At 41.6% G+C, this 72,089-nt stretch overlaps 1 protein-coding gene and 1 non-coding gene across 2 annotated transcripts; both read right to left on the reverse strand.

The window, feature by feature from the left end:
* Positions 1 to 12,432: 12,432 nt before the first annotated feature.
* Positions 12,433 to 53,775, reverse strand: PNPLA8 (patatin like phospholipase domain containing 8). The gene is made up of 10 exons (XM_049783188.1): positions 53,636 to 53,775; positions 44,350 to 45,491; positions 44,052 to 44,201; positions 30,570 to 30,721; positions 29,982 to 30,076; positions 27,581 to 27,752; positions 24,000 to 24,057; positions 20,571 to 20,765; positions 16,402 to 16,597; positions 12,433 to 14,004 (listed from the first exon to the last, which is right to left on the reverse strand). Exons 2-10 carry the CDS (start codon positions 45,400 to 45,402, stop codon positions 13,730 to 13,732), a joined length of 2,346 nt encoding a protein of 781 aa, XP_049639145.1. The 5' UTR covers positions 45,403 to 45,491; positions 53,636 to 53,775; the 3' UTR covers positions 12,433 to 13,729.
* LOC125997257 (U6 spliceosomal RNA) lies at positions 30,294 to 30,400 on the reverse strand. The gene has a single exon (XR_007491652.1). It is a non-coding gene; the product is annotated as a U6 spliceosomal RNA (small nuclear RNA).
* Positions 53,776 to 72,089: the final 18,314 nt, after the last annotated feature.

The raw sequence follows: 72,089 nt of genomic DNA on the forward strand, positions 1-72,089 counted from the left end.
ATATCAACATTATTCTATATTAAGAAAATTTTATTGTACTGATTATCTTCTTTTCTCTATCCCTTCCTTATAGAAATAAATTGGCCCACGTATTAAGTACAACTAAACCAAAACACAGTATAATCAAGAAGTAACTTTATGAACCAAACAATATTTTACATAGAAATATATATTACATTAAGAACTAGACTAATTTAGTTCTGCCACAAGAAGGGAAGAACATAATTGGGGCTCTATATTTCATATGTTTAAATATTTAAGAGTTGTATGATGTATTTTATCTTCCTTTCTGAAGAAGATAAAAAAAAAAGTCACCACAGGGATCTTGGTATTCACATTTGTGTTTAGGATTCTTAGAGTTTTGTTTCATACCATTAACATGGGGAAAAAGCCCCAGACCTCAGCTCAGGGCCCATCACTCATTTGATGCTTTTAAGAATCTCAAGTATGCTTAGGTAATACCTTGACGTGCCCCAATTCATGTGTCCCAGTTCTGTCCACACACCTACTTCAGCTTATCAGGCCTTTAACTCTGTATCCCAGAAGAACATTGTCAGCTGTGGGAAGAGGAGGCCTTTAAAAGTGTATATAGGTTTCAAGAATCTAAGTCCCCTGATATAGTTCAAAAAGGATGAGGGGCAACATAGCTTCTAACCAGAGTAGGGCCTTGGGATTGTGACATTAGACTTTATCAGTATGTTATGAAAACCTATCGTTTAAAAGCAACTAAAAGATTTTTCAAGTAAAATATAAAGAGATTTGAAAGAAAATACAAATGGAAGTATAATGTTAGTATCTATTAATCTAATATTCTTTTCTCCTTTTACTCAGAGGTTCTTTTGGTGATGGTCAGGGGACCAAGAATGAATGAAAGCAACTTCCTATGTGCTAAGCATGCACTCTACTCATTGTGCTCTCTCTCCAACTGCCTTTCTGTTCTTCAGATGCAAAGAAATGCCACTCAAAAAAGCCTTTGTGCCAGCCATTTATTAGATCCCAGAGTAATGTATATGTAAGCCATTTCCTTTCTTTCCTCCACAGTGAATTCCTTCTCATTGCACCTGTCATCCATAGGCTATTAAATAAAAAATGACTCTCACAATGAGAATATTTCTCAGCATCTGCTTTTTGGAAACTGTCCCAAATGCTCCCACCTGCAATGATGGCACACTGACATCAGCTAGCCTCAAATCTTTTCAAGAGAACCCTTATACATTCGTGTAGATAGAAACTATAGGAACAGATGGAGGAGTTGACTGAAAAGAACATGCTTATTATTTCTGAAAATCTTCCTTCTCTTTCCAACTTGGTCCCTCAAGTATGGGGGTGGGTTGTGACAAGCAGAAGATCCTCGTGACTCACAAGCTTCCAAGAAAAGAAATCCACATATGGTACCCACTAAGGTCACATTTTTCTCTACTTGCTTGACCATCTCATTATTTAGATAGATACAGGGATATTGTGTTGCTAAGCATTGGGCAATGAATGGATTACAAATTCTAATTTCTACCTGACATGTGTCCAAGTAACATCAAAAAGGGACATAGCATTCTTGTGGTTGTGTGGCAGATGGTGAGAAGAAGCATGGGAGAGATGAGTGTTTTTGTAACTATAAAAATTTTCTACTGCTCTCTCTGGTCAGGCAATGTCTGAAGCAGCTTATACTATTTTATCCTATATTATCTAGTCATCTAGAACAGCACACCCTATTATTATTCATAGTGGATAGTAATAATCCACTATAAAAGATCAATCCCAGGTTTGGCTGTAGGAGTTAAATGTGCATCTGGGATGCAGAACAAGAAGCTGCTAAGGTTAACCACGGACAATGTCCCAATTGCTTCTTTCCCAGCAGCATGTCTATCTCATTGAATAACTACCAGGTGACCCATTTGCTCTTTTCCTAAGAAATAGACATGATTTATGTTATTAGATGAAAATAAAGATTTGTTTTTTTGTTTTGTTTTTGGGGGGTGGTCACACCCAGCGGTGCTCAGGGGTTACCTCTGGCTCTGCACTCAGAAATTGCCCCTGGTAGGCTCAAGGGACTATATGGGATACCGGGAAAATAACCGGTGTTCAAACACTGTGCTATCTCTCTGGCCCTGAAAATAAAGATTTCTTAGCTGAATTTAAGCAAATTCAACATGATGAATTTAGCAGCTTATTATGAGAAACATTTGCTTTCTGCCAGTTTCTTTGGGCTGGGAAACAAGGCAAAAAATAAGCTGAGTTCCCTGTATAGGTTCTCACAAGAAAGCAATCATGGTTTCAGATTGAGTGAGAGTCATCTCAGAGGTCTTAGCAGAGGCAGTCTTCTATGGAGCTCACATAGATGGTTGAGAGGAATTTGATCAACAGGTGTAAGATGGTCTCAGTTCCTCACTGGCCTTTGGTCCAGATCTCCCTCAATTCCTTTGTCAAGTGGATTCCTGCAGAGGATAACATGGAAGCTTGTTTATTTTGGAGCAAGTGAAAAAAAAAGGCAAGACAGAACTGAGTATTTTTGTAACCTAGTATCATAAATGACACCCCATATTGGCCATATGATGTTCATTAGAGATGAACATAGGTCAGTAGGTCTACTGTACCTCAATTAAAGGGGATTATTACATAAGGGCATCATACAGATGATGGAAATAAGTCTCAGAAGCTGTCCACCACAGAACTATTCTTTTTGGTAAATTGGATTATAACAGACACTTTCAAATGGAAGGGCTTTCAAAGTTACTGAATCCACTACAAACCTGTCAATTTTAATACATGCAGTCAAGCTACAGAATATTATTTTAGAATGATAGCAAAAACCCTAGCTAGGGCCCAGGGCAGTAGTGCAAGTGGTAGGGCATTTGCCTTGGACACACTAACCTAGGACAGACTGCGGTTTGAGCCCCTAGCATCCCATATGGTCCCCCAAGCCAGGAGCGATTTCTGAGTGCATAGCCAGGAGTAACCCCTGAGCATCACCGAGTGTGACTCAAAAAACAAACAAACAAACAAACAAAAAACCCTCGTTAGACCACTATAGAATATACTTTTTAATGTTTCACTCTCTTACCTAAATATCTATAAACTTCATCCCAGTTTTACTAGAGGAGTCAAAGCAATGTTCTTGGTTACCAGAGGAACCATAAAATGACAAAGTTCAATAAGAATTTTCCTTCTTAGTTATTCCAGTTCTTTCATTTCACAGTGTGGAAACTGTGAGGAAATAATGTGCTCATGGAAATACAGCTTGGCACTAGCTAGGGGATTCTCACATAGGTTTTAGTGAAAATAATGGCTTTTAGGTTAGGGCCAATTGCCTTGGCTCCTCTGAGAGGCCTAAAATATGGTTAAGCATTAAGAAAAATAAGATGAAAAGTAAATGAGGAAATAAAAGTGTTAAGAGGAAATAGAGAGGCCGGGAAAGTGGTGCTAGAGGTAAGGTGTCTGCCTTGCAAGCGCTAGCGTAGGAAGGACCGAGGTTCTATCCCCCAGTGTCCCATATGGTCCCCGCAAGCCAGGGGTGATTTCTGAGTGTGTAGCCAGGAGTAACCCCTGAGCGTCAAACGGGTGTGGCCCAAAAATCAAAAAAAAAAAAAAAAAAAAAGGGGAAATAGAAAAGGAGGAATTGGAGTAAAAGAGAAAGAAGAGGCCCACGAGAGATAGCACAGCGGTGTTTGCCTTGCAAGCAGCCGATCCAGGACCAAAGGTGGTTGGTTCGAATCCCGGTGTCCCATATGGTCCCCCGTGCCTGCCAGGAGCTATTTCTGAGCAGATAGTCAGGAGTAACCCCTGAGCACTGCCGGATGTGGCCCAAAAACCAAAAAAAAAAAAAAAAAAAAAAAAAAAAAAGAGAGAAAGAATAGAAAGAATAAAGGAGAAAGGGCAAAAGAATATTTATTACAGGTTATTCTGTGGTGGTGCTTTGACTTTTCAACAAAGCTGTTTTATGGAATTTATGCTTTATGTCATTTTGGTGCATTCCTCCAAGAAGCAATAAACTTTATTTTTTTTAATATCTTTATTTGAGCACCATGGTTACATACTTTGTCATTTTTTTGTTGTTGTTTGTTTTTTGGCTTTTGGGCCACACCCGTTTGATGCTCAGGGGTTACTCCTGGCTATGCACTCAGAAATTGCCCCTGGCTTGGGGGGACCATATGGGACACCGGGGGATCGAACTGCGGTCCGTCCTACGCTAGCGCTTGCAAGGCAGACACCTTACCTCTAGCGCCACCTTCCCGGCCCATACTTTGTCATTCTTGAAAGGCAACAGTATATGCAGTGTTTAGGATTGTTGACTTTGTAATCTGAATGCCCAGGTTTGAATCCCAGTTCTACCACCAGCAGTATGACCTCTGTAAGATACTCACCTTCTTACTCCCCTTTCTATAATGGGGTTTATACTTCAGTAGTTCATGTTGCATAGGGTTAGGTGGTTTAATAAATGTGCCACACACACGGAAAACTCTATTATTACCAAGTGACAAGGACAAGAGACATGTTTTTCCCAGTCTCACCTAAGTTTGAGAAGGGATAAAAGGGGCTTAAAGGGTGAACCCGAGGAATGCAGGAGGGGGACCAGTTACTGGGTGAGGTGTGTTGTTGCATGCGTATCCCTAGCAATATGCAGCCAAGTCAGAAGGCCTCATGCCTCACCAAGCAAATCAAATAGATCATCCTCTTGCCCTCTCAGGCATCCTTTTAATCCTCTTTGAGATCATTCCTCTTTGCCACTCTTGCTCCCTTCATCTCAGCTCCTTCTGCAAGCAGCTGTTTGATTTTTCGTGTCACTCTCAGGAGGCTAATCCTCAGCAACAAAGTACTGTAATGCAGTTGAAGGAACAAGATTATAATTAAAACTATAAAAGTAATTTTATATCATCACAAGTATACATATGATCAAATTATTTAAAATTTCAAAGCTGTCACTGGCTTTACTTTTTCTCAGATCTTCTCCACTCTTAGTTCTTTTGATTCAAACATAGATTTATCCAACAAATACCAAACAATTTGAAACTAGAATTTGTGGAGTACCTATTTTGTCTTAGACAAATCAAAATGTTTAGTATTTTAAAATGTGTCCACAACTACCTTGTGTATGACCACAGTTATCCTACCTGTAGAGATGAAGAACTCTAGTGAGGCAAGGTCACCTGTATTCCTTCTTCAGCCCCAAGTACTTCTGCATTCTCAGAAGTTTCCTTGGCATCAGCACCCAGCCAGTTTCATTCACCAGCTCTGCCTAATGTTGGCCCCTCCTGCCTTCAAACACAAGGGATTGGCCTGCAGAGAGAGGCAATTCTGAGCTGAAGCTGGGATTGTTTAGGGAGAATCTTTATGAGGAACAAAGGTGGTCCTCCAACTTCCTCTTTCTTTTCACTACTACTTTGATATGCAAAAGTCCACCTGGATCTTTCTCCAGCTTCCCCTACCTGCTTGAATTTGTACATTAAGAATAAAGAGAGGTTTTGATTTTGGCTTGGGTGCAGAGTGAGACTACAAGATGAGAAGCAAACCGATTCCATGATTCTTTCTGACTGGCTTAGTTTATTAATTCTTCGTGGCTACCTGCTTCAGACCCATTCACCCAGGGTTGGAAATATGACATGGGGATTGATTTTCCAAGAGAGGTGAGGGGAATATTATCAAGGAGGGTGCCAGGAGATGTGGAGTTTACCACTATTTTCTTTCTTGGAGCTGAGGGGGTTGGTTTGCATATATGGTGTTTAGATCAAAACTAGGTCAGCTACATACTTACTCACATACATACTTAGCTCTTATTATCTCCATCTCCTTTTCATTCTTAGAAATTAACAATTAGAAAAATGCATATATTCATTGACATGAATGAAAATTAGTTGATTTAAGTATGCTCACCAGGGGCTGAGTGGTTACGCAGCAATAGAGCATTTGCCTTGCATGCAGCTGACCCAGGACGGACCTGGGTTCAATCCCCGGCATCCCATATGACCACCCAAGCCAGGAGCAATTTCTGAGCGCATAGCCAGGAGTAACTCTTGAGTGTCACTAGGTGTGGCCCAAAAACCAAAAAAAGAAAAAAAAAGCATGCTCACAAAACTCTGCTAAAGACATCAATTAAATCTTAAGAAATAATGATTCTGTTTTTGAAAATATTCTTTTGGTTTATCTAATAAATATTTATCTTACTTTAAAAAATAAATTATCACAGAATTGTAAGATGGGAAGGAACCTAAGTAGGTTGTTTATTTAATTTTTTCCTCATAAAGAATATACCACAGTTTATTAACAGTCCAAAGGAGAATCCATAGCTTATCTCATAACAAATTCATCCTTCTATCCTTCACAACAATTTTCTTGTTCTTTCCCCAAAAGAAAAGTCAACTTGCTTTTGAACAAAGCACTGACCTCGTTGTAAGCTAAAGGTTATCTCAGGTGAGTTCTTTTAGATAAACAGTTTCAGGTACAAATAAGGACAAGCACACCAACAACTATGTGTACCTTTTGTTGGAAGAAGGAAAAGCTGTAAAAACAGCTATTGGAAACAAAAAAGTTCTTTTTTATTTATTTATTTATTTTTTTTACAAAAAAGTTCTTATACGTTAGGTTTTGTAGTTTAAGAAAGAAATTATGGCCAAGGCTGGAGTAGGGCATTTTTATCCCCGGCATCCCATATCGTCCCCCAAGCCTGCCAGGAGTAAGCGCTAAGTGCCACTGGTTGTGGACCTGAAAATAAATGAAATTATGTCCATATTACACTTGTGTACTGTATTACTCAAGGGGGAAATAAACTTAGAGTAGAAATATGAGATAAAGAGTTGCCTTCAATGTAAATCAGATACATTGCATCTAATTAGAACAAGAATGGCCTGTATAGGTGAAAATATAACCTACATTAAATATTGATATATAAGATAGTATATATCTTATTATAATAAAGGTATAAGATTATTGTTACAAAGATTACCTATAAGTATTCTTTTTTTTTTTCTTTTTGGGGCCACACCCGGTAATGCTCAGGGGTTACTCCTGGCTATGTGCTCAGAAGTTGCTCCTGGCTTGGGGGACCATATGGGACACCGGGGGATCGAACCGCGGTCCGTCTAAGGCTAGCGCAGGCAAGGCAGGCACCTTACCTTTAGCGCCACCGCCTGGCCCCTATAAGTATTCTTATATTTAATTATTTGTATTTTTCTTGTTTATAAATTGGCCTAATTGCATTTGAGTATGCAGTATTTGTGGTCTGAGAGAACTATTTTACAGTGCATCTTGAGAAACCACTGATAACTTCATCTTTACTCAAAGCAGATACCTAAAAAACTAATTTGTATGTTATGAATCTGTTTTAGTCATATTACTAGTATTGATACTTGGACAATTTAAGAAACTGATGAAGGCTATTTTGAAAACTTAATTTTTAAGTAACATTTTGGGTTTTGATATTTGATAAGCAGATCTTTTTCTTTCAAGTCAAAAAAGTGAGGTGGTTGTCTGCAATTGCTAGGAGAGGAGAAATCTCAAAGGGGCCCCACTCAATCCTGTCACTGAAAAAGTTCAAAAAGTCTTCTGTACTTTCAGAAGGCATACTGACCTCTTGTGACTTGTTCCCTCTCAAGAGTTTCCTTTGACGTCTTTCACCTGGATAAAAAGGATGTGAGAAAGAAGAAGTAAGCAGTGTAATTATAAGCCAGGGTTATAAGATTCTCCATTCTGGAGAAAGGGGTGTGTAGATCTTATCCAGCCTATGTCTCTAGGACAACTCTGAAGTGCTTTTTATTTCTTTGGGTTTTCTTTTGGTGGTGGTGGTGGGGAGTACCCAAGGTCAGAAAGTGCAGTGGGCCACTCCCAGTGATATTCAACAATTCAGTGTTGGGCCCAGTGATGCAGAGCTGCTGAGTCCCAATAGTGAAAAGACTCAGGATTATACCTGATTTGTGCTCAGTGTTTCATGCATGCTGGCAATGTTCTCTAAGTCCCCCTATCCCCTGAGATGAACAGACTACAAAGGGCTAAGGCACTGCTCTGCATGCACCCAATCCTGGATCTATTCCCAGCAATGCATATGTTCCCTAAGCACTTCCAGGAGTAATTCCTGAGCCTCGTTAGAGGCAGTATAATCCTGAGCACTACATACGAGCCCCAAAACGAAACAAAAAGTTAATCTTCAACAATAGCACAACCAAATAATTTCCACTCCAGTATTTACTACAGAAATAAGAACTTCAAAATTCCCAATATAGTTACTACACACCACCACAACCAAACTACCCAAGAGATTATCACTGTCATATTACTTCTAGTACACCTTTCATTACCCATGTTCTCCCTGCACTGTGAGGTAATGTTTTAGAATCAAAGACCAAAGTTCTTTTTATTATCCAACACTGTCTATTTACTTAATTTTCCTATATCACTCATATTTGTCCTCCCTCAACTAAATGATGTTCTCCAGTTCCAACCAAGATACAGCAAAAGAAAACATTTCATCTTTCCTTCTAACTGTATAGTATTCGTTGTGTCTATATATCACAATTTATTTATCCTTTCGTATCTTTAGACATTTTGGTGGTTTCCATGTACTGGTTATTGTAATTAGGTGTTACTCCTAGCTCTACACTCAGAAATTGCTCCTGGCAGGCTCCATAAACCATATGAGATGCTGGGGATTGAACCCACACCTGTCCTGGGTAACCCACATGCAAGGCAAATGCCCTACTGCTCTGCTATCCTATCACAATGGACCCAGAGATGTTGTTGTTTTGTGAATAGATTTTACTAAGTGAATCATGAGTCAGATGGTAACTTTTTTTTTTTTTTTTTTTTTTTTTTTGGTTTTTGGGCCACACCCGGTGACGCTCAGGGGTTACTCCTGGCTATGCGCTCAGAAGTCGCTCCTGGCTTGGGGGACCATATGGGACGCCGGGGGATCGAACCGCGGTCCGTCTCCTAGGCTAGCGCAGGTAAGGCAGGCACCTTACCTCGAGCGCCACCGCCCGGCCCCGAGATGGTAACTTAATTTTTGGAAAAATCTTCATATTTTTCATAGATGTTTAAATAAACAGCATTCCCACCAATAGTGAATAGAAAATTCCTTTTGTACCACATCTCTGCCAAAAAGGATAGCTTCCAGTTCTTATGCACACCATTCTCATTGGTGTGAGATGTAATCTTATTCTGATTTTCATTTCCCTAATAAGTGACAATGAATACTCTCATATGCTTATTGGCCATTCACAAGTTCTTGAGGAAGAATTCCTTGTTTATATCCTCTCCTAAATTTTTAGGAGGTTATTGGGTTTTGTTACTGAGCACTGCAAGTGCTTTATATATTGGACATTAGACCTGTATCTGATGCACTGAGTTCAAATACTTTCTGCCATTCAGTAGTGTCTTCATTTTTAGCCCTTTTCTTTTGCCATGTGAAATTTCTTTAATGTGGTCCTATTTGTTTTATTAGTGGAGTCAAATCATTGCAAACACCTGAGATCTACATCCTAGAGAATTTTAAAGTATTCTCGTAGTTTTAGTCATAGGTTATAATAATAGTAATATGTTCTAGTAAGCTCAAGGTTGCTAAACCACATTAGCTTTTTGCATGGCATGATCCTTATGAATTCTTTTTTTTTCTCTTTTTTGATCCTTATGAATTCTTAATTTTGCATATCATTATTCAACTTTCCCAGCATCATTTGTTGAAAACTTTTGTTTCTTATTGTTGTATTACATATTTAAAGATGGAGCTGGATGGGGCTGGATGGTGATGGATGCCATTCCAGGCCACGTGGCTTCACAACCCCATTCAGCCGGTGAGTCCCAGGCCCAGGTGAAATCACTCACTCACACGCAGGCGTCAGGAAGCAACAACTTTATTCAGGCCCTATCCACCACATGTGTGTGGCCTACTCATAACCTTTCAAGCATTCAGCCATTCTAGGCTTGCCCTGCATCTTATCCTCTTTTCAGCCATCTTCCCTTTGGGCTCCATGCGGCCCAAAGAGCCAAAAGGCCAAGGTCCAAAAGCCAGGGAGCCCAGCCGGGCAAAGAGAGGAATGGCAAAAGGGCCGAATCCCCTGGCTCAGAGGTTTATCTATTCTTTCCAAGACCCCTCCCAGGAACCTCCCAGGAATGGGCCGGGTCTTGCAGGTAGGGTTACACCTACTATCCGGTTCCCAAGACCCCTCCCAGAAATGGGTGGGTCTTGGGTACACTACATCTTATCATAGTCAGAACCATTTTCTTTTTTTTTTTCTTCTTTTTTTTTGTTTTTTGTTTTTGGGCCACACCCGGTGATGCTCAGGGGTTACTCCTGGCTATGCGCTCAGAAGTCGCTCCTGGCTTGGGGGACCATATGGGACACCGGGGGATCGAACCGCGGTCCATCCAAGGCTAGCACAGGCAAGGCAGGCACCTTACCTCTAGCGCCACCGCCCGGCCCCGTCAGAACCATTTTCATAGATTAGTTGTCTTATAAATATGAAGCTTTGTTTCTGAACTCTTCTTTTGCATTGGTCTGAGAGCTTATCATAATTAAAGGACCAAAGTTTTAATTATTACTGATTTGAATTACAATTTAAAAAATCGGGAAATGTGATGACTCCATCTTCATTTTCTTGGAGTAGCTTGTTTATTAAAATTGTTTTATGATTCCATGTAAATTTTAGTTTAGGGTTGAAGTATTAGTACAGTGAATACGATGTGCTTGCCTTGCATGTTGCAGATCTAGGTTTGATTCCTAGTATCCAATACAGTCCTAAGTAGGGAATTAGAAGCCCCAAGCACTGCTGGATATGGCCCCCAAAACAAAAATTTTTAGTATTTATCTATAATATTTGAGTGGCATTGAAATTTTAATAGAATTTGCAGTATATAATCTATATACAGCTTCGGTCATTTTGTGTGTTAATTATTCCAATCCATTTGCATGGAATGATTTCCATTTCCTCAGATCCTCTTCTATTTCTTTCAATTGCAACTTCAGCATGGGGGCCGGTGAGGTGGTGCTAGAGGTAAGGTATCTGCCTTGCAAGCGCTAGCCAAGGAAGGACTGCAGTTTGATCCCCCGGTGTCCCATATGGTCCCCCCAAGCTAGGGGCAATTTCTGAGCACTTAGCCAGAAGTAACCCCTGAGCACCAAATGGGTGTGGCCCGAAAACACCAAAAAAAAATTTTTTTTCAGCATGTAAGTCTTTTATATCCTTTGCTGATTCCTAGGTATTTGATGTTTGTTTTGGCATTATGTGAAATGGGGTTATGTGTTTTTTAATTTTTATCTTTATTATTTGCCTACAGAAATGCAACAGATCTTAATTGTTGACTTTATAGCCTATTACTTTGATGTACTGGCATATGTTTCTAAGAAACTTTCAGTGCAGTGTTTAAAATCTTCTATGTATATAAATCATGTCATCTATAAATAGCAAGTTTATCATCTAATCTGGGACTCTTTCTTGTTTAATTGCTGTGATAAGGGTTTTCAACACTATACAGATTAGTGGGGAAAGTGAATATCTTTGCTTTGTGTCTGGTCTCAGAAAGAAGGCTATCTGTTTTTTGCTGACAGAGTATGATGTTGACTGTATGTTTGTTGTAAGTCTGGTCATTATGATCTTCAGATGCTTTTTTTCTATCCCTATTTTTTGAGGATCTTGTCAAACACTGCAATAAATAGGATATTACTTTTATCTTTCCTTTTTTTGATTGGTGTACGCTATCAGCTGATTTACATATATTGAATCATACTGATATACCTGAAATGAAATGCTATTAGCAAAAAGCATGTTTTTTTTGAGGGGGTGGGGCAGAAATAGGGCAGTTTTGGCCATACCAGCCTGTGTCCAGGGCTAACTTCCTTACTCTGTTCAGGGTCATCCCAGGCAGACCTTGGAGGACCATGTGGGGTGCTGAATATTAAATTAAGATCAGTATGTATAAGGGAGAAGTACTTTACCCACTTTACTACCTGGTTCCTATTTTTCTCCTTAGGAAAACAGATCATTTAACTTCTTTTTTTTTTTTTTTTTTGGTTTTTGGGCCACACCTGGTGGTGCTCAGGGGTTACTCCTAGCTGTCTGCTCAGAAATCGCTCCTGGCAGGCACAGGGGACCATATGGGACACTGGGATTCGAACCAACCACCTCTGGTCCTGGATTGGCTGCTTACAAGGCAAATGCCACTGTGCTATCTCTCCAGGCCCCATTTAACTTCTAAGACTGAAAATTCTCTTGTTATTTCTTTTGTTATATGCTTATTTTTGTTTCCACAGAAGAAGGGTAAAGGAAATTTAAGACTGGTCTTATTCATTTTCCAAATAAACTCTGTGAGATGCTCTGAAAGATGATCTATCCTCCTCTAGGTCATAAACAGAATGACTCTACAGCAAGGCCCATATTAGCATCTTTAACTCCTATAACCCTTAATACCTCAATGCCTTCCAAGAATCAATGTTGCAAAGAAGCAATAAGCTAATCCATGCAACAGGATCTGGCTTTATTATTTGCACAAAGTAATGGTTACTTCACCTCCACAACACACATAATTCTGATAAATCACAAGGATTTACATAGCAAACAGGTAACATAACAAAGATGAATCTGGTTGGCAGATAGCAGTGTTTCTCAGACTTTTCCAACTATGGGCCCCTGTGACCTTGTGTTGTTTCTGTGGGTCTGTCCTACAAGTTGGCATCATCATTCTCTAGCACATATATGGCAATTCCATATATGTGTTTTTTCACTTGTGGGCTTCCTTTGACTATCCTGGATATTCATATAGTCCCCAGCTGAGAAACACTGGCACAAAGACTGATTCATATTAGTTGTATATGTTACTAGATTCTGTGAAATTCAGAGAAGTTAAAGTAGTGTGGTTAAACAAGATATGTTTTTTCTCTCCCTTCACTTCCCTGCCCCATGCTGGGAATCAAATAAAGAAAGCATAAAAAAAAAAAAAAACATTCTACAAAGAAAACATTAGCTACATTGTGAACAATTTTAAACTCATTAGCTTTTAACAATAGATTTCAATATTTTATTTGTTAATGATAAGGATATTTTCTCAGTAAATTCAATTAATTTTACAACACAGAATTATATATGAGAGCATTAAAAAGTCAATTTACACTATTTTGAAATTCCAGGGGCAAATGAAGTTTGACAGTTACTTGTTTGAATAAACAATGTTACAATAAGAAGATTTTAATAGAAAAGTATAATTGGTTCATTCAGATTTCAAACGTGAAAGTTCATTGACAAAAAATTTCTATTTTTTCTATATGTTTGGATACAGAAGTTAAAAGGAACATTTAGATTTAAAAATGTGAAAAAAATTAAATGATTTACATGAAGAAGAAATTAACTTTTCCAATCATGGGTTTTCATAAGAAAACCAATGACAAAATATTTTCAACATGATGATGGTGGTGATTAAAGCAAAAATACAAAGTATGTGATATTCTCAGTTCTTATTTGGCACAAATATTAGTATATTTTCAAACATCAAACTATCAATATCTACTAAAACCAACTAATACAATGATGATTCCTGCAGTGTATTTATTAAACATCATAAAAATCTAATTCCAAAATGAATTCTATAATCCAACATTCCCTCTGTGATATGCAAGCTGAAACAAGTATTGCCTGTTTCAGGATTCCCCAGAATTCAAAAGCATTTCAAAGGAAATCATGCTGAACCATAAATCCTCACAGAATTTGGTGGACCTCCTGACCATGACCTCACTTATGATAATGTGTACACAAACTCATCACAATTTTGAAAAAAATGGCAGACCTTCATACATGTCAGCTTTGAGTTTTATCCAATCATTTATTTTCTGTAGAGTTGTTTTTTCTTGGCTTAATATTTTTGCAAGTTTTTTCATTTTTTCTTCGTTTCTTTCTATGTACTTTGACCCTTCCAATTGCAGCTGATCCAGTTTTTCATTTCGACTCTCATCTAGAGGTATATTTTCACACATTACAGGATTAAATCTAAAATAGGTATCAGGAGGTAACAGACCATCAAGCATTACGTGGACTTCTGTCAAAACAGAGAGAAGATTGGGTGAGAAAACTTTTGAGTTACTCTACATTTTTTTTTATTTAAAATTATTGTCTTTTAGGTCAAATGATAAAGCCTTTCTATTTCTTCACTACCACTATAATAGTAGGGGTAAGAAATGCATAGCAAGAAACAGAATTACAAAATAGAATACACCTCCCAAAGTAACCTGACAAGTTCTGAAAAAACACATTGTTTTGTTACTCCAAGTGTCATGGCATAGGATTTCCCATCACTCACAAAAGTTCCTTTACATATTCTAGGAAGACAACTCAAGTGGCAGAGCACATGCATGGCATGTGAAAAGCTCAAGTTTGACCTCCAAACTACATGGACCCTGGGCACCACCCAACTGCTAAACCAACTTCCCAGAATCACCAAACTTGAGCATAAACAGGATGATACCTCTATTAAGCATCATTGAAAGTAGCCCCTATATAAAAAGAAGTTCCTTCATGTGTCTTTTCTAGTCATTTTTTTCTAGGGTTCTATATAAGCAGAATCCTATATATACTAGTTTTCTTGTGTCTAACTTCCTTTACTTAGCAAAATGCTTTGAGATTCATGTTATAGCATTAAAATAGATGTTTCTAATTTGGGGCCAGAGAGATACTTGAATGGCTCAGTGCATTGAAAGGCCCAGGACTTACAAGCAGCATTGGTGGAGACCCCTGACCACTGCCATGTGTGTCTCCAAGACACCAAAACAAACAAGCTTCTTTTTCATTATGGAGTAATATTCATTTGTACAGATACACTACAATTTGTTTTCTCTTATTCTTGTTTTCTTCAGTTTTACCTATTTAGAATGTGATAATCATTGAAACTTTGGTGTGTATGTGGGGTGTCTCTGTGGAAAAAGTTGAAAGTTTTAAAATATGAATATCTAATGGCTGTCCCAGTAGCACTTGTTGAAAAAGTTTCTTTTTTATTTACTATTCTTGTGTTTTTTTGTTTGTTTGTTTATTTTTGGGCCACACCTGGTGACGTTCAGGGCTTACTCCTGGCTATGCACTTAGAAATCGCTCCTGGCTTAGGGGATCATATGGGATGCTGGGGATCAAATCCAGGTCCATCTTGGGTCAGCTGTGTGCAAGGCAAAGGCCCTATCACTATGCTATTGCTCTGTCCCCAGGTTGCTTCTTTCTTTTGCGAATTTTTTGCCAAAAATCTTTGAGACTTTTATGTATAGATCATTAACTATACTGACAATGTAGCACTGTTCTCTTATTATAATTAAGGTCTAATTTTGTTCTTTTCCTTTTTTTTTTAACTTATATTGATTGATTGATTGATTTGTGCCACACCCAGAAGTGGTCAGGGGCTACTCCTGGCTCTGTACTAAAAAACACTCCTGGCAGACTGGGGGAACATATGGCATGTCTGCAATCAAACCGGGTCGTTCCAGTTGGCTGCATGCGAGGCAAATGCCCTATAGCTTTGCTATCTCTCTAGACCTCCTTTATCCTTCCTAAACTCTGTTCCTGAACAGCAAAAAGACTGTCATGTGGGGGCTGGAACAATAATACAGTACACAGGGCATTTGCTTTGCATAAGGTCGACCTAGTTTTGATCCCTGGTATCCCATATGGTCGCCTGAACACTATCAGGAATGATCCCTGATCACAGAGCCAGGAGTAATCTCTGAGCACTGATGGTGTGGCCTCCAAACAAAACAAAGACAAAAACTGTAAGACTGTCATAAGTTTTGAGAGTTCCCAAAACTTCTTGTACTATAGCCCACGTTGGGCAATTATAGTGATTATTTTTCTCTGTCTTTTAATGTCTAAAACCATTCTTTTTTTGGTGACCGATTTCTAATGGCTCAGGTAGGGAGGAAATTTAAGAGTTTATCTCATGTGTTTTATCTGAGCCAACCTAACACCTCTTCTTTTCTGTTTCTTGAGTAACTCAGGAATCTCCAACCAAATCTGAGTCTGCTCCACATTAGGAATTTTTCCAACTAACCCCCAGATGGAAAACAACCTATTCTAGAGTAAAACTTGAAACTCTTTCCATTTATTGTACCCCCTTGCCAGAAAAATTTTCACACAATTCCACTTACACAAACACATAACATTTACTGATAAAAAACCATCACAAAATGTATCTAAAATACAAAACACTTGAAAGTTGCACAATCACATATGGGGCTGTGACCCAGCATTTCAAAGCCAATGTCTTGGGTTACTTGGAAGAATTAGTTGAGGACAAAAGAAAAACAATAAAATACTTGCTTCCAGGTGCTCAGCTTCCTAAGTCTGTAATGTGGGTCTCTGGCATCTCCCAGCATCTTTAACCAGCATTTCCACTTTGGAGCAAACAACAGAATTCTGGAAGTTAAAGTACCTTAAGGCAGCTAACAACCTGACTAACCTTCAGTATCTGTTGCACTGTTGATGACATTGGCCAGTTTGGTTTTCAGGCTTGTATGTGTCACATTGTTTCTCACATCGCTCTCATAGCGTCCAGTGCCCAGGGAGACTATGCACTCTAATGGCACATCAGGCCAGAGACATTTACATTCGTGCATTGCTAATGCTGAAGGGTTATTCAGAAGCAAACCTCCATCCTGTAAAATAGAAGTTAAAAAATAAGCACAAACTCTTAAAAGTGAAACTTTATTGTACAAATATAAACATACAATGTTTTTTAACTAGTCTGAAAACCAAGCCACTTAGTGAGTTGATCAAACTATTTTAAGAGATTCCTTTAAAGTGAGTTTATTTCATATCTTAGACTGCAACAATCATAAAAACTCACTGGCCTCATTAAATTTTTTCTTTTAGGCTTCCCTTTTTTGGGGTGAAGGGGTGTCACACCTGGCGATTCTCAGGAGTTACTCTTGTCTCTGCACTCAGGAATCACTCCTGGCAGACTCAGGGGACCATGTGGAATGCCAGGGATCAAATCTGAATTGGCTGCTCACAAGACAAGCACCTTACCCATTGTACTATCAATCCAGCCCTAGGCTTCCTTTCCTTTTATGAAAGTTCTCTGGCCATCTTGGATTGAGTTCCACATGTTGATCATACTATTGTAATGAATTCCCTTTAAAAATAGGTACACTTGGGGCCAGAGCGGTGGTGCTAGAGGTAAGGCATCTGCCTTGCAAGTGCTAGCCTAGGACGGATCGAGATTTGATCCTGGTGTCACATATGGTCCCCAAGCCAGGAGCAAATTCTTTTTTTTTTTCTTTTGGTTTTTGGATCACACCCAGCAGCGCTCAGGGGTTACTCCTGGCTCTACGCACAGAAATCACTCCTGGCACGCTGGGGGGGGGGGATGGGGGGGACCATATAGGATGCTGGGATTCGAACTACTGTCCTTCTGCATGCAAGGCAAATGCCTTACCTCCATACTGTCTCTCCTGCCCCATGATCTACATTCTTAATTTCATGCCCTTGCATATGTTTTCATCTCTCTCAAAATGCTCTTTCCCTAGATCCTTTCTTTACTTAACTAATTCCCACCATTGCTCCAGAAACAGTTCAAGATGCCAAGAGATAGCACAGCAAGTAAGGCATTTGCCTTGCACATGGCCAACCGGGGTTCAATTCCCGGCATATAGCCCCTGAGCCTGCCAGGAGTGCCCCCTAAGGTTTTTCTGGGTGTGGCCCAAAACCAAAAAATAAAAAGATTCAAGAGTAATTTTCTTTTCCAGAAAGTACCTAACTGAGATATTCCTAACATACAGTAGAAAACACATATCTCTGCTAGCAGTTAATATACTCCTCAATATCTTAAGTTTCCACATTTGTAATTCTCTCTCTCCCTCTCCCTCTGTATCTCTCTGTCTTCTCTGTCTGTCTCTCTCTCTCTCTCACACACACACATACACACAATCTGTTATTTTAAAAGATGTCTTTCAGGGGCTGTGAGATAGCATGGAAGTAGGGCATTTGCCTTGCATGCTGAAGGATGATGGGTTGAGTCCCGGCATCCCATATGGTCCCCAAAGCCTGCCAGGAGCAATTTCTGAGCTCATAGCCAGGAGTAACCCTTGAGCACTGCCGGATGTGACCCCAAAACCAAAAAAAAAAAAAAAAAAAAAGAAGCAGATTTCATCATAGGCTCACAATAATTTTAGGCTTTTGACTCTTTCTACTAATGCCCCTTGATGGCTGTGATGTGTTTCAGTTGGGACTCTCTGAAACCTAGACTATAGAAAGCAGGTCTGTGACTGACCACAGGTAACAATTTAAAAAAAATAAAACATGGGAGAGAATGGGTATACCTCATTTCTCATCATGTGGTAGAAGGTCTCCTAAGAACTGTGAAACCTCTCTTGCTGTCTATGGTGACAAAGAGGTTATCAGGTTTTGAAATAGACTGAGGAAATAGCAGAACACATGACAGCACTATATTTAATGACTCTATGGACTTAAAGACCAATAAGGCTGTATGTAAATAACTGCAGGTTGTTTTTTTTTTGGTTTTTGGGTCACACCCGGCAGCACTCAGGGGTCACTCCTGGCTCTACACTCAGAAATCGTTCCTGGCAGGTTCGAGGGACCATATGCAATACCAGGATTTGAGGATCTGGATTCAGAGCCAGGAGTAAACCCTGAGTGTCTCAGAGTGTGAACCAAAAATTTAAAAAAAAAAAAAAAAGTTGCTGATTTTATTTTATTTATTTATTTTGGTTTTTGGGCCACTTAGTGGCGCTCCGGTTATCCTGGCGCTGTGCTCAGAAATTGCTCTTGGCAGGCTTGGGGATCATATGGGATGCCAGGAATCGAACCAGGGTCCATCCTGGGTCGGCCATGTGCAAAGCAAACACCCTACCCTGTGCTATTGCTCGGACCTGAATTGCAGCTCTTAATGATGGATTTCTGATGATCTGTAGTTTTTTTAAATGAATTGCTAGATGCTCTATAAAGTTGAATATCATTTATGCTCACTTTTTTTCTGTTAATAGTCATTTAATTGTCACAATTTTTTTCTTATTTCCCTATTTGTGGATATCTTAACTCACAATAGTAAAAAAAAATTAGTGATGAAAGTTTTTGAACTGATATCTCCAAATGTTTTTGCATTTTAAGGTTGTTTTTTAAAGACTTTATTTTGATGTGGGGCCACATCTGACAGTGCTTAGGGATTATTCTCATATGATCTAGAAAATTGTTGTGTTTCAATATATTGCTTCCCCCTATCACTTCCACATATATTTTTTAAAGGGCATTTTCATACTTTTTACACATAATTACTCCTTTTCTCCCTTCTTTATAAAAATTTTATTGAGATATACTTGAGATTGATACATATTTAATAGACAGAATATGTACTTGTTTGATTATATTGCCTTGATGCATTTGGTTGTAAACAACTTTTTTTTGAGGGGGTCAGACCCGGCAGCGCTCAGGGGTTACTCCCGGCTCTGTGCTCAAATAAATAAAAATAGAAAATAAAAACAATAAAAACGGGAGCCGGAGAGATAGCATGGAAGTAAGGCATTTGCCTTGCATGCAGAAGGACGGTGGTTTAAATCCCAGCATCCCATATGGTCCTCTGAGCCTGCCAAGTGTGATTTCTGAGCCTAAAGACAGGAGTAACCACTGAGAGCTGCTGGGTGTGACCCAAACCAACCCCCAAAATAAATAAAAACAAATAAAAAATGTACATGATGAGGGTTTTGGAATGTGGCTCAGCAGTAAGAGCACATGCCAATCTAAAACTACCTCATTTTCTAGTAATAAAACTATTAACATTGATTATGAGTCACAGTATATAAAATATAAATTTGAAATTTCCTAAAATGGGGCTGGAGAGATAGTATGGAGGTAGTGTGTTTGCCTTACATGCAGAAGGTCGGTGGTTTGAATCCTGGCATCCCATATAGTCCCCCGAGCCGGCAAGGAGCGATTTCTGAGCATAGAGCCAGGAGTAACCCCTGAGCACTGCTGGGTGTGACCCAAAAACCAAAAAAAAAAATTTTTTTTTTCTAAAACATGCTCTCAAGTTAGGAACCCTGTTAACTTCAGAAAAATGATTAAAAATACCTTGCCTACCTCATTGTTCTGCTATTTAAACAAAACAAAGTCTACTTAATTTAGCTCTCTGAACAGTGAGGTTTAATAAGTCTACTTCTTTATTTTATTTGTATTTTGGTTTTTGGGTCACAACCGGTGGCACTCAGAGGTTACTCCTGGCTCTGTGCTCAGAAATCACTCCTGGCAGGCTCGGGAGACCATATAGGATGCCGGGATTTGAACCACCAACCTTCTGCATGCAAGGCAAATGCCTTGCCTCCATGCTATCTCTCTGACCCAAGTATACTTCTTGTTTTTTGTTTTTTTTTGTTTTTTTTTTTGTTTGTTTTTGGGCCACACCCTGTGATGCTCAGGGGTTACTTCTGGCTATGCGCTCAGAAGTTGCTCCTGGCTTCTTGGGGGACCATATGGGACACCGGGGGATCGAACCGCGGTCCGTCCTAGGCTAGCGCAGGCAAGGCAGGCACCTTACCTCCAGCGCCACCGCCCGGCCCCCCAAGTATACTTCTTACTGACATAAATTTTAAAAGATAAGTTGTGATGCCAACTTACCTGGTGAAGATCATTTCCCAATGCATACTCTGCAAAGTAGCCTGGAGCAGCGGATGAGGCTCTAATGGCCTGCCACATTTTATAGTGACAGCCTCCCATATAGTGAGAGTTGATTCCAGGAAAATGTCCATAGTTTCTGAACACAAAAGCTTTTGGAGTTATTCCTCTGTTTACCACGGTACTTACTGCAGCAACCTGATGAATTGAAAAATAGGGCCGGAGAGATAGCATGGAGGTAAGGCGTTTTGCCTTTCATGCAGAAGGTCATCAGTTCAAATCCCGGTGTCCCATATGATCCCCCGTGCCTGCCAGGAGCAATTTCTGAGCCTGGAGCCAGGAATAAGCCCTGAGCACTGCTGGGTGTGACCCAAAAACCACAAAAAAAAAAAAAAGAAAAATAAATAATACCCTTTGAAAGCAACAATATTTGGAATCTGTAAATATTAGATATTTTAGTTATAAAATGGAACAATCTACAACTCCACCCATCAATGTACATGTACAGCCATAACTTAAATATTTAGCAAAAAAAAACCCTTAAATTTTATTCTAATTTTTTTTGTTTGTTTTTGGGTCACCCCCGGTGGTGCTCAGGGGTTACTCCTGGCTGTCTGCTCAGAAATAGCTCCTGGTAGGCACGGGGAACCATATGGGACACCGGGATTTGAACCAACCACCTTTGGTCCTGGATCGGCTGCTTGCAAGGCAAACGCCGCTATGCTATCTCTCCGGGCCCTATTCTAATTTTTTTAAATTTTAGTTCATTTTATTTTATGTTGGGGCCACATCCATTGATGCTCAAAAATCTGCACTCATCCAAAAAAAAAGGGGGGTGGCTAGAGCAGTGGTGCAAGTAGTAGGGTATTTGCCTTGCACTCGGCTAACCTAGGACAAACTGCGGTTCCATCACCCGTTGTCCCATATGGTCCCCCAAGCCTGGAGTAACCCCTGAAGGGTATGGTCCAAAAAAAAAAAATCTGTACTCAAGTATCACTCACTACTGGTAAGATTAAGGAGTCCCATCTGAGATGCTAGGGAATGAACCCTAAAACCAATAAATAAATAAGAATTAGAGCAGCAACAAAAAGTTGATACAGGGCCCAGAGAGATAGCACAGCGGCGCTTGCCTTGCAAGCAGCCGATCCAGGACCAAAGGTGGTTGGTTCGGATCCCGGTGTCCCATATGGTCCCCCGTGCCTGCCAGGAGCTATTTCTGAGCACACAGCCAGGAGTAACCCCTGAGCACTGCCGGGTGTGGCCCAAAAAACAAAAACAAAAAAAATAAAAAAAACTTAAAAAAAAAAAAAAGTTGATACAGGTGGGCAAGCTAGAATGCATCTTAGGTACCTCTCCAAAAGAGCTAAGGACATGTCATTATCAGGATCTCGAAGATCAACCTGATTTAATCTGGATAGTTTCATTTCACTGTGCTTGGCTCCTTAGTCTGTATTTTTCAGAAACCCCTTTCAATTACTGCATTTCTCCACTACTCCTATACAGGCTCTGTTTTTGTTAGGCAAGCTCTAACTCATCAGCCTTCACAGTGCGATCTAATCTCACTTCCTTAGAGCAGCCTTCCTCAGTTTCCTGTAAATACATGTTGCTTGCAGAATATTGCTTTAGTGCTCCACTGCACTAATTCAAGAAAAATGAAATCTTATTTTTTATAGTTATCTGATACTGCTTAGTGCACTTAAAAATTAGTACATGAAATTATACCTAATAAATTTGTCCAGACAACCTAGCATGGTGTTGGCACATTTGCCATGGGATCAAGATATTAGGAAAGGATGAAAAAAATAAGCAAGTAAGGGGAAAATAAGCAAGCATAAAGAGAAATGCATTAGGGAACTGCATTTGATTTTTTTGTTTTTGAGCGGTCCACATCTTGCAATACTCATGACTTACTACTTACTCCTCCTGGCTCTACACTCAGAAATCATTCCTGGTGATGCTCAAGGATCCATATGGGATAATGGCGTTTGAATCCAGGTTAGCCTCATGCAAGGTAAGTGCCTACCCACTGTACTATCACTCCAGCCTCTACATTGGATTTTTTAAATGATTACAGCTTTTTATCCAAAAATAAATATAATCTTTATAAAAAAATTATTCTTTAATAACAAGTTTTATGAAGGAACACAGAACTCAAGTAGTAATCTGATCACTGGGTTTAAACAAAAATAAAGAAATCATATTCAGACTTCTTCAAGTGACATTAATTTTTAAAAATTAGGATTCAAAAAAAAAATCACCCTTATACACTATTGAAGACAAGTAAATTGGTCCAGTCCCTTTGGAAAAGAATGACTTCTCCAAAAGCTGTATTTAAACTACCATATGATCCAAAATTACATTTCTAGGTTTCTAGCTTTGGAACATAAAGACATGCATGCAAAAAGGAGCATGCACACCTTTTGTTGCCGTACTATTTACAACAGCCTTGAACTGAAACCCAAACAACCCTCACTCATACCAGATGGATGGATAAATTGGGGTTTATAATAATAGTGGAATGCTAATCAGAAAATAAAATTTTGCTTTTTGTTGTAATATGGATGAATTGAGGGGAGTAAAATTGAGCAAAACTAAGTCAGAAGGAGAAAGACAAAGACAAGATGACCTCACCTATGTGTGATATAAAGAGAAATAATCAAGGGAAAGAGACAATGTCCCATGACAGTAGAAGCGAGGTTACCAAGAGTGAGGAGGAATACACTAACTACAAGGGAAGATAAGGATCCAGTGGAGCAGAGGCAATTACACAACTTTAGAGTATTATATTTCAATATTAACTCAATTTCAAAAACTGGATTTAGCTTTTAATGGAATCTACCTTCCACTAAACTGCAAATATTAAACAATATTTAAGAGTCAAATATTTTCTTAAAGGTTGGTTAGGAAATGCTAAATTTCATTAAACTTGACTAACCAATTAGATACTGAAAGTCATCCATATTTTTTGTCCTAGCTTTCATGTTTTTTTTAACTTTGCTACTTTTTTTTCCAGGTCATAGAAAAGTTCTAATAATCACATTCTATATTCTCACAAAATGATTTTATATAAGAAATCAATACAATCTATTAAGATATTCTTTTTTTTTTTTTTTTTTTTTTTTTTTTGGTTTTTGGTTTTTGGGCCACACCCGGCGGTGCTCAGGGGTTACTCCTGGCTGTCTGCTCAGAAATAGCTCCTGGCAGGCACGGGGGACCATATGGGACACCAGGATTTGAACCAACCACCTTAGGTCCTGGATCGGCTGCTTGCAAGGCACACACCGCTGTGCTATCTCTCTGGGTCCTAAGATATTCTTTTTTAAAAAAGGTACCTCTTAATAAAGAACCTCCAGGCTAAGGTTCTTTTTTAAGATTTGAAATGTCACCTGACATTCAGTTCCCAATAGAAGATTTGAGAAATCAGAATCTTACCTTGGGACATGTGGGGTTTCTTGCAGTTTCGATCATTAATGAGGAACCCATTCTATCCCTTTATTAAAGGAGAAAAGATAAATTATATCAAAATTTTTTTATCAGCAAGGAACATACACAATTTTCCAGCCCATCACTGTTTGATAAAAGGATTCTTTGTTAAAGTGTTAATAGGGACTAAAAGTTAATCTAAATATCTGCTCTAAGACATTCAATTAATGCACATGAAATATTATCTTTGGTTAAAGCTTAAAAATTAAGGGGCAAGAGCAATCATACAGCAATTAAGGTGCTGGCATTGCATACATCTGACCTGGATTCAGTCACCAGTACCACATATAGTCTCTGAGCCCTGCCAGGAGTAAGCTTAAAGCAACAATGTATGTGGCCCACCCCCCAAACTGAAAGTTGCTGCAGTTTTGGTGACAATCAAGACAGTATTTGGAAAAGGAGATAGCTTTAAAAGGCCAGCAAAAGATAACAGGATAGTATATTCAAGTCAGGACATAAACAGTATAAAAAAACAGAGGCATAATAAACACTTGCAGGATCTTTCTGGCAGGATAAAGAAGTTCTGGGATAAAACTGTAGAATTGCGGTTGGTCTAATTATAGCTTCATAGAAAAGCCAAATTAAGACATCTAGATTTTTATGGGGCCAGAGCGATAGCATAGTGGCAAGGTGTTTGTCTTGCATGTGCCTGTACAGGAACAGACCCAGGTTTGATTCCCAGCATTCCATAAAGTCCCCCAAGCATGCCAGGGGCAATTTCTGAGCACAGATCTAAGGGTAACCTCTGGGCACTGCCAGGTGTGGCTCAATGTCCCCCCAAAGAGACATCTAGATTTTCAACTTGAATCAGCAAAGAGTTCAATGTCATCTTTTAAAATGTGTTTTAGTCACTTGAGCAGGCATTTTAATTACTGCAACATATAAAAATTGTGACAGAAGGCCCGGAGAGATAGCACAGCGGCGTTTGCCTTGCAAGCAGCCGATCCAGGACCAAAGGTGGTTGGTTCGAATCCTGGTGTCCCACATGGTCCCCCGTGCCTGCCAGGAGCTATTTCTGAGCAGACAGCCAGGAGTAACCCTTGAGCACCGCCGGGTGTGGCCCAAAAACCAAAAAAAAAAAAAAAAAAAAAAAATTGTGACAGAAATTTGGACTGCCAGAGCAATAGCGCAGTGGTAGGGCGTTTGCCTTGCATGCAGCTGATCAGGACAGACCTGGGTTCGATCCCCAGCATCTCATATGATCCCCCAAGCCAGGAACGATTTCTGATTGTATAGCCAGGAGTAACACTGAGCATCACCAGGTATGCCCCCCCTCCAAATAAAAGGTCCTGAGCGACTGCACAGCAGTAGGGTGTTTGCCTTGCATACAGCCAATGCAGGATAGATGGTGGTTTGAATACCAGCATCCCATATGGTCCCCAAGCATGCGGGGGCGACTTCTGAGTGCAGAGCCAGGAGTAACAACCCCCGAGTGCCTCCAGGTGTGACCCAAAAATCAAAAAAAAAAAAATTGGACTATTCTATTAATAGGGAGTTCTAAAGAACCAGACAGACAGTTGAGAAGGCAGTTACTTCACATGCAACCGATGCTCCTTCAAAGCCCTAACACAACTCATGGTTCCCAAGCATGTTCCCAGGGGTTACTCCAGTGGTTCTCAAATTGTGGGGCATGTCTCCCAGAGGGGAATTCGAGGCTCTGTAAAGGTGAACACGTTTGACCTCAGCAAGCACTGTCATAACAAGCTAAGCCTGTGTTTATGTCTCTGTATGTCTTTGGAGCTGAGAGTCGCTGTGTCCTGCTTCAAACCCCACTTCTAAAAGCGATGCACTGCAAAACGTGCTCATTGTAGCCATTAATCCAGACATCACCTCTGATTAAAAGATCAGCTCAAATTATATTTTATATTTTTGTTTTGCAGGTTAAAATTTTTTTAAATAAAGATACTGTTTATAGTTGTGTGGGGGAGCATAAAAAATGTTTTCTTCTTCCTAGGGAGGCATGACAGAAAATAATTGAGAAGCACTGGGATACTCTGAAGTCACAGCAGGGTGTGGCCCTCAAACCCATGTCCCAAAATTAAAATATTTAGGGACAGGGATCAGGTGCGTGGGACCCCAGTTCAATCATGGCACTGCATGGCCTCTTAAGAACTAAATGGTTGTTGAGCCCTGGTGGTCCCTGCATCAAGGAGTGGGAGCAACACCATCTCCCTGGTTCCTGACATTTGAGTATATCAGGGAACAGGTACTCCAGCACTGCTTAGAAGGCTTTCCTACCTAAAAAACAATGAAATGTTTTGTGTTTAGAATACAAGCTATTTTCATTGCTTTCTAAATATCTCCTACATTTTTCATCTACTTTTTTTTATTTTTTTATTTTTTTGGTTTTTGGGCCACACCCGGTAATGCTCAGGGGTTACTCCTGGCTATGCGCTCAGAAGTTGCTCCTGGCTTGGGGGACCATATGGGAAACTGGGGGATCGAACCGCGGTCCGTCCAAGGCTAGCGCAGGCAAGGCAGGCACACCTTACCTTTAGCACCACCGCCCGGCCCTCATCTACTTTTTTTTTTTTTGTGTGTGTGTGTGTGTTTTTTTTTTTTGGGGGGGTGGGGTCACACCCGGCAGTGCTCAGGGGTTTTTCCTGGCTCCAGGCTCAGAAATTGCTCCTGGCAGGCACGGGGGACCATATGGAACGCCGGGATTCAAACCGATGACCTTTTGCATGAAAGGTAAATGCCTTACCTCCATGCTATCTCTCCGGCCCCATATTTTTTAAAGACATATTATGCCCTGATGAACAACAGATAAGATTCTGAAATGTAATCTGGAGTATAGTACAGAGAGGGTATGATGATGATAACACAAGTTAGATCCTCAGCATTTCATATGGTCCCCTGAGCATGGCCAGGAGTGATTTCTGAGTGCAAAGTCAGGATTAAACTTGATCATTATCAGAAGGATCCCCAAAACAAAACAAAAACAAGGGGCCGGGCAGTGGCGCTAAAGGTAAGGTGTGCCTGCCTTGCCTGCGCTAGCCTTGGACGGACCACGGTTCGATCCCCCGGTGTCCCATATGGTCCCCCATGCCAGGAGCAACTTCTGAGCACATAGCCAGGAGTAACCCCTGAGCGTTACCGGGTGTGGCCCAAAAACCAAAAAAAAAAAAAAAAAAACAAAACAAAAACTCTGAAATGTAGCCATAAATATAAATCTTTCTACTAGAGTATTGTTCATAAACATGATCATAGAATTAATGACACTTATGTTGTTTCTAATTTTTATATCACAAAAATTAAGAAAATAAGGTACCGTTATCTTGTGAAATGCATTCTATTTTTGGTTTTTGGTCACACCCGGCAGCACTCAGGGATTACTCCTGGCTCTATGCTCAGAAATCGCTCCTGGCAGGCTCGGGGGACCATATAGGGTGCCGGGATTCGAACCACCATCCTTCCACATGCAAGGCAAATGCCTTACCTCCATGGTATCTCTCCAGCCCTTGAAATGCATTCATATACATAGTACCTATATAAATCTGGACATTTTTAAAAGAGTAATTGTAACTTACTTAAGAATATTTTCCCATGTTTGACTGTCATAAAATGCATGGCTCCAACTCATTTTGACTGTTCCAACAATGACATTCTGTGAAAACACATCTGATCCTAATTTTCGATATAGTTCTTCACATTGATCCAAGGGCATATGAAACAATCCCAGCATGAATGCTAATATGGCACCTGAAAGAAAGAATTCGTTGCTCTTACCAATGCTTATTTAGAAGATCCCCTAAGTCACAGATTTAGTTAAGATTTTTGCCTAGGAGGGACTGAAGCCATGGCACAAAGCGGAAATGTGCCTGCCTTGCTGGTGCTAGCCTAGGATGGACCATAGTTTGATCCCCCAGTGTCCCATATGGTCCCCCAAGCTAGGAGCTATTTCTGAGCACACAGCCAGAAGTAACCTCTGAGCGTCAAATGGGTGTAGCCCTCAAAAAACAAAAACAAAAAAACCTGACAAAAACAAAACAAAAAAAGGGGGCCGGAGAGATAGCATGGAGGTAGGGCATTTGCCTTGCATGCAGTACAGTGGTTTGAATCCTGACATCCCATATGGTCCCCACGCCAGGAGTGATTTCTGAGCGTAGAGCCAGTAGTAACCCCTGAGCACTGCCGGGTATGACCCAAAAACCAAACCCCCTCCCCCCAAAAAAAGATTTTGCCTTGGAAGCAGTCTGAAAGACAATTCAGTGGGCTAGAAAGCATGCTATGTATGCCTCCTTGTATGCAGAGAGGCCCACGCTCAATCCCTGGCTCCATATGGTCCCCTGAGCACCTACCGGAAATTCAGGAACAACCCAGAGTTTGAAGAGTTTCTAAGAACCAACAGGTGTGGACCAACCCAAAACAAAAAATTATTTTAATGCTTTACTGTTTCACTTGGGACACACACAACCTCTCAAGAGTCCCATTTTCTGATCTATAAAATAAAGATATTAGCAATGACTAAAATTTGGAAGTTTCTGACACTGAGATGACAGATATAAAGGATCTTAGTAGGCTTCAATGAGGATTAAGTGCTAATCAATGATGATAATTTAAAATATATATATGCTGCTTTACATAAGCAATACATAATTAAAGTATTACTGTAGACTATGTCCCTTTCTTCTAACATAGTCTAGAAATTAGAAAACACAGTATATCTGGTAGTTTATTAATTTATTAAAGTAATTATTCATTCAAGTGGGTCTTTGAAACTAGTATAATTAAAGAAGTTTTCGGTTTATCATTTGAAATAGCTTATTGCATATCCCAGCTACAATTGGTAGGACACACTGCCATCTAGTGTACCCAAATGGTCAATAGCAAACTAAAGATGAGGGAAGGAGAAAGTTTGGGTTGATGAAGACAGTTGGGTGAGACTGCAAAAACATTCAAACATTGCTTATTCTGCGACTGGAGGAAATAAAGAAAAAACAAGAACAACAACAAAGGAATCACCATAATAATGGATTTTAAATATTTTGTGTTACATTTTCTATAAAGGAATGCCACATTCTGGTAAAAAGATAGGACAGGAGCCAAAAGAGATAGGACCAGCAGGTAATGTGCTCGCCTTACAAAAGACTAACATAGGCCCTGGATATGCTATGTACTCAATTCTGTTCTAGGCACTATTGGTCCAACACTGAGGGGTGTAGCCCTGGTGGCCCATAAGTACCCTCAAGTGTGGCCTTGTAGCCTCAAGTATCACTGGTGGCCCTCAGCGCTACCAGTCACCAGGCGGAACTCTACTGCCAGGCTGAGCATTCTAAACGAAGGCCCATACAGCTGGGTCAGGTAATGCCCAGAGTCGTCCCTGACTCCCGAGGCACTGCTTGAACACATGGATACCAGCCGCCAAGAGGAAAAAAAACTACTGCTAATATTTAACTTATATATCCAATAAACACTTTTTTTGTTTGTTTTTGGGCCACACCCTGTGGTGCTCAGGGTTACTCCTGTCTGCACTCAGAAATCATTCCTGGCAGGCTCGGAGGATCATATGGGATGCCTGAGATCAAACCCAGGTCTGTTCCAGGTTGGCAGCGTGCTAGGCAAATGCCTTACTGCTGTGCAATCACTTCATCTCCCCAATAAACTTTTTTGTTTTGTTTTGTTTTGTTTTGAGTCACGCCCGGCAGCGCTTGCTCAGGGGTTACTCCTCGCTCTAATGCTCAGAAATCACTCCTGGCAGATTTGGAGGACCATATGGGATGCCGGGATTTGAGCCACCATCCTTCCGCATGCAAGGAAATGCCCTACCTCCGTGCTATTTCTCTGGCCCCCCATAAACTTTTTTAAGTTTATTAAGCAACCCAAAGGACCATTCATCATTAAAAGATATCAGAGAACCACGCTTTAAGCTATGTGCTCACTGTTCCCTTCCATCGGCACTGCCCAGACTCCCTGTTTCCATATAATTACCTGTGCTTACACCACAAATGTAGTCAAAGAGCTGATGAACCGGCTTCTGAGTAAGTTCAACTAATTTCCGCAGCGTCTGAAGAGCGACCAAACCCCTGCAGTGAATATTAATGGCAAATGAGAAATCCTGCTTCACGGAAAAGTCTATTATTAAGAACCTAGATTAGAAATCTCTTACATAGGAATACAAGGTACATCGATTTTTTTTAACCTGAGGTAGCATTGGCTTATAACTTCTAAGTTTCAGTGTTGCAACGTTGTTATTTCACTTGTGTTGGCATGCATTATCGCCCATTCTTTTTTTTTTTTTTTTTAAATATGGAACGCTTCACGAATTTGCGTGTCATCCTTGCGCAGGGGCCACGCTAATCTTCTCTGTATCGTTCCAATTTTAGTATATGTGCTGCCGAAGCGAGCACTATCGCCCATTCTTAAGGGCACAATTGACCCCTGTCATCACCTAAGATCCCCAGGTGAGTGCAGAACCAGGAGTAAACCCTGAAAACTGCTGGGTGTGGCCGAAAAACAAACAAAAAATATTCCCAGTGCTGAATCTATAGTTACAAACAACCCACACTCCAGCCTTACCTTGTTCCTCCACCATCAATTGTTAGAATTCGTATTCCTCTTCCTTTCACTGGATCCACATAGCCAATTAAGGCCAAAATTTCTCTAACTGCAGCCTGAAGAGTTTCATCTCTAATTTGTCTCAATCGTAATAAATACGGAATAATTTTTTCCTGTTTTCAGAAAAAAAAGACCATCTTTATGCTTTTGTTAAAGAGTGAACATGTATTTTTAATCAACAAACATACCTCATAATATGCATTCAAGGTGCCAGTGTTTATTACTTTAGCAATAGAATTAAATGGTAAGTTTCATTTTGTGATATTAATTAATATTTAAAATGCTTGGGCCTGAGACATAGCACAGTGGGTAGAGCATTTGCCTTGCATGCAGCCAACCCTGGGCTGACCCAGGGTTCCATCTCAGGCATCCCATATGGTCCCCCAAGCTTGCTCAGTGATTTCTGAGAGCAGAGCCAGGAGTAACCCCTGTGTGTTGCCAGGTGTGGCCCCCAAACAAACAACAAGTAAATAAAATAAAATGCCTGTCTTGGGACCCTGGGGTTAAAGAGAAAGATCACATGCTTTGTTTGTACATAAAGTTCTAAATTCAACTTCTGCTTCCTAGCATCATTCAGTATGAGGCAAGCCCAAAAATTAATTCCTTAATTTCTAAAATAAAAACAATTCTTTATCCAAATATCTCCAATTCTGTTGCATTAAACCTGTAAGATCAAATGTTTACTAGCTAGTATCTCTGCTTTTATTTTATGACCATTTGTCTGATCCATACCATCTTAAAATCCTTGATTTACCCTCAAATCACCAAATTCCTCAAAAGTGGAAAAGATATAGCTTACTCTTCAACAATCACCCCTCTTTAAATTCAATGCTCCCCTTCCTCATTGCTACAGATGCTTTAAATTTAATTTGGGAGGTTGGGAAAATACCTGGTGATGCTCTGTGCTTATTCCTAGCTTTATACTCAGGAATCACTCGTGACAGTGTTGTACAAAACACGTTGGTTGGCACATACAAAGTAAGTCCTGTACTATCTCTCCAGCCCTTGAAACTTATTTTTGTGGATATTTTATGAAAATGTTCTAGGGTGGAGGGCCGAAGCGGTGGAACAGAGCAGTAAGGCTAGGACAGACCGTGGTTTGATCCCCCCAGCCCCCTTCCCGGTGTCCCATATGGTCTGCTGAGCCAGGAACGATTTCTGAGCTCATAGCCAGAATAACCCCTGAGCATCACTGGGTGTGGCCCAAACAAAACAAAGCAAAACAAAGTTCTAGGGGTCTGGAGTGATAGCACTGTGGGTAGAGCGTTTGCCTTGTATGTGACTGACCTGGGTTTGATCCCTGGCACCCATATGGTCCTCCAACTCTGCTAGAATGATTTCTGAGAGCAGGGCCAACAACAACAATAACAACAAAACAAACAAAAAGAATGCTCTTTGGGAGGGGGCTGGAGAGACAGTATAGCTGGTAGGGCTTTTGTCTTATATAAGATCAACCTCAGTTTGATTCCCAAAAATATTTATGATCCCCAGAACCTCATCAGGAGTGATCCTTAAGAGTAGAGCTAATAGTAAATCGTGAGCATTGCCTGGTATGGCCCCAAAACAAAGTTATTTGTGCATTAGACAGATAGTAGAGAAGGTAAATCACTTGCCTAACAAAAGGCTGAGTCCAGGTTGATCCCCTGTATGATCCCCCTAGCAACACCAGGGGTGACTCCTAATGACAGAGCTTCTGAGTCTCACAAGTATGAGCCCCCTAAATCAAAATCACTTTTTTGAAAAAATAATCTGATTCTAAAATGTACGATTAAATACAACTTAAAACCACATAAGAAAAATTATGAGCACCTAATCTCTCAAAAGCTAGAGTTAGTAATGTTAGTTTATTGTATTATTTATTTACTTATTGTTTGGTTTTTGGGCCATACCCAAAGGCACTCATGAGTTATGCCTGCCAGGTTCTGCACTCAAGAATCACTCACTGGGGCCCGGAGAGATAGCACAGCGGTGTTTGCCTTGCAAGCAGCCGATCCAGGACCAAAGGTGGTTGGTTCAAATCCCGGTGTCCCATATGGTCCCTCGTGCCTGCCAGGAGCTATTTCTGAGCAGACAGCCAGGAGTAACCCCTGAGCACTGCCGGGTGTGGCCCAAAAACCAAAAAAAAAAAAAAAAAAAGAATTACTCACTGAAGGTGTTGAGGGAACCGTATAGGATGTTGGGGATAAAACCTGTGTTGGCTTCCGACTATGCTATTGCTCCAAGCTCTGTTAGTTTATTTTTAATTGCCCAAAATTCATGCCATCATTTAGGCAGCTTTTTTCAAAGTCAGTATTTAAAAAAATTTCATTTAAAAAATTGGTGATTCAGTCCTCCTCCATTTCCTCTTCCACCTCCTCCTCTATTTCCTTCTCCTTTACTTCCTTCTACTCTTCCTCTTCTTCCTCTACTTCCTCCTTCTCCTCCACTTCCTTCTCCTCTTCATCCTCCACTTCTTCCTCCTCCACTTTCTCCTCCTCTTCCTCTTCCTCCCCCAAGGATGCCAAAGGGAATAGACTCAGGCTTCTCTTGCTGAGCAAAAGACCTCACCTATGTGCCTGACACCTATGGGTTCTGGAATCTCAGGGCACCCTAAATCTCCTAAAGAAAAAAAGAAAAAAAATTGGTGATTCAATAGAAACAAATTTCTTCTCTTGCTTTTCTCAATAAAATGGCCTTTGAGAGAAAACTAATAGCTTCCGTTGATGGAAGTTATTAAAGGTCAATTAAAATGCACTATAATTAGAAAGGTAGTTCTAGGGGCGGGAGAGCTAGCACAGCGGTAGTGTGTTTGCCTTGCAAGAGGCCGAAACAGGACCAACAGTGGTTTGAATCCCGGCATCCGATATGGTCCCAGTGCCTGCCAGGAGCAATTTCTGAGCACAGAACCAGGAGTAACCTCTGAGCACTGCTGGGTGTGGTCCCAAAACAAAACAAAACAAAAAAGGTAGTTTTTGGTTCCAATAGGGTTAACTGAAAGATGAATGGTTCTAGCTTAAGTGTCCAATGAAAAGATCAGCTTGTCATTTCCCTAATCCAGTAATCATCCTTAGTATTATTAATCCCTAGCATGACTAATGGTTGCCCAGCCAATTTTGGCTTCTAATATAATTAAGATAAAGCATATGACATCGCCTATACTCTATCTGCTCTAATGAGAAAATGCTTAATTCATTCAAGTCTTTATATTTAAGTTCTAGTGAATAAAAAGGAAGAGAAATAAAGTTAGCATCAATGAGAACTTGACCCAACTAAACCCACAAAGTGAGTGACTATACAATGTTATTCTCATAACTAGCAGTTTGAATGTAGTCATATATAATATATAAGTAAATTATATATATATAAAACATATATACAAAACCATGACAAAGAAAGTATTATGCTCTATTAATGGAATCGTAGGAATAAGGAAACAAATTGGTATAAATCCTCACTTGAATTGAATCAGTTATTTAAAAACATGCTTAAATTGGATAGAGATGCAAATCTACTGATATACAAAGATACACACCCAAAAATGATAAAGCAAAATATAGGTTATAAAACTCTACACATGAAATGACTGTTTTGGCATGTATAAAATAATTCCTGAAAAAACTATTCTTTTTTGTTTGTTTGTTTTTGGGCCACACCCGTTTGATGCTCAGGGGTTATTCCTGCTAAGCGCTCAGATATCCTTCCACTGGTTTGGGGGGACCTTATGGGACGCCGGGGAGATCGAAACCGCAAGAGTCCTTCCCTTGGCTAGCGCTTGCAAGGCAGACACCTTACCTTTAGCGCCACCTCACTGGCCCCTAAAAGAATTTTTTTTTGGGGGGGGAGGTTTGGGCCCACACCCGGTAACGCTCAGGGGTTACTTCTGGCTATGCGCTCAAAAGTTGCTCCTGCCTTGGGGGACCATATGGGACGCCGGCGGATCGACTGCAGTCCGTCCAAGGCTAGCGCAGGCAAGGCAGGCACCTTACCTCTAGCCGCCACCTCCCGGCCCCTGAAAGAATATTCTAAGTTTACAAATAACCACATTGCTTTTCCCTTCCAGACACTTAGGCATTACTTCTCAGGTGGCTAGAAAGGTAGTTGTGAAAGACACCGGCCACTTTATTTCCTGCTACTGCCACTCTTACCATGCTACTGCAATCATGGAAGTGGCCTAAGATACAGGGAAACCAATTCAAGAACACAGTAGACAGCATTCCCTGTCCCAGAATCACCCAAACCCACAATTAACTTTTATGTGAGTGACAAACTGCTATTATGTTAAACCATGGTTATTTTTAATAGTGTATTAATACAGCCTACCTCAGTTAATCTAATACAGTCAGAAGTTAATATATTGCTATAGTAATCTAAGGTAACAGCACCATTTTTACTTTTCTTATCTTTCCAAATTTTTCTCAATAACCCATGTTCTTGCTGCATTTAGAAACAAAAAACAGTTTTGGGCCGGAGAGATAGCATGGAGATAGGGCATTTGCCTTGCATGCAGACGGATGGTGGTTAGAATCCCAGCATCCCATATATGGTCCCTCTGAGCCTTCCAGGAGCAATTTCGTGAGTGTAGAGCCAAAGAGTAACCCCTGAGCGCTGCCGGGTGTAACCAAAAAAAATTAAAAAAGAGAAAACATTTTTTAAAAATTAGTGGAATACCTCAAATAAAAATATCAAAGAAAATTCGGAGAGATCACACAGTGGCGTTTGCCTTGCAAGCAGCCGATCCAGGACCAAAGGTGGTTGGTTCTAATCCCAGTGTCCCATGTGGTCCCCCTGCCTGCCAGGAGCTATTTCTGAGCAGACAGCCAGGAGTAACTCCTGAGCACCGCTGGGTGTGGCCCAAAAAAAAAAAAAAAAAAAAAAAAAGAAAATTTCCCAGAAAATTTGTGACTGTAACAAATGCAGATAAATAATACATATGCACAAAAGAGAAAACTACGCTATCTTTAAGATGTTAAATACTGGGCTGGGAGCAATAGCCATAGCGACAGGGCATTTGCCTTGCCATGCAGCCAACCGGGATGAACCCCGGGCTCCATTCCCAGCATCCCATATGGTTTCCTGAGCCTGCCAGGAATGATTTCAGAGTGAGTGCAGAGCCAGGAATAATCCCTTGAGTGCTGCCAGGGTGTAGCCCAAAAACCAAAAACCAAAAGTAAATAAATAAATACTAGGGCTTGAAGTGATAGGACCTGCCAAGGTACACCATGTCCCATATGGTCCCCCTGAGTACAGAGCCAGCGAGTAACCCCTGAGCACTGCTGGGTAGGGCACAAAAGCAAAAACAAAAAAAATTAGATATCAAAAACAATTCACGAGGTTTGGAATATCATTTTTTGTGGGTGAAAGGAGAGTTTACGTGGTGCTATAAGTTGGATCCAGAGATCAGGGCATACTTCCTAGCTCTATACTCAGTGATCACTCCTGGTAGTAAGTTTGTATATACTGCCAGAGGTTAACAAGCAAGGCATGAAGACATAGTGCTTCTCATTCTTATATGATCTCTCCAGTTCCAAAGACCCATTTCATTGTCTTTATTTTATTTTTCTGGTTTTGGGGACATACTTGGTGGTGTGCAAGGCTCATTCAGGATCACTCCTCACCATATAAAGTATCAGGGATTGAAATCAGATCCACTTAGTTTTATATTCCTGGCAAGGCAAATGCCCACTAAACTATCTTTCTAGTTTCTCTAAAGAGTTCAAAAAAATTTTTTTGAATTCAAAAAAAAATTTTTGGAGGGGTAGAGGGGGGACCAAGGGGTAAAGGATGGGCACATTAAATTGTGCCCAGGGCTCACTCCTGACTCTGCACTTAGGGATCATTCTGGCACTGCTTAGAGGACCATATGTGGTGCTAAGGATTGAATCTGGGTTGGCCACATGCAAGGTAAGCAATCTACCCCTGTTTTAATTGTCTGACCCCCAAAACATTAATTTTTTAGGGGTGTGGGGGGTTTTGGGCCACACACGGTGACGTTCAGGGTTTTAAACTGAGGCTATGTGCCTCAGAAACTGCTCCTGGCTCAGGGAACCAAATTAGGATGCCAGGGATTGAAGCCAGGTTCCGTCCCTGGGTCACCACGTTCAAGGCAAACTATGCCCTATCGCTGTGCTATCACTCTGACCCAAAAAAAAACTCAATTCATTTTTTTTATTTGTTCTGTTTTTGTTTTTGGGTCACAACCTGGCAGTGCTTGGGGTTACTTTTGGCTCCATGCTCAGAAATCGCTCCTGGCAGGCTCAGGGGACCATAAGAAATGCCGGGATTCGAAACCACCAACCTTCTACATGCAAGGTAAATGCCTTACCTCCATGCTACTCTCTCCGGCCCAAAAAAACCCTCAATTCTTTTTTTTTTTTTTTTTTTTTTTTTTGGTTTTTGGGCCACACCTGGCGGTGCTCAGGGGTTACTCCTGGCTGTTGCTCAGAAATAGCTCCTGGCAGGCCACGGGGGACCATATGGGACACCGGGATTCGAACCAACCACCTTTGGTCCTGGATCAGCTGCAAACACCACTGTGCTTATCTCTCCGAGCCCCAAAAACTCAATTCTTAATGATAAAAATTTTACTTGGATAAGTTCACAGGTACGCATGCATAAAACATGTTTTTTTTGGCAATCTACAAAGTACACTGTTTTGGAGAGATCACTATATAAGGAAAGGGTCAAATCTTTCTTCACAGTGGACTAGTAACTTTCTTCACATTAACAAGTTTCTTCATATTATCCAGATTTTCCTTTTTGCATTGTTTTGTTTTGGGACCAATACCCAGTGATTCTAAGAGCTTACTCCTGGCTCTGCAATCAGGAGTGACTCCCTAGTTTATGCTTTGATATCGATATGGGATACTAGAGACCAAGCTCAGGTCAGCTATGTGAAAAGCAAACATCTTACTCACTGTGCTGTATAGCTCAGGTTCCAATATATTTGGATTTTGGGTCACACCCGGCAGTGCTTAGGGGACCATATGGGATGCCAGGATTCGAACCGGCATCCTTCTGCATGCAAGGCAAATGCCTTACCTCCATGCTATCTCTCTGGCCCATAAATAATAACTTTTATTCCCTTTTTTGAAGGGGAAGTTGGGCCACACCTAGCAGACTCAGGCTCTCCTGAGTCTCTCCTTGTTCTGTACTTAGAAATTACTCCTGGCAGCGTTGGGGGATCATATAGGATGCTGCGGTCAGCTGCATGCACAGTAAATACCATAATCACTGTACTATCGCTCCAGCCCCATATTTATATTTTCTTAACAAGTGATCTAGCCAGAGAAATAACATGGAGGTAAAGCATTTGCCTTTCATGCAAAAGGTTGGTGGTTCGAATCCCGGCATCCCATATGGTCCCCTGAGCCAACCAGGAGCGATTTCTGAGCATAGAGTCAGGAGTAACCTCTGAGCGCTGCCAGATGTGACCCAAAAACAAAAAAAAGCCCTTCAGTTTAGGGGCCCAGGGAGGTTGGCGCTAGAGGTAAGGTGTCTGCCTTGCAAGCGCTAGCGTAGGACGGACCGCGGTTCGATCCCCCCGACATCCCATATGATCCCCCCAAGCCAGGAGCGATTTCTGAGCGCACAGCCAGGAGTAACCCCTGAGCATCAAACAGGTGTGGCCCAAAAATCAAACCAAAAAAAAACAAACCAATAAAACAAGTGATCTAAAAAAATTACTCTGGGCCGAAGTTGTGGCGCAGTGATAGGGCATTTGCCTTGCATGACCTGACCTAGGAGGGACCACGGTTGGATCCCCCAGTGTCCCATATGATCCCCCCAAGCCAGGAACAATTTCTGAGCTCAGAGCCAGGAGTAACCCCTCAGCATCACTGGGTGTGGCCCAAAACCCAATAAATAAATAAATAAGTAAATAAATAAATAAAATAATGGGGCCTGAGAGATAGCATGAAGGTAGGGCGTTTGCCTTGAATGCAGAAAGATGGTGGTTTGAATCCTAGCATCCAATATGGTCCTCCAAGCCTGCCAGGGGTAACCCCTGAGTGCTGCCGGGTGTGACCCAAAAACCAAAAATTAAATAAATAAAAATACTCATTGTATTGGAGGATCAGTTATACAAAATGAAAGTCTTCAAAGTTTCTAATAGCAAAGCTATTGTTCTTAAAAGACTCAACCTGTGGGCCTGGAGAGATAGCACAGCGGCCTTTGCCTTGCAAGCAGCCGATCCAGGACCGAAGGTGGTTGGTTTGAATCCCGGTGTCCCATGGAGCTATTTCTGAGCAGGCAGCCAGGACTAACCCCTGAGCACTGCCGAGTGTGGCCCAAAAAACAAAAACAAAAAAAAAAAGACTCAACCGGAAAACTCAGAAATCCCTCAATAGTTTAGAAAGTATTAGTTTAGTGGATGGAGCCTTTCATTGCCCACACTCATAGCAATACTAGTGTAGTGAATGTATATTACAAAAAATAGGTATTTTATTCAAATAACATAGGACTGACACACAACAAAGTAAATGAGGTCTTACCAATAAGTTAAGAGAAAGAAGCCAGTCATACTGCTATATATGACAAAAACAAATTAATCCCTGACTACTTTTTTTTTTTAAAAAAGGGATCTTACAAAAAAAAAAAAAAGAGAGAGAGATTTTACTAAAAAGGGAACAAGGAAACAAGGAAGGCTCCTGAAGAACAGTGGTAAGTTGTGTTTGTGCCAATGGGTGTTGGTTACATTGATGTGTTCTATTTATGAGAATTCACTGCACTTTATGCTAAAATTCTTGGTATGTTATATTTTCATTTAATATATGTATTTATATTTGGGGGGGGTTGGGCCACACCTGCTGACACTCAGGAGTTACTCCTGGTTCTGCACTCAGAAATTGCTCCTGAAGGGTTGGAGAGATAGCATAGAGGGTAAGGTGTTTGTTTTGCCTTGCATGCAGAAGGATAGTGGTTCGAATTCCAGCATCCCATATGGTCCCCTGAGCCTGCCAGGAGCTATTTCTGAGTATAGAGCCAGGAGTAACCCCTGAGCACTGCCGGGTGTGACCCAAAAACCAAACACCAAAAAAAAAAAAAAAAAAAAAACAAAAGAAAAGAAACCACTCCAGGCTTGAGGGACCACATGAGATGCCAGGGATCAAACCACAGTCCATCCAAGGTCAGCCGTTGTGAAAGGCAATTCTCTACCTCTTGTACCACCACTCCGGCCCCAATATATGTATTTTTATTTACAGGGACTAGAAGAGTAGTGCTATGGATGTGGGAGATGAAGAAGTTGCCCTTATTTTTAAATTGCTTTATTTGAGCACCATGGCTATAAGATTATTTATTGCTGGGTTTTAGTCATACAATGTACACCATCCTTCATCGTGCACCCTTCCCGCCACCCAATGTCCTGTTTCTCTTCCCATCCCCCCCATTGCCTGTCTCTTATTTTTTTGGTTTTGGAGTCAAACCCGGTGGCGCTCAAGAATTATTTGTGGCTCTGCTCTAAGAAGTCACTTCTGGCAGGCTAAAGGGACTATATGGGATGCCGAGATTCAAACCAGGTTCCTTCCTGTGTTGGCCGCATGCAACACAAACATGCCCTTACCGCTGTGCTATCGCTTTTGCCCCCTCCCTTTTTTTTTACCCATGGCCTCTCAAGGGCAGGCAATTTGTTTCTCTCTCATATACAATTTTTTGACACTATGGTCTGTACCATATGGAGTGGTGTCTGGTGTGTCACTTCCTCTCCTTTCACCACAAAGTTCTGTCCAGAGCAACCAGTTCCAGCTATTATTGTCATAGTAGAGCCTTCTCTACTCTAACTGTACTCAGTGCTTTTTGTAGTGAGCTTCCTCTACCCAGGGCTGGACCTCCTGATCTTTAATTCTATTGTCTCTGGATGATGTTCCATACTATTCCTTGTTTTTCTTATATACACAAATGAGTGAGATTATTCTATGTGTAACCCTTTCTTTCTTACTCATTTCACTTAGCAAAATAGTCTCCATATCATCCACATATGAGAAAATTTCATGACTTCATTTTCCTAAAGGCTGCAAAATATTCCATTGTGGAGATATGCCACAGTTTCTTTAACCTCTCATCATGTTGGGCATGTGGATTGTTTCCAGATTCTGGCTACTGTAAATAGTTTTGTGCTGAACATAGGAGTACAGAGGGCTTTTTTGTATTGTTTTTGTGTTCCTGGGGTATATCCCTATGAATAGTATTGCTGGATAAATAGGAGCTCAATTTCTAGCTTTTTGAGGAATGACCATATAGTTTTCAAAAATAGGCTGGACCAGTCTGCAGTCCCACAAGCAGTGAAAGAGAGGACTCACATTTAAACTCTACCAACTAGGCTCTCTTAAGGCCATAAATAAAACATTTAAAAAAATTTTAAAGGCTGTGATTCTATTTAAGAGCTCTGATTTGAATATATTACTAAAATCTGCAATACAAGTAAAAGTCTTCATATATTAGAAAAAACTTTTAGTAGATAAAGTTGCAAGCAGTGTTCGAGGGAGCCCAGGACACAACTCATGATAAGGGGCCTGGGACACTTCCAAAATAGATATGCCAGTGCTGCACCAAGCTGGCGACCTCAGTGTATCCTGGAGACCACATGGTACCAAGAATCAAACTCTGAATATCTGCATGCCAAGCCTGTACTTCAGCCTCTAAGCTATCTCCCAGACCCCTGTATTTGAAAACTTAAGTCTTTCAGGTGAAAGATTACAAGCATAAAAGATATCCCAAAACTAATCAATATAGAATATTAGTGTTTGGCTGTTAAAATGTAGCCACTAGACAACAGAAAACTATATTCAAATACTTAATAGTTTAAAAATGACTAAAAAATTGTACAAATGTTGGGGCTGGAGAGATAGCATGAGGTAAGGTGTCTGCCTTTCATCAGAAGGTCATTGGTTCAAACCCAGCATTCCATATGGTTCCCCACACCTGCCAGGAGTGATTTCTTTTTTTTTTTTTCTGAGTCACACCCGTTTGATGCTCAGGGATTACTCATGGCTAAGCACTCAGAAATTACCCCTGGCTTTGGGGTACCATATGGGACGCTGGGGGATCAAACCGCGGTCCTTCCTTGGCTAGCGCTTGCAAGGCAGACACCTTACCTCTAACGCCACCTCGCCAGCCCCCAGGAGTGATTTCTGAGTCTGGAGTCAGGAGTAACCCCTGAGCGCTGCCGCTCAAAAAAAACAAAAACAAACAAAAATTCTACAAATGTAAACTAATCTAACTTAAGTTGTTTTGTTTTTTGTTTTTTGTTTTTGTTTTTGGGCTACACCCGGGGGTGCTCAGGGGTTACTCCTGGCTGTCTGCTCAGAAATAGCTCCTGGCAGGCACGGGGGACCATATGGGACACCGGGATTCGAACCAACCACCTTAGGTCCTGGATTGGCTGCTTGCAAGGCAAGCACCGCTGTGCTATCTCTCCGGGCCCTAACTTAATTTTTTTTTGTTTGTTTTTGTTTTTGAGTCACACTGAGTATGACCTAGCTATGTGCTCAGAAATCACTCCTGGCTTGGGGGACCATATGGGATGCCGGAGATCAAAACCACGTCACGTCTGTCCTTGGTCGTGTACAAGGCAAGCCATGTGCAAGGCAAATGCCCTACCACTTGTGCTATTGCTCCAGCGTCCTAACTTACATTTTTATGAAAAAAATTAGAGTACTAAAAGATCATTAATAAAATATTAACACAATCTATTCATTCTAAATTCTTTTTCTTTTTCTTTTTATCTAAATTATTTTCCTTTTTTTTTTTTTTGTTTTTTGTTTTTTGGGCCACACCCGTTTGACGCTCAGGGGTTACTCCTGGCTATGTGCTCAGAAATCGCCCCTGGCTTGGGGGGACCATATGGGACACCGGGGGATCGAACCGCGGTCCGTTCCTTGGCTAGCGCTTGTAAGGCAGACACCTTACCTCTAGCGCCACCTTCCCAGCCCCCTAAATTATTTTTCAATGGAATTATCTTCACAATACTTGAAAAAAATTTATGTGAAGAAAAACTATTTTACTAATAAGATTAATAACTCAACAATCAGTAAGGTCATTAAAATTTTTAACTCGGGGGCCGGCGAGGTGGCGCTACAGGTAAGGTGTCTGCCTTGCAAGCGCTAGCCAAGGAAAGGACCACGGTTCGATCCCCCGGCGTCCCATATGGTCCCCCCAAGCCAGGGGCAATTTCTGAGCAAGTAGCCAGGAGTAACCCCTGAGCATCTAACGGGTGTGGCCCAAAAAACCAAAAAAAAAAAAAAAAATTTTTAACTCGGGGCTGGGCGGTGGTGCTAAAGGTAAGGTGCCTGCCTTGCCAGCACTAGCCTTGGACGGACCATGGTTCGATCCCCCGGCGTCCCATATGGTCCCCCAAGCCAGGAGCAACTTCTGAGCACATAGCCAGGAGTAACCCCTGAGCGTTACCAGGTGTGACCCAAAAAAAAAAATTTTTTTTAACTCACAAATATAAAAAATATAATGTGGGGCCGGAGCAGTGGCGCAGGGCATAAGGCGTCTGCCTTGCACCCGCTAGCCTAGGACAGGACGTGGTTTGATCCCCAGGCATTCTATATGGTTCCCCCAAGTCAGGGATGATTTCTGAGCGTATAGCCAGGAGTAACCCCTGAGCATCACCGGATGGCCCAAAAACCAAAAAAAAAAAAAAAAAAAAATCATAATGTAAAAATTTAAAAAGCTTTTGTTTATTTAAGAACTGCAGCTCCTGGAACCAGAGAAATAGGGTGTCTGCCTTGCATGTGTCCAACCCAGGTTCGATATCTAGCACTTCAATGATACTACAAGACTACCAGGAATGTCCCTGAACTCAGAGCCAGGAGTAAACCCTGTATAGGTGGTGTGCTCTCTTGCAAAAAAAGAATTACAACTCTCAGAGTAGTACCAAATAAAAGAATGAATATCTATGTTGCATTAAAGAAGTTGGAGGCTTTTACTTGTTTAAATAATATGCTGAAATCTTGGGGCCGGCGAGGTGGCGCTAGAGGTAAGGTGTCTGCCTTGCAAGTGCTAGCCAAGGAAAGAACCATGGTTCAATCCCCCGGCATCCCATAAGGTCCCCCCAAGCCAGGGGCAATTTCTGAGCACGTAGCCAGGAATAACCCTGAGCATCAAACAGGTGTGGCCTGAAAAACCAAAAATAAATAAATAAATAAATAAATAAATAAATAATATGCTGAAATCTATCTCCTATTTTAAAATGTATAATGAGGATTAAAATGTAATAGGGATTAATGTACTTGTCTTGCATACGGCCAACCCTGATTTTATTCCCAACATTGCATATGGTCCCCTAAGCACTGCCAGAAGTGATGTCTGAGCAAGTGATGTCTGAGTAAACCCTGAGCACTGTCAAGTGTGCCACCCCCAAAACAATAATATTTAATTTCAAATTAATATTCAATGTCAAAGCTCATTAATGTATTAATTATGCTAATAATATTTATCTCAGGTGAAAGAAACTGGAATTACCTTGACAGCCACTCCTTTTCCTTCAGGAAATTCTAGAAGATGAAAGGTAAGTTCTTCAACCCTGTTAATGCAGAGTTTGGGGTCAGTTGTTCTTCTCAATGACCGAACCAATGCCCTGGTTCTATTATCAATACTCACTCTTGCAATAATCTGAAAAGACAACACATGTATATGACTAAAATATAAAATTGCTCTGGGAATACTAACAAATGGTACAAGTATTCTTAGGTCTCATTGGTAAATGGAACATAAATTTGATAAATATAAATAAACCTAAGAAGCACACAAAATAACTTGCCTTTTCGCGTTGAAGAGATAAATGCTTTTTCTCTTCTGTACTTTTCTCTTTGCTGGCAGCCTGCTCCACTTTAACACTTTCTTCCTGTACCTCTGACTGATTCTTTGAATCATATTTTAATTTGGGGACGAGTCCACCAATATAACCACCAACAAAAGCTTGCACACCTTCAGTGGGACGAGAAAGGAAGTTGGCAATGCTCTGTTTAGTAGAGACTGGAGGCACCTCAGGGACCCTGTTGGCACTTTCAGGCGTGTCCATGGTATGTAAAGATTGTGAGTCAAGCTTCCTTTCAGTCAAGACTTTGTGGACTGGAGGACTGGATTTCTTGTCAACTTTTGTATCTTGAAGTTCTAATTTGTTCTGGGAGTTCTTATTTTCCTTCTTTTCAGACATGTTCCACTGACGTTTGAAGTATGAATTTATATGATTTGATAAAAAATAGAATGATTCTCCAAATTTTGTAGTTAAACTATTTGTATAATGAAAAAGGCTATGTTTACCAATATCGTCGTCTTTATCAATAGCAGGACTTTTCTTCTCTGGAAAAGGACTTTTTTCTGTGGACTGCTCCGTATATTTTTTCAGAGACTCAGTTGTTCTTTCAACATTTTTTTGCTTCAACCATCCACTATCTGATACTTTTCTTAATATTCCTGAACTTGGCTTAATTTGAGCTAAACGTGAGATCATTTCATTCCCATTGCCAAAAACAGCCTTTGAAACAGAGTTCAAAGTACTTTTAATACGGGACATACGAATGTTCACTTTTGTAAGTCCTTTGGGAGCAGAAGTGCTAAGTTTCAAAATTCCAATATGGAAAGCATGGTTGCCTGAAGAGTAGCAGTGTTTACTAGAATGTGCTTCACTTTTGGCCAATTTACATTTTACTCTGCTTGTATGAAAACCTCTTTGTAGACTGATGTGGCTTATCCTCCAGTAATATTTAGGTGAGCACAAGATATACAGTTGCTTGTTTCTCTGTTTCCCAAAAATACTTCTTGCATTACTAAGGAGGTAAATATATATATCTATAGTCAAATTAACAGACATAACTTAAAAATCATTTCTTTTCTATAGGTTATCACTTTCACTTCATTCCTGAATGTTTCATTTAAGAAATGCCATAATTCATGTCATACCTGAAATGGTAAGAAATTAGATTAGATTTTAGGTAACTGAAATTAGATATAGAAAATAAATCACTACTTGAAAACTCAACAATGGATCTCAAAAATATGCACATATATATATTTTTTTTTACTTATCAAGAATAGATATTTCAGGGCCAGAGAGATAGCATGGAGGTAAGACGCTTATCTGAGCACTTAGCCAGGAGTAACCCCTGAGCATCAAACGGTGTGGCCCCCCCCCCAAAAAAAAAAAAAAGAAGTTCTGCACTCAAGGATCATTCCTGTCAGACTTGGAGGTTCATATAGGGTGCCAGGGACTGAACACAGGTCACCCCTGTGCAAGACAAGTGCCTCACTGTTCTATCTGCACCCTTATCTTTTTTACATGGCTATCTCTTGCTCTAATTCTTCACTACCCTGTTTATCTTTGCAGTCTAGTCACAACATGTTTTGTAGAGACTAAATGATCTATAAATGGGGCCAAAGAGATAGCATGGAGGTAGGGTGTTTGCCTTTCATGCAGAAGGACGGTGGTTCAAATCCCGGCATCCCATGTGGTCCCCCGTGCCTGCCAGGAGCGATTTCTGAGCATAGAGCCAGGAGTAGCCCCTGAGCGCTGCTGGGTGTGACCCAAAAAAACAAACAGAAAAACATCTATAAATAATTTCCACTGAATGACTTATAACCAAGATCTTCAATTATTGGTCCATGGATCTTAATTATAACTGCTAATTTCTGGATTGGTCCATGGTGTAGAAAGGTTGAAGGATGCTGAAACATAAGACCCGATTCTTCAAAGAACTTAAGAGTACAGTGTCACATAAACTAGTTCAGTAGGAATAAAAGTATGTTATTTAAATGACATATTGAATTAAGTGTTGTAGGTGGCTTCTGTCAATTAATTCTCATGAAGCAATCTGTTGCTCACTGTTTTTCTTATTGAGTTTTGTGGTGAAAAAGCTAGATTATTTGCTATTAGCTTAAAAGTGAAATATATATTCTTTTTTTTTTGGTTTTTGGGTCACACCCAAACAAAAAGGCAAACACCCTACCTCCATGCTATCTCTTTGGCCCCATTTATAGATCATTTAGTCTCTACAAAACATGTTGTGACTAGACTGCAAAGATAAACAGGGTAGTGAAGAATTAGAGCAAGAGATAGCCATGTAAAAAAGATAAGGGTGCAGATAGAACAGTGAGGCACTTGTCTTGCACAGGGGTGACCTGTGTTCAGTCCCTGACACCCTATATGAACCTCCAAGTCTGACAGGAATGATCCCTGAGTGCAGAACTTCTTTTTTTTTTTTTTTTGTTTTTTTTTGGGGGGCCACACCGTTTGATGCTCAGGGGTTACTCCTGGCTAAGTGCTCAGAAATTGCCCCTGGCTTGGGGGACCATATGGGACGCCGGGGGATCGAACCACGGTCCTGATCCTTGGCTAGCGCTTGCAAAGCAGACACCTTACCTCTAGCGCCACCTCGCCGGCCCCCAGAACTTCTAGTCTTTTGTGATATATGACTCAAAAAGGGGGAAAGAGAGAGGAACAAAGAACCTACTGAGGGGTCAGAGAGGTGGTGCAAGCCGTAAGGTGCCTGCCTTGCGCCTCCGTTCTATACCCCGGCGTTCCATATGGTCCCCCAAACCAGGGGTGATTTCTGAGCGTATAACTAAGAGTAACCCCTGAGTGTCACCGGGTGTGGCCCAAAACCCAAAAAAACAAACAAAAGAGAACCTACTGTCCCCATGCCGGAGGCCTTCTCCCTAGCCTGGGGAGTGCTGGGAGGCTTGGCAGGCCCTCAGCCGTCCCACTTTATCCCCTGGACTCCAGGCCTTCCCTGGGTGCCAGCTCAGATGGCCAGAAGTGGATTCAGGTGGACTCTTAGGGGTCCTCAGGCTCCCCCCTCCCTTGTACTCCAGAGGGGGAGGTGCATGGGGAGGAGGTTGGGCAGATATCTGGCTTCCGGTTTCCCCTTTGATTCTGGAGGCCAGCTCTTACCAGGTATGGGGTTTGGGGAGGCTCCATGCCGGAGACCTTCTCCCTAGCCTGGGGAGTGCTAGAGACTTGGCAGGCGCCCCGCCGTCCCCCTCTTTTTACCCTGGACTCCAGGGCTTCCCTGGGCGCTGGTCCAGGTGGATTCTATAGGGGTCATCAGGCTTTCCCCCTACCTCTCCCTACACTAACGGGAATGTGCTTTGGGAGGAGGGCCGTTGTGGCACTGGTTTATGTTGGGACAGTCACTAGAAATTTTTTCTCCTTGGTCTCCATTTCAAAAACCATGCGGGGGCTAGTGTCCCACGAGTACAACATATATTGATAGTATTATATGTACATAGTTTATATATGCATAATGTCCATCTTGTATTGTGACCTTGATACTGCCCTACAAAACTCATTTCTAATCTTGTACTGCCTCAGTCCCAACCATTATTTCCCCCCATTTACCCATGTAGGTGCAGCTCATGACATGAAGCTCACCACATAGAGTGCAGTTAGAGAAATAACTACACTGAAAACTATCATAACAATGTGAATGAATGAGGGAAATAGAAAGCCTGTCTCAAGTACAGGTGTGGGTGGGTTGGGGAGGAGGAAGATTTGGGCAACTGGTGGTGGGAATGTTGCACTCGTGAAGGGGGGGTGTTATTTACATGACTGTAATCATACAACTACAATCATATTTGTAATCACGGTGTTTAAATAAAGATAATTTAAAAAAAGAACCTACTGTGACTATACCAAAGATTAGAATCCCTCTAAACTGCATCTGCAAATATTATTTTTAAAATACCATCATAAGGGGTTTCCCAGAGATTTGCCTCAATTAGAGGATCTGTCTGCATGTGTTAGTCTTCCATTAAGATGCTTAGCACCCCCACAATGACTCTAAGCGTGATCCCCAGTTTGCAACCAAGTGAATAGTCATGTAACCATACTGCATCACACTCAAATGTTAAGTATTACGATCAAGTATGTTATTCCAGTGTATCACAATAACAAAGAAAAAATATTAAAAATTCTGGGATCAGGGGGCTGGAGAGATAGCATGGAGGTATGCCTTGCATACAGAAGGACGGTGGTTTGAATCCTGGCATCCCATATGGTCCCCCAAGCCTGCCAGGAGCTATTTCTGAGCATAGAGCCAGGAGTAACCCCTGAGCACTGCCGGGTATGACCCCAAAACCAAAAACAAATAAATAATAAATAAAAATTCTGGGATCAGAGTAATTGTACATCAGGTAAGGAACTTGCCATACATAGAGTCAACCTGGGTTTAACCCATGACACCACCCTGAGCGAAGTCAGGAGTAAGCCCTGAGTACCACCTTATTTGGCCTAAAACAAAACAAAATAAAACAAAAATTTAAGTTTGAAATCATAATAAGTGGCATAGCCAACTGTTTGAAAAGAAAAACCCTAGTTTTTTTTTTTTTTAATATTCTTAGCTTTTCCAGAGGGGTGGCTAGAGGTAAGGCATCTGCCTTGCAAGTGCTAGCCTAGGACAGACAGTGGTTCGATCCCTCAGTGTCCTATATGGTCCCCCTAAGCCAGGAGTGATTTCTGAGCACATAGCCAGGAGTAATCCCTGAGCATCAACGGGTTTGGCCCAAAACCAAAACCAAACAAAAATAAAACAAACAAACAAAAAAAGAAACTGAATTAGGGGGTTGGAGTGAGAGCAGTGGTAGGACATTTGCCTTGCACATGGTCGACCCAGGATGGACCTAGGTCCACCATGGTCGGCAAGTGGCTCTTTTGAATGCGGCTCTTCTGTGTGCCGAGCAGCCGCTCCAGGAGTCAGAACTCTGCTCCTAGCCTCTGTCAGTGTGCGCCCTGTGTGGCTCTCAAATTCCAATCGTGGTTTTGGAGAGATTTGGCTCAGTTGAAAAAAAAGGTTTCCTACCACTGACCTAGGTTCAATTCCCGGCATACCATATGGTCCTCTGAGCCTGACAGGAGTGATTTCTGAGCAGAGCCAGGAGTAACTCCTGAGAGTCGACACTGGGTGTAGCCAAACTCCCCCCTCAAAGTTAAAAAAAACAAACAAAACTGAATTAACATAAAGCACAGCAACTCCACAAACATGGGACTGTCTCCACGAGATACATTAAGGAACTTACAGATAAGACAATGATCAATGATGGGGCTAAAGAGATAGCACAGCAGGTAAGGTGAATGTGCTTACCTTACTCTAAGCTGGCTTGATCCCCAGCAAGTATTTTATATAGTCTCTTGAGCCCCATCAAGAGTAATCCCTGAGAAAAGTCAGGAGTAAACTGTATCTGGCCTAAAGGCCAAAAGAAAAAAATCTATTTTTAAATAATATTAAATATAATATTTTTGTTTTTAGAACAATAAAGAAAAAACAAGAGTGGGAAACTCAGTTTTCAGAGAAATCACAGGCCTGATCTGCAGTCACATTATCCTAACAGCACAGAGGCTCTAAGTAAATGGAAGCTAGTTAGAACTGGTGCACCCATGGGGTTTGGCAGTCACCTGAAACTTGAGTATCATGCATCCAAAGCTCTGAGCAAAGTAAGGCTCCCACATACAGCAACCATCTCTAAAGGTTAATTTATACTCAAGGTTACAAAGTGTGCAAAGCAGTGAATCATTTTAATCATTACCTCAAGGGAACACCAACAAAAATAGTCAAAAGGAAAATGTCTTAAGATTTAGAACTAGAAAAAATTTAAGTGGGTTTAACAATATCAAGAATCTAACAAAGGGAATGAGACAATGGTCAAAGGAAAAAAGAAATGCAAAAAGAGGGCCAGAGCTATGTGGGTAGTGCATTTGACTTGCACTCAGCTGTGGCGGGTTCCCAAGGTCCCCAGAACCTGCCAGGAGTGATATCTGATCACAGAGCCAGGAGTAACCTTAGAGTGAGGGGGGTGTGGTCCAAACCCCTAAACAAACAAATAAACAAGACAGGAGTAATAGCCAATCATTTATTTTTAGAGAATCTGAGGTGGAAGATGTCACCATTAACTGAGAAAGGAGATAAACAAAACTTTAAATACAAATGGAACCATGGCTGAATAAAGAGTTTATATTAGAGGAAACAAGAAAACTTCTAGGTAAAGATTCAGATGGGAATGTAATGAATAAATTTATGGAGGACCTCAACTCACTCATGCTACAATGCAGGCACATAGTGAATTGGGTCTGAATTACAAGTATGAACTACTAGTATGATAAGGTTGATCTCAGCCACTCTGAAATTGGTGGAGAAAAACACATTAAAATTTGGTGTCAGGGCCCGGAGAGATAGCACAGCGGTGTTTGCCTTGCAAGCAGCCAATCCAGGACCTAAGGTGGTTGGTTCGAATCCCGGTGTCCCATATGGTCCCCCCGTGCCTGCCAGGAGCTATTTCTGAGCAGACAGCCAGGAGTAACCCTGAGCAATGCCGGGTGTGGCCCAAAAAAAAAAAAAAATTTGGTGTCAGGGAAGGATGAGATAAGGAGGGGGAAGTGTCAACACAACTTGAGGGATTTCATCAGAGACCTGGGGTAGAAAGAATAAGCTCTTGGATTTATAGAATAAACAGTAAAATATGCAAAAAAAAATAGACTATAAGAACACATTGGATACAGAACTGGATTGAACAAAGCAAAGTTTATAGCCAAATTTTTCTTATGATACAAGAACTTGAAGAAAAACTTATGAGAACCAAACAAGAGTTCAAGATATTCATAAACATAGTAAAGCATTCCTTGTGTTTCATGTTATTAATACTGTTTTGTTTTTGTTTTTGATTTTTTTTTTTAATTTTGGCTTTAAGGTGGAGGGAGGCACACATCTGGCAGTGCTCAGGGCTTACTCCTGGCTCTGCAGTCAGGGATTATGACTTATGAGAATTAGCAGACTATTTGGGTGAATAATCTACTTGCTAAACTAGGGCTCCAGCTCCCAACACTCTGGATTTTAAAGTGTCATCCAGAATGAGAAAGAAGGAGTCTTCCAAAACTAACAAGTATTCATTAGGATATTCTGAAACAATCAGGACAATGGAAATTAAGTTCTCAAAATAAGAGGTAATGAACAAAGTAAAATATAAATCATGAAAGAAGAAATTTTAAAATCAAAACATGACAGACTTGGAAAATGGGACATCAGAAATCTAACTCTGGGGGCCAGAAAGATATCATGGAGGTAAGGAATTTGCCTTGCATGCTGAAGGTTGGTGGTTCGAATCCCGGCATCCCATATGGTCCCTCAAACCTGCCAGGAGCGATTTCTGAGCATAGAGCCAGGAGTAACCCCTGAGTGCTGCCGGGTGTGACCCAAAAACCAAAAACCAAAACCAAAAAAAAAAAAAAAAAGAAATCTAACTCTGACCTTTTCTCAAATGAAACCATCTTTACCCTAACACAATTACTGAGGGGAAAAGAAAACACCTCAAAGTACAAGCTGAGGAGCCGGAGTGACAGCACAGTGTAGGATGTTTGCCTTGCACACTGCCAACCTGGGGCCCGACTCCGGTTCGAAATCCCTGGCATCCTATATGGTCCCCCAAGCCTGCTCAGAGTGATTTCTGAGCACAGAGCCAGAAGCTCTGGGTGTGGCCCAAAATAAAACAAACAAAAAAACCAACAAAACAAACAAAAATCAAAGTACAAGCTGTCTTGATCAACCTGTACATGAAGCAAGTGAATAAAATAGTGAAACTAATCCTTTCATGCTATATCACTCAATAAAAATATTTATTTTGAGATTTTCACTTTGGTATCATAAATATAGAAAAACAAGATCAACATTAAGAAAAGTGCTAAAATATCAGCCAATCCAGGACCATAGGTGGTTGGTTAGAATCCCGGTGTCCCATATGGTCCCCCGTGCCTGCCAGGAGCTATTTCTGAGCAGACAGCCAGGAGGCCAGGAGTAACCCCTGAGCACCGCCGGGTGTGACCCAAAAACCAAAAAAAAAAAAAAAAAAAAAAGAAAAGTGCTAAAAAAAGAAACATGCTAAATTAATAAGAATCATAAAAATCAGAGAGAATGGGGGTGGTGGGAAGAAAATCACAAAGAACAAATTCTTATATTGAAGGTATAACCTGCATAAGCAGTTTAACAAATCATTACATGGAGTTTGAAACTCTCATGAGAAGCATAAACTCATAGCGTTACAACCCCTTTTTAAAAAGTCTAGGTTTGGGGGGCAGAGTAATAAATAGAACAGTGAGTAGGGTAGTTGCCTTGCTTGTGGAGGACCAGGATCTATCCTCAGCACCCCATGTAGTCCTCAAGTTCCACCAGGAGTGATCCTTGAGGGCAAACCAGAAGTATGTCCTGAGAACCCTCCGGGCATGGCCCCAAAACAAAACAAAACAAAAAATAAAAATTCTAGCCCTTAAACTAACATTTATTTCCGTTTCCAATGGTTTCTCGATATACTGAAAAACTGCAGAACCAGTCAGCAACTATTTAACCATATACTGTAAATAGTTTACAGTTAGAAACAATCCATAGGTTAGGAAAATCCAGGAGGATGCACCCATCTCTTCCAAGATTTTTCCTAGAAGTCACCACTTTTCTTGACTTGTCACGCAGGTGGCAGATGGCAGACACTTGTTTCCTTCCAGCAAAGTGACAGCGCTGACTATGACAGGAAACGCAGCAACACCAGGATGAAGACACCTTCCCCACTTGGAAGACCTACTCACCTGAACACACCTAACCAAGTGTTGCAGTTAAAGGCGAGGATGATAATTTAAAAATAGCAATTCAGGGAGAACTGGAATTAGAGCCGAGGACGGTGCAAGAGAAGGAAGGACAGCATTCTGGACCTTCCCTAGGGAACCCTCCTCACAGGAGCACCCCGCTTTGGAGCGACAGACCCAAGGGGAGCAAGATTGCAAGGCGAAGGGGTGGGACAAGGAAGCGCGGGGCGGGACCTGGAGAAACCCAAACAGTGTGCGCGTCAGAGCCAGTCAAACCCACGGGGGGCTCCAAGGGCGTCCCGAAGCCCCGGAATCCTCAGATCGAGCCACCTAGTGGGGGGGCTCGGTGCAGGGAACCCCGTCGAAGCTGAGCGTGCTTTCTGTCCATTTGAGACCAGGAAAGACTGGGCGGGCCCACCAGGCAGGAGGGACGAGGCTGCCTTCTTCTTCCTAGGCCTGTCATCCCGCCTGTCTGTCATCTGCTACTCACCGGAATGCTGGGCTACGAAGCTTCTTTCCCGCTTTGACGTCTCCTTAGTCTTGCTGCCCGAAACAGCGTTGGAGACACTGAAACACACACAACACACCAGCGGCGGCCGGGCCGCCACCCCCGCCCCTGCTTGGTCCCGCCCCGGCGGAAGTGACGCACGGTCCGTGGGCGGCCGGCAAATCCTGGTCTTCGCTGGAGTCCGAGCCTCCCTGTCAATCACCACGCTGACACCTCCCTGGCACATGCGCAGTGAAGTGAGGCACAAGGCGGAGCGGGAGGGACGTGCTTGGGAGCTCGCGCAGCTGGAGCCCAGAGAGGCGTGGCCTGGGGGACACACCCCAAGCTGTTTGTTTTGCTTTCCAAGTTTGTTGACTGGAACTCTGCAGAGTGTCAGCTGAGCCTGAGCCCTCTGGCCGCGCGCCTCTGAAGGCCCGCCGAGGTCAAGCTCCCTGGCCTGGCCTCGAAGCTGGACCCTGCGTTCCCAGCGGCCTGGAAGGTGGTGAGAGGCGCATGTCGGATCTCCTGATGCAGCTGTCATCGTTTTGGGGGCGGGACCAGCCCGACCGCTCACTCTCGCGGGTGCTGTCACACAGGTTTTTCGTGGTTGGAAGTTAGCCTAGAACTTAGCAGCTGCAATATTAAAAATAAAAGCTGACGTTGCACGCATGCATCCATGCATGCACAGCTGGTCAGTAAACTACTGCCTTTGGGGAACCGATGCCTGTTTTTCTGTTCGTAGGTGAACTGAGAATATGTTTTAATTGTGTCACAGTTTTCCAAATAAATAAATAAATAAAGATTAGAGGTCAGAGCCATAGTACAAGAGGTAGCGCGCTAGTCTTGCATGCGCCAACGTGGGTTCAATCGCCAGCATCCCATAAAGTGACCTGAGCACAGAGACTAGATTAAGCCCTGAGTACTTCAGTGTGTGATGCATAACAACACAACAACAACAACAACAACAAAGTTTTAAAAACTCAAATAATGTTTGATTATAGCCAAACCCTTTCCTTAGCTGTCAAAGTCACTTACAAATCGCAATCACGCTTGAAATGACTTTGGGATTACGTGGCATATCATATCTGACATTATATATAGCAATTGTCTAGCCTTACAGTCTGCTGATAAACTAGATATCTACATAGTGTTAACACTTTCTTCTTGTTTATTCTATTCATGTTTTAGCAATAAACTTTAGTTGTTGTTTTGGGGCCATGCCCGGAGATACTCCTGGCTCTGTGCTCAGAAATTACTCCAGGCAGCCTCGGGACCAAATGGGACGCCGCAGCTCAAACCTGGGTCGGCCACATGCAAAACAAATGCCCTACTCGCTGAGCTAACACCTGGCCCCTAATAGACTATTTTCTGTCTTTTCCTTGTTTGGGAGGGAAAAGGCTTGGGGATCACACCCGATAACGATATGGAGTGTACATCATGTTCTGTCCTCTGGGGTTATTCTTAGTAGTGGCTGGGGTCAGCTCATGAAAGGCAAATACCTTACCCTTGTACTATCTCTCTGGCCCCTCTTTTAAATAGTCAACACACCCTTTTATTTGATAACTTTATTATCATTTCTTTCTGAAGAACTTGATTAATCAACAAAAGCTAATGCTGTAGCCAAAATAAATAAATACTGGGCCTGAGAGATAGAATGGAGGTAAGGCATTTGCCTTTCATGCAGAAGGTCATCGGTTCGAATCCCGGCCTCCCATTTGGTCCCTCCCCCCCCCCCCCCGTGCCTGCCAGGAGCAATTTCTGAGCATGGATCCAGAAGTAACCCCTGAGCACTGCCGGGTGTGACCCAAAAAACACAAAATAAATAAATAAATAAATACCACTGCCAAATGACATTTCACCTGGGTGATATGCCTGAAAATAGTCTTAGAAGAATTGGGGGGGGGGTTTGAGTCACACCTGGTGACGCTCAGGGGTTACTCCTGGCTATGTGCTCAGAAATCACTTCTGGCTTGGGGGACCATATGAGACCCTGGGGATCGAACCTCGGTCCGACCTAGGTTAGCTCAGGCAAGGCAGACATCCTATTGCTTGCACTGTAGAAGAATTTAGTAGACGTTTATTGTGGGGGCCGGAGAAACAGCACAGCGGTAGGGTATTTGCCTTGCACGCAGCCGATCCAGGATAGACCTGGGTTCGATTCCCACCATCCCATGTAGTCCTCCGAGCCTGCCAGGAGCGATTTCTGAACTCAGATCCAGGAGTAACCCCTAAATGCTGCAGGGTGAGGCCCCTCCAAAAACAAAAACAACAACACAAAAATATATTTATTGTGAAGAACAGAAAACTAACCCACTAGGACTATTCTTCTCTTCTTGTCTTAATCCTGGGACCTGTTAATACATTTCATGGGAAAGGGGTTTTTTAGGTACAGAATTTCAGGTTACTGAATTTAAGGGAAAATGTTCAGAAATATCTGGCTAGGCTCAAAATAATCACATAGTCTTTAAAAGTTTAGACCTTTCACAGGTTAGACACAAATGTGGCAGAAGGGAAAATCAGAGTGATCAAAGGTGGCAAGCTAAAAAAAAAAAGGTGGCAAGCTTGAGAAGGGGAGATTATAGAAATGAATACAAGTTGCCTTAATGCACTAAGAGATTCTCCTGGCACAGAGAATGCCTGTCTGAATATAGACAGTTTGGGGGAGGAAAAGTATGGCGGTGGGAATGTTGCACTGGTGGTGGGGGGTGGGAATGTTCTTTTTGTGACTGAAACCCAACTACAAACATGTTTGTAATCACGGTACTTAAATAAAGATATTATTATATTAAAAAAAAAAGAGATGAAGACTTGAGTCCTTGCTGCCTCAAAGAGCTCATGTTTTCCAAAGAACCTTAATGGCCTTTAAAAGCTTTTCTCTGCCCTAGAGCACTTCAGATCAAAGCCTATATCAGCTTTGAATTTTACCTTATGAAACCTTCAGCAGAGGGGGTCAGAGCAATAGTACAGTAGGTAGGGCATTTGCCTTGCTCACTGCCAACCGATGTTCCTTTTCCAGTATCCCGTATAGTACCCCGAAGCCTGCCAGGAGTGATTTCTTAGTGCAGAGCCAGGAGTAACCCCTGAGCACCGCTGAGTGTGCCCCCCAAATAATAAGAAAGAAAAATCTTCAGCAGAGAAATCAGCTGATTCTATCTGAACTTCTGACCCACAAAATTGTGACATAATTATTTTGATTTGTTTTATGATTCTAGCTGTTGTTTTAACAGTGATAGAAAATTGATAGTTACCATTATGTAGTTTGAAGATATGATTTTAAGAACTTTGAATCTTTAGAAGTTATTAGAGGAGGTTTAGATCTCAAAAGTGTTAATTGCTACCTAATAGTGGAGGCTGCACTTTTGATCTAGCCACATACCTATAATTTCAGTATGATCTAATTAGGGGGAAGATCTACAAAAATATAATTCAATTGCGGAAATGCAGATGAAGATAAGCCACAGATGAGACTCTGGAAACCAGCAGGCTTGTGAACAGTGCTGGAATCCAGTGTGTCCTTTGCAGCTTTCTTTTTCAGGGAGTGGAAGGTCACAAGTGAAAGTTCCTAGTGGTTTTTTTGTCAAAACTGGGAAAAGGCCTTAGGATTACTGGGGTGGATTCTAGAATGCATCTTATATTGGCATAATTCAACTCCTTGTATATGTACTGATTTCTAAAGTATCCTATCAGGACTATGCACATGAATTTAGATGAAATCTCACTCACTTTCAGGTTTTATCTGCCATTGATTTTTTAACATGCCAGTTTTTCAGTGACTTTCAAAACAACTGCTAACATTTTAATGGGCAACATTGCTCTCTCTCAATTGTTTCATCTTGCAAACTGATGGAATAGTCATGATATCAATATACAGAGTAGTACCTAATGTGGGTATTTCCATAAATATTTAGTATTTCTTTTTTTTTTCTTTTTTTTAGTTTTTGGGTCACACCTGGCAGCGCTCAGGGGCCACTCCTGGTTCTATGCTCAGAAATCGCCCCCTGCAGGCACAGGGGACCATATGGGATGCCGGGATTCGAACCACGGTCCTTTTGCGTGAAAGGCAAATGCCTTATCTCCATGGTATCTCTCTGGCCCAATATTTGGTATTTCTTATTTTGTTTTTGGTCTACACCTGGTGGTGCTGACGGGATACTCCTGACTCTGCACTCAGAAATTACTCCTGGCAGGCTCAGGGGACCATGTGGGATACCAGGAATTGAATGTGTGTCGGCTGTGTGCAAGGCAAATGCCCTACCTGCTGTGCTATTGCTACAGTCCAGTTTCTTAAATGAATTAAATAAATTGATTTCACAACTCTTTCTTGGGTGTCTACTTTGGGCCTGTCACCAAACTATTCAATAAAAAGTTAAAGCACCTTCATAGAATTCACAGCATAGTTAAGTAATTTTGCTATAAATTTGAAAATAATTTTAATAGGATATGCGCTATATTATTAGAACTTAGGGTAGGGACACCCAGCCCATGGAGTCAGGAAAGGTTTCCTTGAAACCAACCTTCTAATCCAAGTCTTTGTTTATGTGATCACAACTTTGATGTACTCAGAACTAACTCCTGGTTCTGCACTCAGGAATCACTCGTGGTGGCTTCAGGGAACCATATAGGGTGCTGAGCATTGAAGCTAAATTGGCCACATGCAAATTGAAAATGCTACCTACTATACTATCTCTTTCACCTCTGAACCAAGTTTTTAAAATTAAAATTATTAGGTAAGATGACATTAGTGGAAGTGGTTATGGCTTGGCAAAAAGGGAGAGAACTGGGCAGGAGCAATAGCACAGCTGGTCAGTTGCTTGCCTTGGTCAACAAAGGTTCAATCCCTGATAGCCCATTGGGTCCTTGCCCCTCCCCTCTGCCCATCAATCCAACAGAGTGATTTCTGAGCTCAGAGCCAGGAGTAATCCCTGTGCACCACCAGAAAAATGGCGCAATGGGGGAAAGGGAGAGAACTTTATAGAGAAATCAAACATCATGATGAAAGGCAAGGAGAAAAGAAAAACATAAGAAAAGATGGGCCCGGAGAGATAGCACGACGGTGTTTGCCTAGCAAGCAACCGATCCAGGACCAAAGGTGGTTGGTTCGAATCCCGGTGTCCCATATGGTCCCCCGTGCCTGCCAGGAGCTATTTCTGAGCAGACAGCCAGGAGTAACCCCTGAGCAACGCCGGGTGTGGCCCAAAAACCGAAAAAAATAAATAAATAAAAAGAAAAGAAACATCTTACTATATATATATATATATTGTTTGTTTGTTTGTTTGTTTGTTTTTTGGGCCACACCCGGCGGTGCTCAGAGGTTACTCCTGGCTGTCTGTTCAGAAATGGCTCCTGGCAGGCACGGGGGACCATAGGGACACCGGGATTCTAACCAACCACCTTTGGTCCTGAATGGGCTGCTTGCAAGGCAAACGCCGCTGTACTATCTCTCCGGGCCCACATCTTACTATATTTATAAATAAGAAACCATAACACTTTTGCTTGTGGCCAACCAAGGTTTGATTCCAGGCATCAAGAGTGAACCCTGAGCACCTCAAGGTATAGCGAGAAAGAGAAAAGGAGAAGGGAATGGATAGTAAGGAAAAGGGGAAAAAAAGAAAAGGAAAGAAAAGGAAAAAAAAGGAAGGAAGGAAGAAATGGTATTTCATGTTGTAGGTTTTTTTTTGGGGGGGTCACACCCGGTAGCGCTCAGGAGTCACTCTTGGCTCTATGCTCAGAAATCACCCCTGCAAGGCTCAGGGGACCATATGGGATGCTGGGATTTGAACCACTGTCCTGCGTCTAAGGCAAATGCCCTAACGCTGTGCTATCTCTCCGGCCTCAACTTATTTCTTTTTTACATTTTTTTTTTTGGAGGGAGGGGCTCACAGTCGGCAGTGCTCAGGGGTTACTCCTGACTCTACGCTCAGAAATTGCTCCTGGCAGACTCAGGGGACCATATGGGATGCCGGGATTTGAACCACCGTCTTTCTGTCCTCTGCATGCAAGGCAAATGCCTTCCCTCCAGGCTATCTCTACGGCTCATGTTGTAGATCATATAAATGTGAGATAACGGTTGTTGACAAGTAAGGATAAGATTGGACTTGATCTAGATGACCTGAATCATCCCCAGTATTTTAGAAATTTGGAAAAATTTGAATTTTAACTAGATTAACAAAACACGGAGATGATGTGGAATTTTGTTAACCTGTGCTATTTTCTATTTTAAATATTTAAAAAAATCATTTCCTTTACCTTCGAAATTACTTAAAGATTTTTGCCTATCTATATTTGCACTCTCCACCTTTAAAAGAAAAATTGATACCAATTTATCTGTCTTTGCTCTTGTCTTTTTTTCTGTCTGCACTCAGGGAATACTCCCGGTGGGATCTGGGGGCCATACAGTGCTGGGGATTGAAACCAGATCAGTCACAAGCAAGACAAATAATCTACCTGTTTTACTATTGCTCTGACCTTTTCCTGTTATTTTGCAGGGAGGGTCACCCATCTGTGCTCAGGGCTTACTCCTAGTTCTGCCCACAAGGATTACTCCTGATAGGGATTGGGGGCTATAAGTACTGGTAGTGCCAGGGATAGAATCCAGTTCAGCAACATGCAAAGAAAGCACCCTGCCTGCTGTACTCTCTACAATTTATACATTTTCTTGCAGGGATAATCCCAATGGAGCTAAATCAGTTGTATAAGGTAACTATCCTTTAGGGTTTTTTTTTTTTCTTCCACTTTTTGGGCCACACCTGGTGACGCTCAGGGGTTACTTCTGTCTATGCGCTCAGAAATCGCTCCTGGCTCGACCATATTGGACACCGGGGGATTGAACCACGGTCCGTCCTAGGTTAGCTCCTGTGCAAGGCAAACGCCCTACCGCTTGCACCACCACTCTGGCCCCTATCCTTTAGTTTTTTAAATAGAGACATTATATTCCAGGAGTTTGCACAAGACTAAAAACAGAGAAAAAATTTAGTTTATTCCTGTTATTTATTTATTGTTATTATTTTTTGTTTGTTTTTGGATCACACACGGTAGCACTCAGGGGTTACTCCTGGTTCTACGCTCAGAAATTGCTCCTGGCAGGCTCGGGGGACCACATGGGATGCCGAAATTCGAACCACCATTTTCTGCATGCAAGGCAAACGCACTACCTCCATTCTATCTCTCCGGCCCCTATTTATTATTATTTTTAACAAGCCTTTCACAGTTGTATTTCAGTAACATAGTGACAGTGAATTAGGGCTGTTTCCACCACCAGTGTTGACTTCCTCCACCCTGCATCCCATACCTCCATGCAGTTCCCAGCATTCATCCGTACCTCCACCTTTTGTCCCCTAGACTGCTAGCGTAACAGGTCCAATTTGTGATAGCTTGTTTTAGTTTGGGTCTCTCTCTCTTTTTTTTTTTTTTTTTTTTTTTTTTTTTTGTTTTTTGGGCCACACCTGGCATTGCTCAGAGGTTACTCCTGGCTGTCTGCTCAGAAATTGCTCCTGGCAGGCACGGGGGACCATATGGGACACTGGGACTCAAACCAACCACCTTTGGTCCTGGATAGGCTGCTTGCAAGGCAAACTCCGCTGTGCTATCTCTCCGGGCCCAGTAGTTTATTTCTTAATAGTCATTTACAAATTGTCTTATCCAGTTAAAATTTAGGGCGAATCTGCACATGCCCTATAGAGAATGTTATTGCTCATTTCTTATAAGTACATACCAATATTTATATTAGTAGGCAAGTTAAGGCAAGAATTAAAACAGGATTGAAATCCTAGCCTTGTCATTTACTTGGGATGTTGTAGCCAAATAATTTTCTTAAGTATCACAGAACAATGTCTCAGATTCCATAACAGTACCTAAAAGTGTTGTCTTTCAAAGAAAGTTCTTGGATAAATTCTTTTTCTTGTAATCATTGTGACCCAATACTATCCTCTCACCCCAAGATCCAGTTCCACTGCTGCTTAGCTTCAATCATTGACTTTAATACTATGAAGCTTTGGGAAAAAGCCTTACTGGAAATTAACAGCAGTTTGGAAAATAGTAGGCTCCTGCTCAAAGTAACCATCTTATCTGCATGGCAACCACAAATGTTTTTATAAAAAGGTAGAATAGGGAACACATTTTTAGAAAGGGTAGGGTGACTAACAAATTCACACATGAGCTGATCCCCAGAGGCATAATTCTGATGTAACTGCAAAAACTTATTTCTGGTGCAGGCTTCCACCTTAATCCCTTAAGGAAGACTAAAGCATTCTCAATGTTTTCAACCATTGTGCTTGGATAAGTTTTCAGGTCTTAAACACTGAAATTCAGCTCTTTGGACTGGCTTTACTACTCAAAGGAGAGGAATGTAGAGACTGAAAAAATATAAATAACTACAAAATCTTTGGATGTATTAACAAATTTTCTACAAGCAAGAGAGAAGTAGTGGACTGGAACAATAGCACAGTGGTAGGGCATTTGCCATGCAGGCTGCTGACCTGGTTCTGGGTTTGACCCCTGGCATCCTATATGGTACCCCAAGTCTGTCAGTAGCAATTTTTGAGCACAGAGCCAGAAGTAATCCCTGAGTCCCACTAGGTGTGGTCCACCCCCCCAAAAAAAAAAACCCCAAAAAAGGAGAGAGCAAGTAGCATTTTTTTTCAGTGTTATAATAATTTTGTAGCACTTGAGACCTACAGGTTTGTTAGAGATTAACACTGAGAAGAAAAGCACTTATGAGAATTACAGGCTTTGAAGACCTGCTGTTTAAGCTTCCAAGTTTAGCTTTTCTACTTGCAAATTAACATTAACATAAATTAACTCTTTAAGTCTCAGCTGCAGACCAAAGTGATAGTGCTATAGTCCAGACTGAAAGTACAGATGAGACCACACAACTAGAATAAAACTTAATACTTTAATCTGTCTGCCAAAAAGCTGCCACACTGGCAAGCCTAAGAAGATGAGTTCCGACCAAAGTTATGAAGAAGTTTATATAAGAAAGGGATATAGGGAGGCTCCAGCTTTCTGATGATCTTTTAAAATGATTGGCTATTATCTATGCCGCACAGGGGTCCTCAAACTTTTTAAACAGGGGGCCAGTTCACTGTCCCTCAGACCATTGGAGGGTCTGACTATAGTAAAAACAAAACTTACGAACGAATTCTTATGCACACTGCATATATCTTATTTTGCAATGAAGAAACAAAACAGATACAAATACAATATGTGGCCATAGTTTGAGGACCACTGATAGTGGCACCTTCCTACTGCTCCCTTGTTCTTCCCTAGTAGGCTATCTGATATGGCCAGGTAGCTTGGGGGCAGTATTAAGGGAAATAGCCACTAGCATGTGGTTTACAAAATGTCATTGCTCCCTGCTCAGAACCTGAGAAGAAGCCTGCCATGTGGCCTTTACAGAATGGCCTTCCTCCTTGTTCAGAACCCAGGTCCCTACAGTAGTCAGTGGTAAAGTGTTTACTCTGCATGCAGCAGACCCATTTTGATCCTGGCGTTCCATATAATCCCCAGAGCACTGCCAGGAGTAATTCCTGAGTGCAGAGCCTGGAGTAACCCCTGAGCATGGCTGGGTGTAGCTCAAAAACAAAACAAGCATAAATTAGTTAATTAATTAAAAAATAGAGCCAGAGCAGTAGCACAGCATGCCTTGCATGTGCCTGACCCCAGGACTGACCCTAGTTCGATTCCCAGTATCTCATATGGTCCCCTGTGCCTGCCAGGAGTAACCTCTGAGCGCCTCTGGGTGTAACCCAAAAACAAAACAAAAGAGGAAAAGAAAAAAAATGTAATTAAAAATGTATTTTAGGGCCCGGAGAGATAGCACAGCAGTGTTTGCCTTGCAAGCAGCCGATCCAGGACCTAAGGTGGTTGGTTCGAATCCCGGTGTCCCATATGGTCCCCCGTGCCTGCCAAGGAGCTGTTTCTGAGCTGACAGCCAGGAGTAACTCCTGAGCACCGCCGGGTGTGGCCCAAAAACCAAAAAAAAAAAAAAAAAAAGTATTTTAAAATCTTAGTTGCTACAATTAGAAAAGTATATTTTTCCTATGGGAACTTCTTTGGGGGGGGGCGGGGCAGTTTGGAGCCACATCTAGAGGTGCTCAGGCTCTACACTCAGAAATTGCTCCTGGCAGGCTTGGGGGACTATATAGAAATAAAACCTGGGTTCGTCCTGGATCATCCGGATGCAAGGCAAATGCCCTACTGCTGTCTATCTCTCTGACCCCTCTACAGGAACTTCTTTTTTTTTTTTTTGGTTTTTGGGCCACACCCAGTAACGCTCAGGGGTTACTCCTGGCTATGTGCTCAGAAGTTGCTCCTGGCTTGGGGGACCATATGGGACACCGGGGGGATCGAACCGCGGTCCGTCCAAGGTTACCGCAGGCAAGGCAGGCACCTTACCTTTAGCGCCACCGCCTGGCCCCAAAGGAACTTCTTAAAAGATTTTTTCAAGGACATTTGGATCCAGTTTGAGATGAAATATTTATTTGTAAATGTCAGTGATACCCTGCTTATGATATAACATAAATTTTTGTTTGTTTGTTTTTGTTTTTGTTTTTGGCCCACACCCGGCCTTGCTCAGGGGTTACTCCTGGCTCTCTGCTCAGAAATAGCTCCTGCCAGGCATGGGGGATCATATGGGACACCGGGATTCGAACTAATCACCTTTGGTCTTGGATCAGCTGCTTGCAAGGCAAACGCTGCTGTGCTATCTCTCCGGGCCCATAAATTTCTAACAAGAATAGGAATTATTGTGTTTATCTCTTCCAAAGGGATAATTAACAAGTAACTTCCTTTAGTCTTTTTTTTTATATAAAAATACACTGATGGTAATCTTAGACAACTTTACAAGCCCTTAAATGATACATGTGAAATGCTTAGTAATTATTAACTTATATATATATATATATATATATATATATATATATATATATATATACACATATATATATTTTTGGAGGGTCACACCCAGCAGGGCTCAGGGGTTAATCCTAGATCCATGCTCAGAAAATCACCCCTGACAGGCACGGGGGACCATATGGGATACCGGAATTCGAATCACCATCTTTCTGCATGAAAGGCAAACACCTTACCTCCAAGCTATCTCTCTGGCCCCAAATTATATATATATATTTTTTTTGGTTGTTTGTTTGTTTTGTTTTGTTTTTTGGGGGCCACACCCGTTTGATGCTCAGGGGTTACTCCTGCTAACTGCTCAGAAATTGCCCCTGGCTTGGGGGGACCATATAGGACACCGGGAATCAAACCACAATCCATCCTTGGCTAGCGCTCGCAAGGCAAATACCTTACCTTTAGCGCCACCTCACCGGCCCCAGGTTTTTGTTTTTGTTTTTTTTGGCTTTTTGGGTCACACCCAGCAGTGCTCAGGAGTTATTCCTGGCTCTATGCTCAGAAATGCCGCTGGCAGGCATGGGGGACCATATGGGATGCTGGGATTTGAACCACCGTCCTTCTGCATGAAAGGCAAACGCCTTACCTCCATGCTATCTCTCTGGCAGATCATATATATTTTTATGATCTGATTATTATGTACAAATATACACTGGTCATTAAAACAGATGTGGTATAGGCCTCACAAATGTATAAATTTAGAATTGTCCACAATGAAAATATATTAGTAATTTTGTTAATATTACTAGCATAATGGTTCAAAATGCATAAAACAAATGAATAAATGAATAAAATGAAACAAATGAATAAAACAAACTCATAGAGTTTATAGCTATTATTTGATGTAAGAAATATGGTGCCTGACGAGCACCATATATGACCCAAGCCAGGCCAGGAATGATCCCTGAGTTTAGAGTCATGAATAAGCCCTGAATATCATTGAGTGAGGCCCACGTCCAAAATAATAAAACAACAAAACAAAAAAAAAGCACTCTTTTAAGAATATAATTAGCCTCTAAGTTATGCTATATTTAAAACACTATAAATACATAGGTTTACAAAAGGCAAGAAAGAAACAGCAAGTGAGTTATATTTTTTATAATAATTTCTTAAAGCACTGTAGTTACAAAAATGTTCATAGTGGGGTTTCATTTACTGAATATGCACCACTCTTCACCAGTGTAACTTTTTATGCCACCAATGTTCCCTATTTTCCCCTTTCCCTACCCACTTCCTCTCTTTGGGATGGCCATTCTATTTCTCTCTTTCTTTATCATTATCATGGTAATTATAAGTGCAGTTATTTCTCTAACTGTGCTGACCATTCTTTGTGGTAAGCTTCATATCATGGGCTGGTTCTTCCAGCCTGCATCTCTATTGTCTGAGTATTATTATTATACTGTCTTTTATTTATTTATTTATTTATTGTTGTCATTAACTTCTTTACTCAGAAGAGTAGGACAAGAGCACAGAATTTCCCATTCACATGGTCACTCTGGTTCCTGGAACAGTAAAGGACAGCACTCTCCTAAGCGCCCCGTGAGGACGTCTACACACTGAGGTGCTGTGAGCAGGAACACAAGAGAAGCCGGGCAGGTTGGTCATCAAGAAAACCTGCAACACCCTTCCAGGGTCACACAGAGGTCCATAGAGTTGGTCATCCTCAAGGTCCTGGTTGGTCCTTAGTCCCTGGTTGACCACTGGAGGTTGATCCATTCAGCGACACGGAGCCCGGTGGGGAACTGCCACAGAGTTCAGCACAGCACAAGGGACTTGCATCTGGAGAACCTGCAATCACAAGAAAATGAGTTTTATAGGGGAACAAGGGAAGTGCCCGGGTCACATTTTTGGAAAAGGTTCTTTTATTAAAAAAAAAAAAAAAAAAGATTTATTTTAGGGAGCTGAAGAGATAGCACAGCAGTAAGGCATTTTATATTTGTATATTTATATAGTTATATATATATGTAACCGATCTGGGACGAACCCAGTTCGATTCCTGGCATCCTATATGAATCCCCCCTAAGCCTGCCAAGTGCGATTTCTGAGCACAGAGCCAGGAGTAACCCCTTAGCATCGCCAGGTATGGCCCCCCCCAAAAAAAACCCAATCAATCAATAAATTAATTAATTAAAAATGAAAACAATTGTATTTAAAGAAAATGTATCACATAGTTGACATAACTGATCATAATACATTTGTTTCAAGATAAGGAAAGCAGGGTCCGGAGCAATAGCATAGCGATAGGGCATTGGCCTTGCACACGGCTGACCCAGGATGGGCCCTGGGCTCGATCCCCAGCGTCCCTAAGAGATTTCTGAGCGTAGAGCCAGGAGTAATACCTGAGCGTCACTAGGTATCCTCACCCCCAAAAGAAGATAAGGAAAGCAAAGTTATTGAGAAAAATAGAAATAAAATAGAAGAGAAGAAAAAAGAACTAAAGAAAACTCAGTAGCAATCATTGTCTCTCCAGTAAAGTCATTAATACAATAGCAGAAGGTTTATTAAGCTCTTTTTTTTTTCAAAGATAAGAGATAAAGAAAATACAATTTAAGAAAAAAGGTGTGTGTATGAGAATTGTTTGCATAGGCACAGCCAAAATTGGGGAAATGGAAAGGAAAGAAAACATTGATCTAAAACCAGGGAGGCCTTCCCCATGAAGCAGCCTGGCATAAGACCAACTCCAGGAAAAGGTTCTCAACTAAGCTCCCTTCAGGGTTCATCCCAAGCAAAGACTTAGCTGGAGAAAACATCCCAGCAACGTCCCTGCCCTAAGAGCTGACCCAGGCTGCTGGCATCTGGGGTGCACCCAGGGATCCCCCAAACCCCACGGTCTCTGCACCAAGTGACACCAAGTCACTTGTTGACTTGACACCAAATTCACCAAGTGAATCCCCTGGTTCCTCTAGAAGGGCGCCTTGGCCTCCGACAGCACCGGGCAGCCTCATCTGGCCTGGAACGGGACACCCCAGGCCATTCCCTAGTGCCTGCCCGTCCACAGGTCCCGCGCATGAGCGCAGCCCTATATTCTCTCTCTCTCTCTCTCTCTCTCTCTCTCTCTCTCTCTCTCTCTCTCTCTCTCTCTCTCTCTCTCTCTCTCTCTCTCTGTCTTTGACTTATTTCATTCAGCTTATTTTTTTTGTACAGGCACATTTCAAGGCTTCATTTTTTTCTAACAGCTGCATAGTATTCCTTTATGTAGATGTACCACTGTTTCTTTAGCCACTCATCTGTTGTCAGGCATCTGGTTTGTTTTCAGATTCTGGCTATTGTAAATAGTGCTGCAATGAACATAGGTGTGCAGAAGACATTATTGTATTGTGTTTTGTGTTTTTAGGATGTATCCCTAGTGCACTCTTTCCTTTGACGTGCAAAAGCTTCTCAGGTTAATGTAGTACCATTTGTTTATTTCTGCTTACACTTATTGGGGCTGTGGTGTCTCCTTGAAGATGCCTTTAGTGTCAATGTCATGGAGTGTTTTGTCTGTGTTTTCTTCTATATATCTTATAGTTTCAGGTCTGATATCAAAGTCTGTATCACCCCACACTCTTTTATCTCCAACCCCAGGTGAACGAGTCTAAAGTAGAGTTGTGGGGCCGGCGCGGTGGCACTAGAGGTAAGGTGTCTGCCTTGCAAGCGCTAGCCAAGGAAGGACACGGTTCGATCCCCCTGCGTCCCATATGGTCCCCCCAAGCCAGGGGCAATTTCTGAGCGCTTAGCCAGGAGTAACTCCTGAGCATCAAACGAGTGTGGCCTGAAAAAAAAAATTAAATAAATAAAGTAGAGTTGCTGCATGAAATAATCCAGACCAGGCCGAGGGTAAAACACAGGTATTCTGGCAGGTTTTTTTTTTTTTTTTTTTTTTTTACCTCTTATCAAGAGTGAATTGCCTGTCAGAATGTTTTTTTTTTTTTTTTTTTTTACTGAATACAGAGACAATCCCAGGTGGGGGATTAAGGACAGATAGCTCAGGCTATCCTGAGCCAGTCCTGTCCAGGTTAACAGTAAGACAATCTCTGTTTGGGGGTAAGAACAAATTGTAAACAGACAAATACAAAGAATGATCTTTGTTTTGGGTGAAACCAAATTTAAATAAACAGATATAAAGAAATCAGAGATGATATTTGTTTTGGGTAAAATAAAGTATAATTTAACAAAGGTCTTTAATCCATTTTGATTTGACCTTGGTGCATGATCTTAGAGGTCTGAGTTTGCTTTTGCATGTGGCTGACCTGTTGTCCCAGAACCACTTGTTAAAGAGGCTTTCCTTGCTTCATTTTGAGGGTTTTGGGTTTGTTTGTTTGTTTTTGCTCCTTTAGCAAAGATTAATTGATTGTACGTGTCTGTTCATCTGGGGGCACCTATTTGTCTTTTATGCAACAAGGCCACAGTCGCAGCAGCTGTCTCTGTTGCCAAGAAGTGGGCTCCACCCCTCTTGTTCTTTCCTTCAGGCTGTGTCAGTTCACCTGGGTGACTCAGCCCAGCAAGTGAGTTATTTTGTCACTAAATAACAACCCAAAGTGATAAATTAAATCTGCTCTTAAAGCTTTAACTTTTAGGCTTATTTTGAAAAAGAAAAGTAAGACAGAGAAAAAAAAAAAAGAAACAATGATAACTTTTTTTAAGTTTTAGACTAGATTCGCAGTGTGTGTGTGTGTGTGTGTGTGTGTGTGTGTGTGTGTGTGTGTGTGTGTGTTTGTTTTGTTTTGTTTTTTGTTTGGGCCACACTCAGTGACGCTCAGGGGTTACTCCTGGTATGCGCTCAAAAATAGCTGCTGGCTTGGGGGACATTTTGGGACTCAGGGGGATTGAACTGCAGCCTGTCCTAGGCTAGCGCGTGCAAGGCAGATGCCTTTACTCCTTGTGCCACCATACCGGCCCCTAGAAGAAATCTTTTTTTTTTTTTTTTTTTGGTTTTGAGGTCACACCCAGCAGCTCAGGAGTTTACTCCTGGCTCTATGCTCAGAGATCACTCCTGGCAGGCTCAGGGGATCATATGAGATGCCAGGCTTTGAACAACAGTCATTCTGCATGCACGGCAAATGCCCTTCCTCCATGCTATCTCTCCGGCCCCATAGAAGGAATTTTTTAAAATAATATTTTATTTAAACACCTTGATTACAAACATGATTGTGGTTGAGTTTCAGTCATGAAAGAACGCCCACCCATCACCAGTGCAACATTCCCATCACCAATGTCCCAAATCTCCCTCCTCCCCACCCCACCCCACCTGTAATCTAGATTTCTATTTCCCTCATACATTCTCATTGTTAGGATAGTTCTCAATGTAGTTATTTCTTTACTAAACTCATCATTCTTTGTGGTGATCTTCATGAAGTGAGCTGTAACTTCCAGCCCTCCTCTCTTTTGTCTCTGAAAATTATTGCAAGAATGTCTTTCACTTTTCTTAAAACCCATAGATGAGTGAGACCGTTCCTATAGAACTGATGATCCCTGAAAGTATAGTCTTCATAGAAGGATTATGTTTTGTTTTGTTTTGTTTTGTTTTGGGCCACACCCGGTGGTGCTCAGGGGTTACTCCTGGCTATCTGTTCAGAAATAGCTCCTGGCGGGCCCAGAGAGATAGCACAGCGGTGTTTAAGCCTTGCAAGCAGCCGATCGAGGGCTAAAGGTGATTGGTTCGAATCTCAGTGTCCCATATGGTCCCCCGTGCCTGCCAGGAGCTATTTCTAAGCACACAGCCAGGAGTAACCCCTGAGCACCGCTGGGTGTGGCCCAAAAACCAAAAAAAAAAAAGAAAGAAAGAAATAGCTCCTGGCAGGCACGGGGGACCATATTGGACGCCGCGAATCGAACCAACCACCTTAGGTCCTGGATCCGCTGCTTGCAAGGCAAACACCGCTGTGCTATCCCTTCCGCCCCATAGAGGGAATTTTTTTTTTTTTTTTTTTTGGTTTTTGGGCCACACCCGGCGATGCTCAGGGGTTACTCCTGGCTGTCTGCTCAGAAATAGCTCCTGGCAGGCACGGGGGACCATATGGGACACCAGGATTCGAACCAACCACCTTTGGTCCTGGATCGGCTGCTTGCAAGGCAAATGCCGCTGTGCTATCTCTCTGGGCCCCCATAGAGGGAATTTTTAACACAACTATTTTCCCGTGGCAAGTTAGCTGTAAAGAAATGGATAAACTATATCTTTGACCTGTGGCATGGTAGTTGATATACTAGAAGTGCCTGCCTGGTAAGTGTGATGCCATGTTTCAATACCTGGAATGCCCACAGACGCCGATTACAGCCACTCTGCTGTAAAGAATCTTTCGCACTACAACACTGACCTATGGCACACAGCATGATGTGCGAGAATGCCAGAAGTGAAATATTTGACTCTTGGCAGGTACCACAACTAAAAAAATCAAGAGTTGAGCAAGCACTGTCGCCAGTCATGTGACCCCTGGCGAGCATTACAACCAGAACGTGCCTCAGTATCACACTTTATCAGTGTTGCACACCACACATACCCACACACACACACCAGTGTGCAAGAGCATCAACGGAAGTATGGACATCCCTGCCCTCCCAGGGAGCGCTATAGCTGAATGTTTAAGTATCACAATCAAATGTTGACTCCTGCTGAGTACAGTATAACAATGGCAACAAAGAGAGGAGAAATTGAAAGCAGTAACAAAGCCTGTGTGAGTAAAGAGATAGCACAGCGGTGTTTGCCTTGCAAGCAGCCGATCCAGGACCAAAGGTGGTTGGTTCGAATCCCAGTGTCCCAGAAAATAATTTTGGTTAATTTACCTTTAGAGATTTCTGTTTTACTTCAAATGACTTGTAAATAACTTTCAAGCCCAAATTAAGTTTATTATTGTAAGTAATTTGTGGAGTACACAGTTGTTTTGGTTGGGGGTGAGGGATGGTTAAGTGACCTTTTTGTTTTGCTAGTGATTGTCAATTGGCACAATATTTTAATATTATGCCTCTAAGACAAGGATTCAGTGGGCACAGTGATAAAGAAGGTGGGGGCACTTGTTTTGAATTAGGTCACTTGGGCTATGACCTTGCTTTGATCCCTGAACTGTACACAGTCCCTTGAGCACTGCCAAGGTTTACACCTGTGCAAAGAGCCAGGAATAGTTCCTGAGAATTATTAGGTCTGGCTTTCATGTCACCCCACTCCCAAAAGAAAGGGTTCCAGAAAAAATTTAAGTTTAAAATTTTGTAAACACTGGTCTGAATAAGGAGCAAGTCAGTTATATTCCCCTTCAATGACAGATTTTAAGTCTCAGAAAGTTTTGTCCTTTTGACCTACATTGTGATGAAATAGTTCTTCAGCCACTGTAACATATGATTTGATTGCTGAAACCTACATCAGCAACAAAACAAGACCAAAAAACCTAGATAAAAGAGCAAGTTAAGATCACCTACTCTTTCCTCTGCTGGAATATTAATATATGATTCCTATTTGGATGGCAAGAAGACCTCTTACCTAGTCATGAAAATTCATGAGAATTATACATTAGAATTACTAATGTTCATTGCTATAAAAAGAACCCAACTTTTCATTTTCAAGAATTCTCCATAACTCTGAGGTAGG

Source organism: Suncus etruscus, chromosome 1 (assembly GCF_024139225.1).
Source record: "Suncus etruscus isolate mSunEtr1 chromosome 1, mSunEtr1.pri.cur, whole genome shotgun sequence".
Taxonomy (NCBI): Eukaryota; Metazoa; Chordata; class Mammalia; order Eulipotyphla; family Soricidae; genus Suncus; species Suncus etruscus.

Bases quoted from the DNA above. Each gene is read 5' to 3' on its own strand.
- PNPLA8 (XM_049783188.1), bottom strand. From the start codon at position 45,402: ATGTCTGTTAATTTGACTATAGATATATATATTTACCTCCTTAGTAAT. The intron at 30,077-30,569 runs GTAAGGCTGGAG...TATTCACTGCAG, and splicing joins ATTGATGGTGGAGGAACAAG to GGGTTTGGTCGCTCTTCAGA. The intron at 27,753-29,981 runs GTAATTATATGG...TCTTTCTTTCAG, and splicing joins CATTTGTGGTGTAAGCACAG to GTGCCATATTAGCATTCATG.